The sequence below is a fragment of the Henckelia pumila genome, chromosome 1, assembly GCF_033568475.1.
Source record: "Henckelia pumila isolate YLH828 chromosome 1, ASM3356847v2, whole genome shotgun sequence".
In the NCBI taxonomy this organism is placed as follows: Eukaryota; Viridiplantae; Streptophyta; class Magnoliopsida; order Lamiales; family Gesneriaceae; genus Henckelia; species Henckelia pumila.
The window spans coordinates 145174963-145247051 of record NC_133120.1 but is presented as its reverse complement, the minus strand read 5'-3'; the positions used below and the strand labels follow the sequence as shown (position 1 = coordinate 145247051).

The window sequence follows — 72089 nt, the reverse complement described above, 5'->3', positions numbered from 1 at the left end:
TATGCAACACAAACATGCCCATCAATATGGCCTCCAAATCGTCCAATAAAAAGCCCACGAAAATACCCGAGTTTCCTTGAATATTAAAATTCCTCACATCTGAAATCCCGTTGCGTGGGCGCGCAACACCTGTAGAGCGGGCGCACTTCAGCTACGTATTTCTTTTCTTCAGCAATTCCAAGTAGAGCGGGCGCGCAGGCAAGGTAGCACGGGCGCACTTGACCTTCGAATTTTATTTTATTTTCCTGATTCACAACAGCGCAGGTGCACTACTAAGGCTACGCGGCCGCCCTACTGTTTTGAATTTCAACCTTTTCTGCTCTTCCTTTTTTATCTCATCTTGCTTTTTAGACTCTTTTCCATGCTCTTTTCCTTCACATCAACGCAAAAGTCATCTTTTCCTTCTTTCACTGCACACCACAAAAACAACACAAATACCACATAATTCCGCTCGAAACACAACAATTAACAATAAACGCAAATACAAATTAAGTGCACAAAATACACTTATCAATGTGCACAATCAAACTGTTCTTGAAACATAGCTTTCATGCATCTCTCGCCGATCTAACCGTCTGCTTCTTTTCATGTCCGACTCCATACTCATCAATATAATCATCAAAGGCGTCATTACTACACCATTCAAGTATAGTAAGTCGAAAGACTCCACAAGAATATGTATACAAAAATCGTGTATAAACTTGAAACTTGAAATAAAAGAATAACATGAACATATGGTAAAAATTTGACATTTAAGGTGATGAAATAAATGTAGTTGTGACAACCGTCGTTATGAGTACATAATTTGGAAAGGTCATCCCCGGAGCTCATCCCAGGGTGCGGTCATCCCTGAAGCTCATCCCAAGGTGCCAATCCTCTCATTCTCGTGATTTTCGTCTCGTGAACACATATTTGGAAAGGTCTTTCCGGAGCTCATCCCGGAGTACCAGTTCCATATTGCCACCACAAATACACGTACAACATCAAATATTTTCATGCATCATCTCATCATAACTTCTCATAACCTCGTCATTTCATGATCTTAAACTTTCGTAATAACTTCATGCAAATCATACTTCATAAAATTTCATGGTTTTCAATGAAACATAGGTTCATGAGAAAAGGTAACATACATATGCATTTCATAACTACATCGATCCACGTGAGTCATTCCGCCCATTTCGAACATTCAAATTTGAATTTTTTTTCCGATTGAACATCATAAAAACACTTAAAATATCTTAAAAGATCATAAATGTAAATTTTAGACTTCAGATGCGAAAACAAAAGAAAATGGACAACTTTTCCCGTCTGGGGGAAACTTTTTCTGCCTGGGTGCCACACCTCGCGCCTTGGCGAAATAAGTTCCCACCTAGGCGCGACGCGTGCTGCTTGGATTTTCCAGGCAGTCTGACGCTACGTAAACTGGACAAAAAACGTGATCATTCCGACTTATTTCAAACCATTTTTGAAAAAATACTCACCCACACTTTGAAAAGGACGATTATCCACCATAAAAACTTCAAAATCATGAAAAGAATCCATCACACAACTCAACTTTTGAAAAGTTTGAATCAAAACTTTCACATACCCCATACATACACCAAAATTCGAAATCTTCAGATCGAAATCATAAACATCCTTAAACTTTTGCATCCAAAAACGTCAGAAACGAATCACACATCACGATCTTACATCATGCTCTTAAAAATATCATAAATCATGAATCATACAACATATATACATTAGGGTTCATAGGAAAAATACCTATGCTCTTGAATGATGGTTTCAAAACGTTAAAAAAAACTTGCTTGAATACTGGCGTTTAGATTTATTCTGCACCTTGGGAACGATCTAGCCTCGAACGGAGAAGAATCTTGCCTAGCCTTGGGTGAAGTGTTTGAACGTGAGAATGGGAAAGGGGAAGGATGCGGCGTCTAAGAGTGAAATAATGAGAGAAATATTTTGATGCCGGCATAGTTTGTGAATAATGGTCTTAAAAGTTGGCTCGTTAGTTTCAAATACTAGCTTTTAAAATTTAATGCACACAACTAATAAAATAACTCTGCATTAACTTTAAACTTTAATTTAAACATAAAAAATTTTCTTAACTTGTTCGAAGGCTAGTCTTGTTCCTTCAGTCTAGAATTAAATTTCAAACTGAAAACATTAAAAAAAAACTTGCAACACATTAAATATCAGACATATCATACCATCATATAAATTTAAACATAACAATTAAATTCCATGAATAAAATGCATAAAATTATATAAATCATTTAAAACTTTCGTGATTGAACTAATGAAATTTTGGACCTTACAATAAAATCAAAACTCTAGCTCTTTTTTTCTTACGACGGTATGGATTGGTTGAGGGCGTAACTCAAATTAATATCTCTAATTTTCATAAAAGTGAAATATCCTATTAGCCCTAAAATTTTTTCCATTAATATCTTTCAAGTGTTTGTGACATCGTTAAATTTTGGATTACATTTAACATTTTAAATTAATGAAATAATTTTTTTCCAAATACTTGAAATGGTCTATATTTTATTAATCTACTAATTAATTACGAAAATCATTAGTTTTTTTTATTTAAAATTCATATTTTAAATTTAATGAAATAATATTTTTTTTAAATATATATATTCAAAAAAAGACATAAGAAAAAAAAAACTATATATATATATTTAATAAGACACACATTAGACTTTTCAAAAAAAAAAAAGACATACATTAGAGGGTGCATATGTTATGCTGTTTCAGTGGAATTTCGAGATTTATAAAAAAAAAATTTCCCTCAAAAAATGATTTATTAACTCTCGTATTATCGAAACTTGTACACACACACTCATTTTTAGTTCATCAGCACAACCACCCTTATATGTATTTGTTTTTTTCAGTGAAATGCATACTCAAGATTTGGGTAGTACCCAAATCATTTATCTGAGGGTGTACACATATGCATAATTAATATTATAATGCTGATATGACAAATCATGAATTGTTAAATATTCTATTAGGATAATATCAGATATACCTCAATAAAGTGATCTCCTTGGATGAGCTGACTAGCCGAGCTAACAAAACTCCTCCCATGGATAATGAGTTGCTGCTGACCTGAAACCACTAAGAAGAGTGTTAAGGGAGGCCGGAAGGTGTTCCGGCGTATCCCATCCGACGCTCAAGTCAGATGCTAGGATAACAAAATATAGTGAGTGAAGTATGCGTATCGAAAGCAAAATATGGAATCCTCAATAATGAAAGTGAACCTTGTATTTATAGGAGAGGGCTCCGAATCTTGCTCCTACCTTCCTTATAAAAAACCTAAGATTCCCGGGATCACATTCCTGTATATTTTGGCTGAGATCTCACCCGAATCTTATCTAAATAAGGAAACATTGACACACTTGGTCCAAGCTGAACACCAGTAATTGATCCTAACATCTTAGTTAGCCTACTAAATTTGTTGTACTAACTTTCCCAGTTAACCTTCTGCTAAAATAATGGGAGAGCCATGCCGAGCTTCCCAAGCCTCTGCATTATTGCATTGATCTCACAATTGATGCCCTGAACGTGTCAGGGAGAAAACTTGGTCCAATCCCAGAGCTGAGATCCCATGATCCTAAGCTGAGCTATCAAGTTCCCGACCTGGGAAATATTGCGAGGGAGCTGGGCCGAGCTCCCGAGCTCCCTTGGCCGAGCTCTTGACCTGACCTGCCAAATATGGTGGGGGATGTTGACAGAGCTCCCGAGCTCCCTTGGCCGAGCTCCCGACCTGACCTGACATGCCAAATATGGTGGGGGAGCTAGGCCGAGCTCCCGACTTGACCTGTCAAATATGGTTGGGGAGCTTGGCCGAGATCTCGAGCTCCCTTGGCCGAGCTCCCGACCTGACCTGTCAAATATGGTAGGGGAGCTTGGCCGAGATCCCGAGCTCCCTTGGCCAAGCTCCCGACCTGACCTGTCAAATATGGTGGGGGAGCTTGGCCGAGATCCCGACCTGAACTGCAAAATATGGTGGGGGAGCTTGGCCAAGCTCCTGGTTGAATAACAAGAAAATTCCGAGCTTAGGATCATCGATGAGCTGAGCTAATTTCCTCCTGGGATATCACAAGTCCCCCCCTCAAAATTCGAATTGAGGTCAAAGACTAGAAATAAAATGTATCCCTACTTGTCATAGTTATTTATTGTAAATACATTAGACTTAGTGGGAGATGAAGATTTGAAGACGGAGGTGGGCCCAGCAGACAATAAAGACTGAAGAAATGTAAATTGGAAGCACAATGTAATAGGATTGCATTGCATACTTGCATATCACCTAGGATTGGACTTAGACTCGTGATTGGCAACCACGGGTCGATTAGTAATGGAATCGATCATCCTAAAATATAATATATGATATTATCGTTGTATGCATGTTTAGACTAAATTGTATGAATCCCGCAAGCATACAAATTTTAAATGATGAGACAAATTTTCAAAATTAAAATCCCTCATTTTAAATATGATTTAAAATTGATATCAAGATAAATAAAGGAAATTTAAATATTATTTAAATGTTCCTACCTTCCATCAACGATCAATGTATGAGATGCTACCCGCGGATACGGTCCGGCTCATATTATTGGGGGGGCCCGTTCGTCGAAAAGTTGTACATTGGATCGAAACATGTTGTAAGTTGGGTGGAACTCCCATGGGATTTGCTCATATTATTGGGGATCCACATGGCGACCGTCCATCACAACTTAATATTGATGGGTCATCTTGACGTGTCACAATAAACGGCGTCATATTATTGGGCCCTTATTGGACATGAGGTAAAAACGTGGAGGTTGCTTTGGAAGCAATTGGGCTCTACCTTTTGAAAATTATGGTTGACTGATATTATTCGGGACCATAGTTTGTCAATTGGACTCCATGTTCCCACTAAGGAAAACAGTTTCCCGTTTTCACTAGAGGGTAGTGAAATCGTTAAAATAGTGGGAGTGAGATTCATAAAATAAATTTCGCCTATTTTATGTCTTAGTAAATTAATTAAACAATCACTGATTATTGTCTGTTTCTTTTCAGTATTTCATTAAGATGAATTCGCGCAATCCACTATTCTCTATTCTCGAACAAAATAAACTGACTGGCGCAAACTATACGGAATGGTTCCGTAAGTTGAAGATTGTCTTGACCTCGGAGAAGATGCTCTACGTGTTAGAAAAATCTCCTCCGAAGGAAGCACCAGCTGATATAATTCCGGAAGAGTTGGCCAAACTTGATATATGGTGGGACCATGATATCAAGGCCAAATGCTATATGCAAGCTTCGATGTCTGATGAACTCCAGAGGCGATTTGAGGATATCGTGAATGCTGCTGACATTCACGTACAACTCAAGGAACTTTTTGGGGCTCAATCGAGAGCTGAAAGGTTCGCTACTGTAAAAGAGTTAATGACGTGTCGCATGCGTGAAGGGACTTCGGTCCGTGATCATGGGGTACGCGTGATTTGGCTTATTCAGAAGTTGGTAACGCTTGATTTGGTATTGGAGCATGAACTCAATGTGGACTTATTACTTCTCTCTCTTCCTTCATCGTTTGACGGTTTTGTGGTGAATTTCAATATGAACAAGATAGAGGCCTCCCTTGAAGAGATGGTCAATATGCTTGTAACATATGAAGCCACTTTAAAGAAGGATAAACCAGTTCTCTTGGTAGGCTCCTCTTCTTATGCTAAGAAGGGGCCAAGTACAAAGGGTAAGAAACGTTCTGCCCCATCCAAGAAAACCGGACCCGAGAAGAAGAACAAGACAAAGGCTTCAAACATGGAAAAGTCCAAGGATGTTTGCCATCACTGCAAGAAACCCGGTCATTGGAAACGTAACTGCAAGGAATATCTAGAGCAGTTGCGAACTGCGAAGGGTATGTTTTATATTGAAATAAATGTTTCACTTAATACAACTTCTTGGGTATTGGATACCGGATGTGGATCTCACATTTGCAATGATTTGCAGGTGATGGCAAGAAGTCGCAAGCTTAGAATGGGTGAGACCCAGCTGAGGCTCGGAAATGGTTCTAGAGTTGAAGCCAAAGCTGTGGGAGACGTTTATTTAATTTTGCAGAACGATTTTAAGTTACTTTTGAGAGATGTTTTATTTGTTCCAGACTTGATTAAAAACATTATTTCTGTTTCTATGCTTGATAGAGATGGTTTTTTTTGCAATTTTGTGAATGAGATTTGCAATATTTACAAGAATGAATGTTTGATTGGAAATGGACAACTTGAAAACGATCTATATAACTTAAAATTAAAAAAACGTTCCAATAAATTATGTTGATAAACCGGTAACAACGAACAAAAGGACAATCGATAGTCAAAACCCGGCAAACCTTTGGCATGCTAGGCTAGGTCATATTTCCTCAAGGAGGATGAACAAGCTAGTGGGAGAGGGCATGTTTGATATGTCTGATATTAACTCTCTACCTACTTGTGAATCCTGCCTGAAAGGAAAATTGACTAAATCTCCATTCAAGGGGAAACCCGAGCGTAGTCAAAATCTGTTGGATTTGATCCATACAGATGTTTGTGGTCCATTTAGAATTGGTACTCAATTTGGCCACACCTACTTCATTACCTTTACTGATGATTATTCAAGGTATGAGTATTTATATTTAATGAAATATAAGTCTGAAGCATTTGAAAAGTTCAAAGAATTCAAGGCTGAAGTAGAAAACAAGCTAGGTAAAAGTATTAAAGCACTTCGATCGGATCGAGGTGGAGAATACTTAAGTACCGAGTTTTTGGACTATCTGAAAGAGAATGGGATTCTCTCTCAGTAGACTCCTCCTATGACACCTCAGCTGAATGGTGTATCGGAGCGTCGTAATCGAACTTTGTTGGACATGGTTCGATCCATGATGAGCTTCACTGAGCTTCCACCTTCGTTTTGGGGCTACGCGCTTGAAACGGCGGTATTGTTGTTGAACAACGTCCACACCAAAGCAGTGGATAAAACACCATACGAGTTATGGAATGGCAAAGCTCCTAAGTATTCGTACTTGAGGATTTGGGGATGTCCTGCTTACGTGAAGCAGACAGTGGGAGATAAGTTGGATAGTCGATCCACCTTATGTTATTTTGTAGGGTATCCTAAGAATTCAATCGGATATTATTTCTATCATCCTACTGAAACAAAAGTGTTTGTTTCAAGGAATGCCACCTTCTTGGAGAAGGAGTTCTTATTGGATAAGAAAGGCGAAATGATGGAACTCGAAGAAATTCGAGAAGAACCCGAAATACAAAATAATGATCCCATACCTCAAGAATCTTCAGAGGACACGCCTATACCTAGAAGATCCGAGAGGACTTCTAGACCTCCTATTCGATATGGTCTTCTTCTTGAAGGGGATCAAGATGAACCCGACGTTGGATGTGATCCAAGAAACTTCAAGGAAGCAATTTCTGATGCGGATTCAAATTTATGGCTTGAAGTTATGCAGTCGGAAATAGATTCGATGCATATAAACCAAGTTTAGTCTTTAGTAGATCCTCCCGATGGAATTGTTCCAATAGGGTGTAAATGGATCTACAAGAGAAAGCTTGGGCCTGATGGTAAGGTATTGACCTACAAGGCACGATTGGTGGCGAAAGATTATACTCAAAGACAAGGAGTTGACTATGATGAAACCTTTTCACCAGTTGCAATGTTCAAGTCCATAAGAATCCTTATTGCCATAGCTGCTTGGTATGACTATGAGATATGGCAAATGGATGTGAAGACTGCATTTCTTAATGGAAACATTAAGGAAGAGATCTATATGACGCAGCCTGAGGGATACACATCCATGGGAAGCGAGCATAAGGTATGCAAGCTTCAGAGATCGATCTATGGTCTCAAACAAGCATCAAGAAGTTGGAACCAGAAATTTGATGAAACAATAAAGGATTTTGGTTTCATCAAGAACCCGGAGGAACCGTGCGTGTACAAGAAAGTAGTTAAGGATGCTGTGACATTCTTAGTACTTTATGTTGATGACATCCTACTCATTGGGAATGACATAGGGATGTTGCAGTCAACAAAGATATGGTTATCAGGTAGATTCTCGATGAAGGATTTAGGTGAGGCATCCTATATTCTAGGAATTCAGATCTATAGAGATAGATCTAAAAGAATGATAGGACTCACTCAATCAACTTACATCGAAAACATATTGAAAAGGTTTTCAATGGATGGGTCCAAGAGAGGACATCTACCTATGTGTCATGGAGTTTCTCTATCCAAGTCCATGTGTCCCAAGACTGATGAAGAGATAGAGAAAATGACACATGTACCATATGCGTCAGCCATAGGTAGTATCATGTATGGGATGATATCTACCAGACCGGATGTGCATTTGCTCTGAGTGTCACGAGCAGATATCAAGCCAATCCCGGTCAAATGCATTGGAAAGCCGTGAAGGACATTCTTAAGTACTTACGAAGGACTAAGAATATGTTCATGGTATATGGAGGAAGAGAACTGAAATTGGAAGACTATACCGACTCTAGCTTCCAAAGTGACGTGGATGACTCGAAGTCAACCTCTGGATTTGTGTTCATGCTCAATGGCGGTGCTGTCTCTTGGAAGAGTTCCAAGCAGGACACCACAGCGGATTCCACCACTGAGGCAGAATACATTGCGGCATCAGCTGCTGCTAAAGAGGCTGTTTGGATGAGGAATTTCGTCCAAGAGTTGGGCGTTATTCCTGAAGTTGTTGGTCCAGTCCCGGTGTACTGTGACAACATGGGTGCCATTGCTCAGGCAAAGGAACCAAGGTCTCATCAAAGATCCAAACACGTACTGAGGAAATACCACATCATCCGGGAGATCGTGGAAAGAGGAGACATCACTGTCGAGAGAGTGGCCTCTGCAGACAATATCGCTGATCCACTTACTAAGCCCTTGCCAGGACCATTATTTGACAAACATCGCGAAGCAATGGGACTGCGTAGTATGACTAGTTGGCTTTAGGGCAAGTGGGAGATTGAAAGAGTGGGTGCCCGGTGAGCCAACTTGTGGCTAAGGGCTTTTATGACTCTATGTATAAACAATCTTTTGTTTAATATAATTTACACTTTTATAATGGCGTTTACTTTATCTTTTATCATATTATTATGTTGTGACATACTATAAGATGTTTAGATGAAGACCTTGAATATACTATAGTGTATGTAAGATGTGGTAGCACATGGGGATGGCTATCATGAAACACATCTTATAGTCACTGTATATTTTAAACAGTTCCTAGTCGATTGAGCCGTCCGTTAATAAGGATAAGGATCGCTCGAGATTGAGACTAGCATTTGCGATGCCGAGTACCACGTTTCATTGGTATGGAACATAGAGATGTTCAAAGCATGCAAATGGATATTCATACGATGAATGATTGAACTACCCTATCCGGACTTTCCAAGTGGTTATCACTTATCGAGTGGATGAAGTCCGCGGTTTTGGTTGTACACCATTAGTCCTTACTACTTGAAACATCATTGAGACTCTATATGCTAGTACTGTACTTTGACTCGTTTACCGACTCTATTGGGGTCATCAGGTGTCGGGATTGGGTACAGTTACGACACATATAGGAGTCGATGCTTTGTTGTCAAGGATTCACCACATACTTGCTAGTATGGATATCCTATGCAATCTGAGGAGATATTAGTGTGATGAATCTCTGGCCAGAGTACATGATGTGTTTTAAGAAATGGTTTCTTAGTAGCACATGCGATGTCACTATTTGATCTTCAAGATGCATTGCATAGTTATCAAATCTCGAACGACTCTCGATTTACCAATGGTTGTTGATTCGATCGGGATATATGGATGAAGGGACCGTACTGTACGCTAACCAAAATCTATTGGTTCTTGCAGGCACTATCAGTGATACCTAGGGAATCATGGGGCGATGTTGCTAGGCGCTCTTATCATGAATCGATGGGCAAGTCGGAAATTGTTGTTCCGAGTCACAAGGAGTTGTGAGCCCACGGCTAGCTGTATCCCAGAACCATTGAGGGTCACACAAGTAATGGATTTTTAATCCCCGTTGAGATAATTAAATTTAAAGAGTTAAATTTAGTGAATAAAGAAGTGGGACTTCTTATATCAGAGTAGAAGAGTAAGATTTCCTAAAATGACATAGGGATGGGCATTTTTGGAAATCACTGAATTCGGATTCAGAAAATTTATCTTGACTTTAAAAGATACAGAAATGGTTTCTGTGCACATTGGTGAAATTGGTTTATCAATCTGAGTCACGATGAATTTTATATTAATTTCTGAATATGCGGGCTTTGCTTGTCAGGCTTGAACTTATGACTAATGGGCCCTAAGCTGTTAGCAGCCCACATTATAAATAAGTTATTGCAGTACAAAAATTACATAACAGAGGCTCATAATTTCGAACACTAGGGTTTTTGAGACCTATAGTGGCCGCCCCCTCTCTGTGTTTTCTCTCTGAAATCCAGTCTGTGAATTTCGAATTTGCAGTCTGGTTTAACGGATCAAATTCGTTAATTCTCTTCGTAGAAACTTCTGATAGATTTTCTAGTGCAATCTATCAGAGGGATTAAACTTGTGTTCGTGGACCTGATTGAAGAATTGTTCGTCCATCAGTTCCTGGGATATACAAAAAGAGCAGAGTAATCTGTTGGTGTCCATAATCTCGTTTCGAGATTTCAAGGTAAAAATTTAATTGTTATTTAATTTTTACACGCACAATTTAATCGTAAAGTTTTGATACCCATGATATGGAATCGTTCCATATAAAATTTTAAAACTTCCGCTGCACCGGGTATTAATTCTGATTGATCTGATCACCGTTTTCCAACAACACTTTTCAGCTATTCCATCACAAATTTTGAAAATTGTGAAAAAAAAGCTGAAAAGTGTTTCATACAAGCAAATCCCAAACACTACCTTATAATGTTCGTTTTTGCAGATGGCATAATCATCTTAATCCTAACATTAATAGAGAAGCTTGGACACAAGATGAAGAATTGGCTTTGATTCATGCGCATCAAATTTATGGAAATAAGTGGGAGTTGACTAAGTTTTTACTTGGGAGGTACTCGAATGCATGCTAATTACAAGAAAAATAAAGTTATGCTGTTAAGCAAATATGAGCTTTCATATGGAACAAAATGTGGATCTTATGGTTGTTTCACGTATAGGGTGAGCGAGATGGAATATGGGCCTGGCATCATATAAAACGACTGTTTAATAATATTCCTCTGGCTGCATTGATTGAAAAAAATTATTTGAATGCATGGAGGTATTGGGAGATCAATAAATCATATGGAACAGATCAAGAATATTCAGCGGTCAATCACAATGGAAGCAGGTTCTATTGTTCTGATGAACTTCTTGTGGTTTGTGAATGTCTGCTCTTGCCTTATTTTTAATTCTTATCCTTGTTATAAATTTATATATGACATGTTGTTGTGAGAATCTATCCTTGCAGGTCCGATCCTACTGAAAATGATAGTGTGGAAGGACTGGTGCCGAATGCAAGAGGTCCTGGTTTGGTTAACTTTGGGGTAGGTGCCTCTCTTGATGGTTTTCGCATTGTTCTGTCCTAACTTGTAGTGAACAGAGCTGCTCCTAATTTCCTTTGCGTGCTCGATCTCGTGGATCCCAGAGTTGTGAATGACAGTTGAGTATCTTGTTGTTCTTTTACGATGTCTCAATTTTGGATTCAGAAATAGATTTTAAAGATTCAATTGCTTAATTGTCATATATAACTAGATGAAGTCATGGATATCGGAACTCCATATATACCATTAATTGAGTTTGTGAATTAACCCACTTGTTTGATTTTGAATCAACTCTTCTTAGCAGAATTAGCGCTTCTTCTTGTTAATTAACTTTTAAAAACTTGATAATGCATGTTGGTTCGAATAATATTCCTAGAAAAACTGCATAGCTAAATATAAATATTTGTATGATTGAAAATAAAATGAGTTCAATTTCTATATATTAGTTATGCACACTTCAATTCCCTTCACAGTACGTACATGAACTTTGAAATACATATATATAATCATGTTCATAATTTAAAAAAGCTCTTGAATTATCTTTTTTTTTTAATTTTATATATGAAAATTCTAAATTGACATTTTTCAAGTTTTAGTCGAAGAATTTTGCGACACAATAAGCTGTTATAAGATTATATGGTATTTAGGTAGCATTTGCAATTGCTTAAATAAAATCTCGTTATCATTTTTTTTAAGTATTTACAAACAATTGCACAATTATATGATATCATCAAGATTCTAGAGTACGATATGCATCGGTGGCGCTAGGGGCATGTAATATTGATATGTTATCTTGATTTTGAATCTTATTTTGTAGGCAATATTGATATCTTATAATTCTTTTTAATCATGTTGTGAGTTTATGCATTTTTTTGTTTAATTTATTTTTTATTTGTTGTATATATCATTTGTTAACTTCAATTTTTGTTGGTCAACAGAAGTTGTGCACTCTATGACATCCTCTACAAAGCTTAAAACAGGTTTTGATGGTTGTGACATAGTTGCAAACAAGAAGAGATTAGGACAACATGCAAAAATTAGGAAGGGTAAAGAAAAAATTGCATCTGCTGCCACTGGAGAGAGTTAGGATGGTAACACTGTGTTGGATTCTACAGACCGAAACCACAAGAACTTCTAGAGGTCGTATACAATTGGATAAGCTTGGTAGACAAAAGGTTCAAGGAATTAGAATGTATGTTGCATTCAATAAACCTGGACAATTAATAGAATTGAAGTTCGTTGGTGGTTATATCAAAAGGTAGGTTGAAGTTTCTTTTTTCTTGTGATTTATATCTTATGCCAGCTCACTTTCATTTTTTGTCTTGCAATTCTTTATTCCCTCCAGTTTTAAATATGCATGTGGTGCTTCTTGCTTAGAAATTAAAATTCTTGTTTGCTCTGAAAGAGGAGGTATCCGAATTATAAACGTGATCACCAGAAAGCTTGTGGGCTAAGTGCATGGAAACGTGGAGGTATCATCGGTGTTGCTACACTAACTGGAGGAACCTTGATGGCTATTACTGGAGGTATACAAACTTTATCACTCATTAAATAATTGATTAACAAAGTCATGATTGTTAAATCTAGTATCCAAAAAGAAGCTATTTTCGCATTCCTTAATTAAAATGGATCACAACTTGATAATTCCAATCGCTTAGTGATAATTTCGTAATTCGTAGTTCATTTGATAATTCCAATCGCTTAATGATAGTTTCGTCATTCGTAGTTCATGTTCTTTTACTGATAAATATGTTTGCTTTTACTTTTCATTGTAATCTATTTATATTTGTTTTATGTTTGTTTTTATTTTTAATAATTTACAGTGTGGAGATACAAATTAAAGGAAAAGAGATTGTTGCGGCTTTTATGAAAGTTTGGGATGCTAGCATGTGCTGAAGGAAGGAAACAAAGTTTTTTGAGATTAATGCATAGTTTTTTCCTAGTGTTCATTAATTTAGAATTCGATTATTTTTTTATTTGAATGATTTATAATATCAGAGGGTTATATGGGGAAGGTGCTTTGATACCGCTGTCTTGATGGAAGAGGATTTTCTCTGCCACCATGGGCTCAGCTCGGCCAATGTTTCTGTTCGAGGAAACTTAGGTACGACCCTCCCCCTCTCTAGCTCCTTTTTTTTTGCTGACCTCCTTTTTGCTTTTTCAGAAAAAAAGAGTCATGGACGCTGCCATGAAAAGGATGATAGAGAAGAAAAAGGCCTCCGCCCATCTAGGGGGCAGGGCTGAGGGGAGCTCAGCTAAGTTCGAAGCCCCCTCCCCCCGGGCTGCTACTGCCTCCGAGCCTTCAACTGCTCCTCCGAAGGGCTCCAAAAGACGTGCCACGTCCAGCCCCCGTCCTGAGGTGGTGGAGTTGGACTCCGGGAAGTATTCTATTCCTGAGGTGGCCCCCCTTCGCCAGTTCAGGACAGAAAAACCTCAGACTCCTGTGGTCTGGTGCAGGACCAATTTCTTTGAGATGTACCATGATGCCCTGCATATCGCGGGGGTCGGGCCTGCTCCAACGAACGGCTCAGTCCTCCGGGACATGCTCTCCCAAGCTGATGCGGACTTTGTGAAGGGCCTTGGATGGGCCGAACTGTTGCAATGCTCCAACACTGCCTCAACTGAGGTAAATTATTTTTTATTCATCTCTTGTTTAGCTCCTTATTTATAATTTGCTCTGGACCACGTTTATTCTATTGTTTTCACATGCCAGGTCGCTTCTCTGAACGCCGAGGTGTCCCTCTGAGCTTCCATTGCTTGAAAGCAACTTTCTAAGGATAACCGAGGTTATGAAGCTCATATTGATGAGCTTAATCAGGAAGCGGAGAACCTAAGGCTTGCTCATGAACAGGAGGTGTCCAATCTCCAAGCCCAAATGGAAGAGATGCGGATGGGCTTCCAAGCTGATAGGCTGAAGCAACAAAATGACCTCCGAGTTTCGGAGGTTCAAAAGGAAGCTCTTCAGAGCGAATTTAAGGGGTCCCATGATCAACTTGTTCAGGCCCTTCAAGAACTGGAAGAGTCCCGAGCTGAGCTGCCCAAGGGAGCTGAGGGCTTCAAGGAGGCATTCCTGAAGTCAGATTAATTTATGGACGAGTTAGCTACCCAAGCCTATGGCTACCTAGCCAAGGGGTTTGAAGGATGCACTCAGCAGTTCAGGGCGGCAGGTTACCCTCTTGAAGGGACCCCCTTAGACTTCCTGGACCCAGATTGGTTTGCCCTTTCCCTCACCTCAGCAGAGGCAGCGAAAGAGGATGGGGGCGAGGATGAGCAGGGTGAGGGTGAAGGTGAGAATGAGAGTTAATTTTGGCTTTTGTGGATGTAAACGCTTAACATTTTGCTTTCTTATGCAAGTTCATTTGCTTTACTATTTATTTATTGTTATCATAATTTAAGTTGACCTCATTAATATCCAAAGGTGAGTTGAGCTGAGCTCCCTGAGGGGAAGTAATATAAACACCAAAAATAACACTAACACCTGAAGGTGAGCTGAGCTGAGCTCCTCAAGGGAAGCATAATAAACACTGAAAATAATACCAACACCCGAAGGTGAACTGAGCTGAGCTCCCTAAGAGAAGCATAATAAACACTGAAAATAATACCAACACCCGAAGGTTAGCTGAGCTGAGCTCCCCAAGAGAAGCATAATAAACACTGAAAATAATACTAACACCCGAAGGTGAGTTGAGCTGAGCTCCCTAAGAGAAGCATAATAAATACTGAAAATAATACCAACACCCAAAGGTTAGCTGAGCTGAGCTCCCCAAGAGAAAAATAATAAACACTGGAAATAATACCAACACCCGAAGGTGAGCTGAGCTGAGCTGAGCTCCCAAAGAGAAGCATAATAAAAATTTGTAAGGTCGGATATGTTCCTAGAACGCCACACGGTCAGAGTGGCCGAGCTGAGCTTAGATGGCCGAGCTGAGCTCCAAACCTCCCGAGCTGAGCCGACAAATACTTCGAGGAACTTTAGCCGAGCTCCCAGCTTGCACAGCCGAGCTCCCGACCTGACCTGACTTATAAGCCCTGAGAGCTTGAATGGGCTCCGGAGCTCCCGACCTGACCTGACTTATAAGCCCCGAGAGCTTGAATGGGCTCCCGAGCTCCCGACCTGACCTTCACTCATTCCAAGTTTACCTTGACGAGCCTTGTTTAAGTATGAACTATGTTGATATGCCAGTACTAGATGTGCTCCAGTTAAAATGAGTGTGTTTGGTTGAGCTAAGACCAAAGGCCAAAGAGATGCGGCTAGGTAGTGAGCTGAACCAAATTCAGAGGCCTAAGAGGTGTGACTAAGGTGATGAGCTGAACCAAATTTAGGGGCCTAATAGGCGTGACCAAGGTGATGAGCTGAACCAAAGTTAGGGGCCTAATAGGCTTGACCAAGGTGATGAGCTGAACCAAAGTCAGGGGCCTAATAGGCGTGACCAAGGTGATGATCTGAACCAAAGTCAGGGGCCTAATAGGCGTGACCAAGGTGATGAGCTGAACCAAAGTCAGGGGTCTAAGAGGCGAGACCAAGGTGATGAGCTGAAGCCTGTTTACATCAAAATTCCTGAAAGAGTAACTACTTTATAACTGAAAAGAAAATGTATCTTGCTTGCATTACAAAAAGAAAATTGAACTGACAACAATTATAAATAATATTTGCGTAAATTGTAAACACTCCAAGGCCTCTTCAGCATCTTTTCCTTTGCATCCTCCAAGTAGTAAGCATCTGAACTGAGCCTCATCACCACCTTGAATGGTCCTTCCCACTTTGGGTCGAGCTTTCTTATTGTCTCATCTTGAACCCTCCTGAGCACCAAGTATCCTACCTGAAATCCCTTCCTGCGCACCCGACGATTATAGGACCGAGATATCCTATTCTTGTACGCCTCCATTAGGATGGCAACAGCTTCTCTCTTCTCCTCCATAAAGTCTAAGTCCTCCATTCTCCTTTCTCCATTTTTCTCATCATAAAAAATGATCCGAGCTGACTCCTCCCCTATCTCCGCTGGTAAAACTGCCTCATTTCCATATACCAAACTAAATGGAGTCTCTCCCGTCCCAATTCTAGATGTGGTACGATATTTCCATAACACACTAGGGAGTTCTTCCACCCAATTTTCTTGGGCTTTTCCCAATCGGGTCTTCAGGCTTTGCACCAAAGACCTGTTAGTTACCTCCACCTGACCATTGCTTTGAGGATAATGGACAGATGTGAAGTGTTGTTGAATTTTCATCTCTTTACACCAAGTTTGCACCCAGACTCCCTGAAATTGTCTCCCATTGTTGGAGATAAGCTTCCGTGGTACTCCAAACCTACACACAATATTCTTCCATAGAAATTTCAGAGCTTCTCCTTCGGTAATCCGAGCTAAGGCCTCTGCCTCAACCCATTTAGAAAAGTAATCAATGGAAACCAACAAGAACTTCTTCTGAGCTTGGGCTGGAGGGAAAGGACCCACAATATCAATCCTCCACTGATCAAAGGGACATGCTGCCATGATCCCTTTAATTAATGCCGCTGACTGGTGCTGGAGCCTGCTATGTCGCTGACAACTGTCACAAGAAGTTACCAAGGATAAAGAATCTTCACTACAACAAAAATGCACAAACACAACACTTAAAAGATAACGCTTTTAATGAAAAGTGTTGTCTTTTTAAAAAATACAACGCTTTTAGGGAAAAGCGTTGTCGTTATATGTTTTTTATTAATCAATGACAACGTTTTTTTAAAAAGCGTTGTCTATAAGTGTTTTTTGTCAAAGACAACGCTTTTAAAAATGTTGTCTATTAGCGTTTTTTTCCTATGTATTACAACACTTTTTTAAAAAGTGTGGTAGAAGAACTATTATTTTTATTTAAAATAAAACATAAAATAAAAATAAATAATACTATTTGCTTATCAGATCCCCAAAATCCCCAAACCCCTTCTCGATTTTCTTCTCCGATCCCTTAGTTTTGCGACGACATTTCCACTTCTTTTTCCTCTGGATCCGCCGTATGCCTGTGTTATTTCCTCCTCCGACCTGGAATGAGTGGATTTCCTCTCAATTCCTCGAAGCTGATGACTCTGACTTCTATATGTACCACGTAGCATTATGATTCGGAGGCTAATATCTCGCTGGAGACTCTGTTTTCAGGTTTGATCTGGTGCTAAATTTTATAGTTGAATATATTGAGAATTTCCGATGTTAGTTTTTGCGTTAAATTCCTCAGTTCTTTATTTCGTACTTTTGGGCTTTTACTCTGCAGAATTGGCTGACTTGCCTCTTATTCAGGCAATAACAAGTAATTTCCATATCTTTCTTCCTATTTGATGTGCTAAAATTATGTCCTTTAAGCTATTTTATCAATCAGGTCCTGGTCGATCCATTTCATGTGATTCTGGTAAAAAAATCCGACCCTCGTGCGTGTTTCTCGAGCATTCGGAGGCAAAGACAGGAACAACAAAAGTGACTCATATTTTAAATTAATTAAAATTTTATATATATAGTTTTATGCAGTTGTAACTCGTAAGTGCTGGATTATGAGGTATTTAAGTGTTCTGAAAGTTAGATTTTTTTATTTTCAATCATTTTTGTTGGTTTACTGAGAGATACCTATGTTTTCTACTCAACAGGGTTCGCAGGTTTTGCTATCGGGTTTCCTTAAATTGAACAGAGGACTTTGGCACTACACTCAGTGTTTTGGATGTGACTTGACCAACCACCACATTCAAAGTATGGAATTTGCGTCACCTGTGCATCTCCTCACTTTTAAGTTAGTAACTAAAAGGAAAGAATATTCAATCTTTAACATATTTTATTTAAATTTATGGCTCTCTAAAAATGCTGGATTCAGAAAAAGTTTATTTGAAATTATTGTAATACTATACCTGCTGCATGCACTGGTTCCTTGAGTTCCAGGTTATCTACTTTTTCCAGTTGATCCTGGAGCATTTTGGGCTGCTACGTTCTAAGATAATTTAAGTATTTGCTATGTTTTTCGGCTTTGTGCTTTGAGTTTTTTGATTATTAGTTTATGTTTTCAGGTTATTGTTAGGAATTCCAACACCATTCATCAATAAACACAATCTCAATATAATGGTAACAAATATATATATTGAAGATTGCATTGATAGGAAGAAAGAGGTATGCTACTTGAAATAACCGCTGAGTAGGTAATCAGGCCGTAAAATTTTACTCTCTGAATGAATGATGTCATAGTAAGAACCCTTGGCACTAAATCCTTAACATCAGGAAATTCTTGTTTGGTCTATGTTGTTATTTAAACTTGATAGAACAGTCAAGTGTATGCTAATTAAGGCCATAGTTAGTGTTCTCCTATATCTTTTTTAGTCTCCCTTTTTTATATTCGTTTGACTTGATTACATATTCATTCCTGTAGTTTCAGTGAATTAAAATGACTATTAGCTGCCTTGATGGTTGGCATAGTTGAGGTTTTGACAATCTGTCATATGAACTGTATACAGCTGAATGGCTGAATGCTTCAAGGATCGGACAGATGTACAGTGCTTACACAGGTGGCAGAAGGTTCTTAATCCAAAACTTGTAAAAGGTCCATGGTCAAAAGAGGTTGGACAGTTTTTCTCTTCTTCCTTCTGGATTTGAATCCCTTCTCCCTCCCTCGGTTGTTTGAAACTCTTTCTCATTTGTGTTAGCTGCTTGAATGTTTCATGAGAGTTCATTTAATACTCCTTTCAATATCTAATAGGAGGATTAAATTATTATTGAGTTAGTGAATAAATACGGTCCAAAAAAGTGGTATACTATTGCACAAGATCTCCCTGGACAGATTGGTAAACAGTGTCGGGAAAGGTAAACTTGTAGGATTTTCTCTTGATCCCTAGAGTTTTCCCCTTGATTTTTATTAGAAGATTTGATTAGTAGAAGCACTTACTATTTATATTCTTTCAAAAGTTTATGAACAAAGCAGGTATAAAAGTTTATGCTTTATTTCCGAATTGAATATTCAATCCGTCAAGGTGCAAATTTTGAAACTTGTCAGTAAGATATCATTTCTTTTATCTTGTATGTAAGCTGCATTTTACAATTCTATTTCTTATATCTTGTCTTTGCACTGAGGTTTATCTATTTAGGTAGTGTTTGAGATTGTTTCAATGAAACACTTTTCAGCTATTCCATCACAAATTTTGAAAATTATAAAAGAAAAGCTGAAAAGTGTTTCATACAAGCAAATCCCAAACACTACCTTATAATGTTCATTTTTGCAGATGGCACAATCATCTTAATCCTAACATTAATAGAGAAGCTTGGACACAAGATGAGGAATTGGCTTTGATTCATGCGCATCAAATTTATGGAAATAAGTGGAGTTGACTAAGTTTTTACCTGGGAGGTACTCGAATGCATGCTAATTACAAGAAAAATAATGTTATGCTGTTAAGCGAATATGAGGTTTCATATGGAACAAAATGTGGATCTTATGGTTGTTTCATGTATAGGGTGAGCGAGATGGAATATGGGCCTGGCATCATATAAAACGACTGTTTAATAAGATTCCTCTGGCTGCATTGATTGAAAAAAAATTATTTGACTGCATGGTGGTATTGGGAGATCAATAAATCATATGGAACAGATCAAGAATATTCAGCGGTCAATCACAATGGAAGCAGGTTCTATTGTTCTGATGAACTTCTTGTGGTTTGTGAATGTCTGCTCTTGCCTTATTTTTAATTCTTATCCTTGTTATAAATTTATATATGACGTGTTGTTGTGAGAATCTATCCTTGCAGGTCCGATCCTACTGAAAATGATAGTGTGGAAGGACTGGTGCCGAATGCAAGAGGTCCTGGTTTGGTTAACTTTGGAGTAGGTGTCTCTCTTGACGATTTTCGCATTGTTCTGTCCTAACTTGTAGTGAACAGAGTTGATCCTAATTTCCTTTGCATGCTCGATCTCATGGATCCCAGAGTTGTGAATGACAGTTGAGTATCTTGCTGTTCTTTTACGATGTCTCAATTTTGGATTCAGAAATAGATTTTAAAGATTCAATTGCTTAATTGTCATATATAGCTGGATGAAGTCATGGATATCGGAACTCCATATATACCATTAATTGAGTTTGTGAATTAACCCACTTGTTTGATTTTGAATCAACTCTTCATAGCAGAATTAGCGCTTCTTCTTGTTAATTAACTTTTAAAAACTTGCTAATGCATGTTGGTTCGAATAATATTCCTAGAAAAACTGCATAGCTAAATATAAATATTTGTATGATTGAAAATAAAATGAGTTCAATTTCTATATATTAGTTATGCACACTTCAATTCCCTTCACAGTACGTACATGAACTTTGAAATACATATATATAATCATGTTCATAATTTAAAAAAGCTCTTGAATTATCTTTTTTTTAAATTTTATATATGAAAATTCGAAATTGACATTTTTCAAGTTTTAGTCGAAGAATTTTGCTACACAATAAGCTGTTATAAGATTACATGGTATTTAGGTAGCATTTGCAATTGCTTAAATAAAAGTTCGTTATCATTTTTTTAAGTATTTACAAACAATTGCACAATTATATGATATCATCAAGATTCTAGAGTACGATATGCATCGGTGGCACTAGGGGCATGTAATATTGATATGTTATCTTGATTTTGAATCTTATTTTGTAGGAAATATTGATATCTTATAATTCTTTTTAATCATGTTGTGAGTTTATGCATTTTTTGTTTAATTTATTTTTTATTTGTTGTATATATCATTTGTTAACTTCAATTTTTGTTGGTCAACAGAAGTTGTGCACTCTATGACATCCTCTACAAAGCTTAAAATAGGTTTTGATGGTTGTGAAACAGTTGCAAACAGCAAGAGATTAGGACAACATGCAAAAATTGGGAAGGGTAAAGAAAAAATTGCATCTGCTGCCACTGGAGAGAGTTGGGATGGTAACACTGTGTTGGATTCTACAGACACCAAAACCACAAGAACTTCTAGAGGTCGTACACAATTGGATAAGCTTGCTAGACAAAAGGTTCAAGGAATTAGAATGTATGTTGCATTCAATAAACCTGGACAATTAATAGAATGGAAGTTCGTTGGTGGTTATATCAAAAGGTAGGTTGAAGTTTCTTTTTTCTTGTGATTTATGTCTTATGCCAGCTCACCTTCATTTTTTGTCTTGCAATTCTTTATTCCCTCCAGTCTTAAATATGCATGTGGTGCTTCTTGCTTAGAAATTAAAATTCTTGTTTGCTCTGAAAGAGGAGGTATCCGAATTATAAACGTGATCACCAGAATGCTTGTGGGCTAAGTGCATGGAAACGTGGAGGTATCATCGGTGTTGCTGCACTAACTGGAGGAGCCTTGATGGCTATTACTGGAGGTATACAAACTTTATCACTCATTAAATAATTGATTAACAAAGTCATGATTGTTAAATCTAGTATCCAGAAAGAAGCTATTTTCGCATTCCTTAATTAAATGGATCACAACTTGATAATTCCAATCGCTTAGTGATAATTTCGTAATTCGTAGTTCATTTGATAATTCCAATCGCCTAGTGATAGTTTCATCATTCGTAGTTCATGTTCTTTTACTGATAAATATGTTTGCTTTTACTTTTCATTGTAATCTATTTATATTTGTTTTATGTTTGTTTTTATTTTTAATAATTTACAGTGTGGAGATACAAATTAAAGGAAAAGAGATTGTTGCGGCTTTTATGAAAGCTTGGGACGCTAACATGTGCTGAAGGAAGGAATCAAAGTTTTTCGAGATTAATGCATAGTTTTTTCCTAGTGTTCATTAATTTAGAATTCGATTATTTTTTTATTTGAATGATTTATAATATTGGAAGACTCTATATTAAATTTTATTCTACAAATTTTTGAATTTTGAGTGATTTATAATATTGAAAATTTGTGAAATAAATTTTTTTTTTATTTGAACAAAGTCAACGCTTTTTAAAGAGTTGTCTTTACCAAAAAAGACAATGTTTTTTTGAAGCGTTGTCTTTTCCAGATACAATGACGCTTAAAAAGTGTTGTCTTTTCCAGAAACGACAACGCTTTTTTCCGTTGTCTTTGAGCGTGGTATTTTACAACACTAGCTACGACAACGCTTTTTCGGGAACATTAACAACGCGGAAAAAACGTTGTCTTTAGACGTTTTTCTTGTAGTGGCTTTCAGAATAGTAAGCCAGAAATATCCCGCTAAGAGCACCTTACGGGCTAGAGAATAAGAATCCAAGTGATTGCCACAACAACCCTAGTGTATCTCTTCAAGACATAATGAGCTTCCTTAAGACCCAAACATTTAAGAAGAGGTCCGGAAAATGACCTCTTGTAAAGGACTCCTTCTATCATCACAAAACGAAGACTCTTCTGTTTCAACATGTATGTGTTTTTCGGATCCCTTGGTAGCTCACCCTTCTCCATATATCCCAAGAGTTCTCTTCTACAATCACTCTCTTCTTGAGCCGCTGGTATGAGCTCAGTAGAGGGCGTTAAATCCACTTGCACAACTATCTCCCTTGTTTTCCAGCTATGAAGTGAGCTGGCCATCTTGGCAAGAGAATTTGCTTTTTCATTGCTCTCTCTGGGATCTGATCAAACATTACCTCATCAAAGAGGCCCCGAGCTTCCTCTATTGCCTTCATGTACTCCTTTAACTTCTCACTTTTCACCTCATAAGATGCATTCACCTGCTGAGCTACCAATTGCGAATCAGAATAAAGGTGCACCCGGGCTGCCCCAACTTGCTTAGCTGCCCGAAGGCCAGTTAACATGGCCTCATATTCTGCCTCATTGTTGAAAGCTCGAAAATCCAACCTAACTGCCAACCTGATCTCATCTCCATGAGGGGATATCAGAAGCACCCCCACTCCACATCCTTCACCATTAGAAGAACCATCAACATATACCTTCCACACGCCCTTTCCTTCCATGTGTTTTGTTTCGGCTAAGAAATCGGCCAACGCTTGAGCTTTAATCTGTGGCGCCTAAAATCCAATTTACTAAATTACATGCATTAAATGTAATAAATATTAGGATTATTATTTTTTTAGGTTTAATTGATTTAAATTCTTTATGTGAATTATGTGTTAATAAAATATTTTATTAGTTATTCAAATAATTTTTATTGTACTAACTATTTAATTAATGCTTTTAATTGTTTAAGTTACTCATTTAAATTATTTTATTATACTACTTATTTGATTTAAAGATTTTAAAGGTATAAGCTTGTTTATTTAAATGACTTTTATTGTCCAACTTATTTATTTTAAAATTTAAATAACTTAAGTTTAGCGGTTAACTACTTTAAATTATTTTAAATGTCTAGCTTATTTATTTAAATCCTTTTTGATTGTCCAAATCGTTTTAAAGGTTTTTTTTATTCCGCTTGTGTATTTATTTAAATTGTTTTTAAACGTTCCTGTAGTTTGTATAAATTATTTTAATCGTTCTGTTTATTATTTAAAAATTTTTATTTATCGCTGCGACATCAAAATATTTAAGTATTGATTTTAATTTATAATTTAGTGTGTAAATTCTTTCAAATGTTTATTTGTTTAATTATTAAGTTAATTATTAATGAGATTCTTGGGCTCAGTGGCTTCCGGTTCCGGCATGAGATGACGTTGGATTTTGGCGGTAAATTCTTAAATTTTATTTCGAAAAGTTAATATTTGTGAGAATTGAGGTAAATAAACGAAATTTCGATCTTTGGATTTTTTTGGGGTGCCTAAAATCGCTTTTATTGCTTTCTTGAAGTTATTTTAAAACTTTTCCAAAAATTAGCATTTTTTAAACTCGGCAAATGAGATTTAAGTATTTAATTCAATTCTTGAATTTTTAAACTTAGAGTGTTTGAGGGGCTTAGAATGTGTAGTGCAAAAGTTGTAATAACTATAATAACATTTTTATAATTTGGAGACTTGCATTTTTACACACATCATTTAAAATACTACATATTATATTTTATTTTAAAACACAACACACAAAACAAATTAAAACCCAAACCCTAGCCCCCAAATTGCTCAAGAGCCGCCCCATTTCTCTCCCTCACTCTCAAGACCCGTCGGCCACCTCCATCTTCCACCTTGCCGCCGCCGCCGCCGCCATACCACCATCTCTCCGGCCGGAGCACGCCTTAGGAGGTCTTAGCTGCTGGATTTCGAATTTTACAGCCCATTTTGCCTATTTTTGTGAGTTAGGGGAAGCGTAATGCAAGTATAAAGCTTTCATTTGGCCACTAAGCAAAAATATTATGTTCTATGCCATGATTTCTTGCTATATTTCGAATTTCTTCTAAAAATTAGATAGGGTTCCGATTTTCCCCCAATTTTTCAGTAGGGTTCATGCTCAAATTCGAAAATTATGTATTGTTTTTATTGGTTTCGAGATATGTTATGAATCTTTTAATGAACACTTTTTATGCATGGTACTCGAATTTTGATGCATGTTGATTGGAGTTTTAAGTGCAATTTCGAAAATGTTGCTTGTAATGTTGAAGGGGCTGCCAAGGCTAGTTATTTGAGCACCCATTGTGATGTTTTGAATGTGTTTTGAGTGGTTTGGATGGGTGGAGCAACGACTGGTCGAGTAGGGAACATCGAATCGATTAGTTCGGTTGAGTAGCGTAGGCTTGTTGTGCTTGAATGGGGTCATTGGTGGCTGTGTTTGATCCATGGCTGGTCCAGGGGCTAGGTGTGGTTCAAGTGATGATCCAGGGTGTGTTCATAGGGGCTGGACCAAGTTTGTTTGAGGTTAAGGGGTGCAAAGGGGTGAAATGTTCTTAAGTTTGTAGTGCAGAATTTTAGCGCTTTTGCGCAAAGCCTGCGGTTAATCGGTTCAGGTGACTGGTTCGGGTAGCAGGGGCTGCCCGGGGTCTAGTTCCAGGTAAAATATAGGATGTGAGGAGCATGTCGGTTCAAATTGGGAGCAATTCGGGTTAGTTTTGATCGAGTTAGGAGGGTTACGAGTCGAGGTGGTTAGTGCAGAATTTTGTTGAGCGTAGTTGCTGCCCGGAATTCCGTTTTGTTCGGGCTGCTCGGGTTGGCATGGGAGGTTAAAAAATGATCCTTGGGTTAGTTTGGAGTGTGTATGAGATGTCGGTTCAAGCGGAAGTCAATTTAGATAAGGAAAGGTTGAATTATGGGTTTTCGGCTTGAACGCTCGTGGTGAGTCTTAGTTGAGGAGAAATGGGAGTTTTGTTGATTAGTCTAGCCTAGGGGCAGCCACTTAAACATTATCGTTTCTGTGTTTTAAATCATTTTTTTCATCCTTGTCAACCATCTTGCATCATTTATTTCATAAATCTAATAATTGAGTAAATGTTTTCAAAGAGAGACATTTTCATAAAATGCATGATATATCTTTGAGTCGTTTCAGCTGGTATCAGAGCATGGTTCTGGTTTGAGTTGTGCCTACTGCCGGTTGCAAGAAACTCGAGAAATTTCGCCTCAAAATCTGTAAGTTTAATGAATTTTATGTGTTAGTCATACTTGAATGGATACTTTAAATGTTTTGATGTGTTCCTTTTATTTAAAAATATTTTCAAAATTAAAAGTTTAATTTATTTAAATGTTTAATTCAGTGTTTATTTTCGTTTAAATTTTTTTTTCTTTTAGTAGTTTAAAGTATACCATTTGACTGTTTATTTTTATAGCATGCGGTTCCAAGTTAAACGGAGTTGGTGTACCAATATTCCTTTCAGTTTTAGACAGTACGTGGATGTTGTTTGAGTTATTAGGTAGTGCTAATAAGTTTTATGAGATAGTAGGAGTTTGTCGAAGATATTGAACTTATGCATTAGGAAATATTATTTGGGTGTCATTGTTGTAAGATATTCTATTATGAATGTATTTTTTTTATTATTCGGGTACAACTAAGTGAATAATTTATTTAGAAATTTCTAGATATGTGATTAGTCAGTTAAGTTTATGAATAGAACTAAAGTGAAGACTTGAGATACGAACTTGGTTTTATATTATAATAGATAGTTTGAGTTTTTCTGTTGTCAATTTGGCAAATATGATTTTGGAATTAGTAAGTCGATTACTATGAGCCTTTCAATTATGTGAACTATTATTCTGATTATTATTTCATTTTTCCTCTCTTGTGCTCATATCTATTGCAACATATACTTTTGAGTATCTGAAATTTCTTTGCACATCCTTTGTTCATTTATGAATTTGTATGACATCAACCAACATTGTATTCTGCCATTTTGACCTTGGTCAAACTTCTTAATAAAATCTTGTTTATATTTCACACTTCTTGAATTTTTATTCGGTTCTAGAGCCGCATATTGATGTGAGTAAGATTCACCTCGACTTTTTTTTTGTGATCTACTTATGTTGTGGTTGACATATGGATATGTCTTAGTACCGTTGATTCCCCTGATTATTAACTTGTGTGAACTTCTCTCGACTGAAGTCACATTGACCGTCTTAATTGTGTTTTGATTGTTGAGCACGATTTCATTACCATTTGATGAATGATCACGAAATTTGTATCTTGTTAGCTCATAGTGATTATTCTTGAAGCCTCCATTATTATTCACCCATCCCTAGAATTGGATCATGAGTGAGTTGTTTTCACTTATCTAGATTTTCATTTTTAGCTCGTTTGTTTGTAATGCTTGCATTATTTCATTTCATATTAAGCAGCCTTATTTGTATGTTTGTTTCCTTTCATGATCCACCATGATGAGAATATGGGTGGATCATAATTCCAGTTATCATTTCGATTTCTTGTGTAGATATTTGTCTCGTAGCCGCATAGTAAGTGTTTAGATTGTTGGGATTTAGTATTTGTACTAGATAAAATCCTAAGTTATTGTTATGATCCGAGGAATGACGACTATCAATTATATCTAGTTCTAGCAAGTAGACTGCTAGGTAGTAAATTAATTGAATGAATTGTTTCAACTTTAAATAGGATCGTTAAGAGTAAACAGATGACTTTGGTAAGCAAAATGAGTGAACAGTTACGAGATAGAAAATAGAGTTGCCCCTAGAGACTTTTGGGTACTTTACATTTGCATTCTAAGATTTTGTGATTTGTCAACCGGTAAGACTAATGCACCAATTATGGGTACAGAATAATGAATAGAACATTCAAATAGTTTTTCTGGATAAGCTGTAAATTTATTTATTGGGGAAATACTAGGGTGCTAGAGGAACGATGAGAAAGCATTTTCAGTCGAATTACAAACTCTTCAAGGTTATTGAACTAAGGCAGGTATCAAATATTTTAGAAGTTTAGGTGGCAAATTAAAAACTCTTACAGTCACATGGGAACAGTGATTCGAAATTTCTCTTAGGCTACAATCATTTGAGGATAAATAGGAAATTGCAAATTTATTTTGCAGTGAGAGTTATTTAGCTCCTTGCTTTGTAGGTGTTGATAAGAATCAGAGTGCATAGCAAAAGCTGATTTGGGCAAACTCATATTAGTGCAAAGTTGGAAAATTTAGTGTTGATCTGGTCTAAGGTATTCCAACCTAGTAAGTAAGTCTTGAATTTCGAGGACGAAATTTCATTTAAGGGAGGAAGGAATTGTGGCGCCTAAAATCCAATTTACTAAATTACATGCATTAAATGTAATAAATATTAGGATTAATATTTTTGTAGGTTTAATTGATTTAAATTCTTTATGTGAATTATGTGTTAATAAAATATTTTATTAGTTATTCAAATAATTTTTATTGTACTAACTATTTAATTAATGTTTTTAATTATTTAAGTTACTCATTTAAATTATTTTATTACACTACTTATTTGATTTAAAGATTTTAAAGGTATAAGCTTGTTTATTTAAATGACTTTTATTGTCCAACTTATTTATTTTTAAATTTAAATAACTTAAGTTTAGCGGTTAACTACTTTAAATTATTTTAAATGTCTAGCTTATTTATTTAAATCTTTTTTGATTGTCCAAATCGTTTTAAAGGTTTTTTTTATTCCGCTTGTGTATTTATTTAAATTGTTTTTAAACGTTCGTCTAGTTTGTTTAAATTATTTTAATCGCTCTGTTTATTATTTAAAAATTTTTATTTATCGCTGCGACATCAAAATATTTAAGTATTGATTTTAATTTATAAGTTAGTGTTTAAATTCTTTCAAATGTTATTTATTTAATTATTAAGTTAATTATTCATGAGATTCTTGGGTTCGGTGGCTTCCGGTTCCGGCATGAGGTGACGGTTTGGCGGTAAATTCTTAAATTTTATTTCGAGAAGTTAATATTTGTGAGAATTGAGGTAAATAAACGAAATTTCAATCCTTGGATTTTTTTCGGGTGCCTAAAATCGCTTTTATTGCTTTCTTGAAGTTATTTTAAAACTTTTCCAAAAATTAGCATTTTCAAACTCGGCAAATGAGATTTAAGTATTTAAATCAATTCTTGAATTTTTAAACTTAGAGTGTTTGAGGGGCTTAGAGTGTGTAGTGCAAAAGTTGTAATAACTATAGTAGCATTTTTATAATTTGGAGACTTGCACTTTTACACACACCATTTAAAATACTACATATTATATTTTTTTTTAAAACACAACACACACAACAAATTAAAACCCAAACCCTAGCCCCCAAATTTCTCAAGAGCCGCCCCATCTCTCTCCCTCACTCTCAAGACCCGTCGGCCACCTCCATCTTCCACCTTTCCGTCGCCGCCGCCACCATACCACCATCTCTCCGGCCGGAGCACGCCTTAGGAGGTCTTAGCTGCTGGATTTCAAATTTTACAGCCCCTTTCTGCCTATTTTCGTGAGTTATGGGAAGCGTAAGGCAAGTATAAAGCTTTCATTTGGTCACTAAGCAAAAATATTATGTTCTATGCCATGATTTCTTGCTATATTTCGAATTTATTGTAAAAATTAGCTAGGGTTTGGATTTTCCCCCAATTTTTCACTAGGGTTCATGCTCAAATTCGAAAATTATGTATTGTTTTTATTGATTTCGAGATATGTTATGAATCTTTTAATGAGCTACACTTTTTATGCTTGGTACTCGAATTTTGATGCATGTTGATTGGAGTTTAAGTGCAATTTCGAAAATGTTGCTTGTAATGTTGAAGGGGCTGCCAAGCTAGTTATTTGAGCACCCATTGTGATGTTTTGAATGTGTTTTGAGTGGTTTGGATGGGTGGAGCAATGGCTGGTCGAGTAGGGAACATCGAATCGATTAGTTCGGTTGAGTAGCGTAGGCTTGTTGTGCTTGAATGGGGTCATTGGTGGCTGTGTTCGATCCATGGCTGGTCCAGGGGCTAAGTGTGGTTCAAGTGATGATCCAGGGTGTGTGCATAGGGGCTGGACCAAGTTTGTTTGAGGTTAAGGGGTGCAAAGGGGTGAAATGTTCTTAAGTGTGTAGTGCAGAATTTTAGCTCTTTTGTGCAAATCCTGCGGTTAATCGGTTCAGGTGACTGGTTCGGGTAGCAGGGGCTGCCCGGGGTCTGGTTCAAGGTAAAATATAGGATGTGAGGAGCATGTCGGTTCAAATTGGGAGCAATTCAGGTTAGTTTTGATCGAGTTAGGAGGGTTACGAGTCGAGGTGGTTAGTGCAGAATTTTGTTTAGCGTGGTTGCTGCCCGGAATTCCGTTTTGTTTGGGCTGCTCGGGTTGGCATGGGAGGTTAAAGAATGATCCTTGGGCTAGTTTGGAGTGTGTATGAGATGTCGGTTCAAGCGAAAGTCAATTTAGATAAGGAAAGGTTGAATTATGGGTTTTCGGCTTGAACGCTCATGGTGAGTCTTAGTTGAGGAGAAAGGGGAGTTTTGGTTTATTAGTCTAGCCTAGGGTCAGCCACTTAAACATTATCGTTTCCGTGTTTTAAATCATGTTTTTCATCCTTGTCAACCATCTTGCATCATTTATTTCATAAATCTAATAATTGAGTAAATGTTTTCAAAGAGAGACATTTTCATAAAATGCATGATATATCTTTGAGTTGAGTCAAGAAAAGAATGAAAGAAAACATTTTTATGAACGAAGTGAGTTGGTTGTGAGTACAGTAAAATTCATGTGTTTGGACGGGCTGGGAGACGTCTTGGCTTCCCTTACCAAAAATTCATGTGTATGGATGGGCTGGGAGAAATCTTGGCTTCCCATACCACTTATAGGGCAAGACGGGTTGGGAGATATCCTGACTTCCTTGCGGCATAGTGCACTGCAGCCATGATCGCGATCGAAATCAGAGAGTCACAATTCAAGGATCTAAGTTCACAGTTCACAAGTTACAGTTAAAGTTACAGTTCCAGTTACAGATCAGTTCTAATTTGACTCGACTTAGTTTATATTCATTTTTAGTCACGCATGAGATTAAGTAAAGTTTAAGAAAGTTTCAAGTTTAAAAGTGTGAGTTATGTGTGAGTTCATTGCTTGCATTAAGTCTTATTCTCTTTTATCATTCAACTTTTCTGAGTAAGTTTCAAGGAATATCAAGTACAGTATTTTAAGTATTTTCGCTTGTATTTTTAAACCCTTGTTATTCCACGGTTTATACTTGTTGGGCCTTTAGGCTCACTACCTTTTTTTGGTGCAGATTAGATTATTGTTGAGATTGAGGGGCATGACAATCGAGCGGATTGCGATGCGGGCACGACACATCCTTCCGACCTATGCTAGTCTTCCGCAGAGATTAATATAACTTAAATGTTTAGAAGTAGTTATTTTTTTTTATTGTTGAGTAAATGTAATTGTATAAACTTGTAGATTTTAAATTATGGCATGTAAATCTGTTAACCCTTTTTCACCGTTGTCTGGGGTTGGTTCTTTTAGGTAAGCTTGTGCTGTTCGTGTTATGATTTTATGTCTGACATTATTTCTTTTTAGTTTGTTGTCTGTGACAGGTGGATTTGAACATAAACAAATAGGTCATGCCGAAATTTTTTAAAAATCCGCTTTTTTTTCTTTATTAATTAATTTAAATTAGAGGTCAGAGTTGTTTCATAATCGCTGCTCTTGGTTCATACTGAATAATATTACTCACTAAGTTCAGTAGTCCACTTCACCAATCGTTCCAAAATGTCAGCATGAGTTAATATCCTTCAAATAGGGCTATTGGTTAACACTACAATAGGATGTGATAGGAAATAAGGTCTGAGCTTCTTGGCCATCATAACAAGAGCAAGTGCCAACTTTTCGACCTCTGAATACCGGAGCTCAGCACTCTTAAGGGTGTGTGAGAAGAAGTAGATGGGGTACTGAACTGTACCCTCCTTCCTGATAAGAACTGAACTGACAGCCCCTTCCAAAGCTGATAGGTAGATGTACAATGGTTCACCCGAAATTGCCTTAGCCAATACAGGAAGTTCGGCTAAATAATTTTTTAGGTCCTCAAATGCCTTCCAACATTCAGCATCCCACTAAAATGTTTTATCTTTCCAAAGAACCCTGAAGAAATGTAAACTTCTATGAGCTTATCTGGATATGAACCGAGATAGAGCTGCTATCCTTCCTGCCAACCTCTGAACTTCCTGTCGATTTCGAGGATGAGACATGGATCGGATAGCTTGCACTTTCTCTGGGTTAGCCTCAATTCTCCTTTCAGTAACCATGTATCCCAAAAACTTGTCTCCTCTTACTCCAAACACACATTTCTCAGGATTGAGTTTTATTCCGTAAGACCTGAGCGTGGCAAAGATCTCCCTCAAGTCGGTCATCAAACCTGCATCATCCTGAGACTTCACCAGGATATCATCCACATAAACTTCCACATTTCTGCCAATCTGAGAAGCGAACTCTCTGTCCATGATCCTTTGATAAGTAGCCCCTGCATTTTTCAAACCAAAAGGAATCACTTTGTAACAGAAAGTTTCATGAGAGGTAGTGAAACTTACTTTATCCTGATCTTCCCACTACAACAAATATGCTCATTAACAACACTGAAAAGACAACGGTTTTATACACAAACTGTTGTCTTTTTGCCTTTAACAACGGTTTTTACAAAAACCGTTGTCGTTAATCGTATTTTTAATTAAAAAGACAACGGTTTTTAAAAATCCGTTGTCTTATATTTGTCAAAGACAACGGTTTTTAAAAACCGTTGTCAATGAGCGCGTTTTTGATGTTCTATGACAACGGTTTTTAAAAACCGTTGTCTATTAGAGTTTTTCTGAAGGTCTAAGACAACAGATTGTAATCTGTTGTCCTTGTTATTTATTTATTTTTTTTTTATTTTTAATATTTTTAAAAATATAATAATATTTAAAAAATATAATACATATAACATTAACCCATATACTACGTCTGCCTTAAGAAGAATCGAGAGAAACCCAATCCCTAGCCAAACCCTTCGCCCCCTTCAACCCAGCTCACCTCCGGCGCCGATGGATCGCCGAAAAATGGTTGTCCGACCTCTTTGCACCTAGCCCAAGCCTTGGCAACGACAATCGTGACTTCAATCGTGAGTTTAAAGCTTGGATCGGAGCTTCAGTGTCGCGACTTTCACGTGTAAGTTTTGTTGCTTTCTTCTCTTTCTTCGGGCTCATGTTTCTAGGTATTTTTAGTAGATGTTGAGAGTCTAGATTTATTGTTGTTTGGGTTTTAGGTGAATGTCGAGAAAAGGTGAAAAACGAGACTCTATTTTGTGTTTTTTTTTTGGGTTCTTTCATTAGCTCATCCGTTTGTGTAAAACCATTGCCTGTGATATTATTTTCGAGTTCATACCACAAAACTCATGTTACTCTTTGGTTTCCTTGTACAATGTGTGTTGTTTATCAACAAAAAAAATTGACTATATATTTTTTAAAGAAAAAGAATGAAAAAGAAATACGTATAGAGTACGTACCTGTTATAGAAGAAGAAGATGATGATAATGGTGGGTCTGTGCTTAGAGGAGGCATGGTGACAGAAGTTGGCCATTTGGTTCTTTCTTAAATTTCAATAATGTACTATGTGTTATAGCTGGAAGTGTGGCCTTCTTTAATACAATACAATTGTCGGGCAAATCGAAGTAGTTGCCTTTTTTTCTTTACTGGAATTAAAGTTGGTATTCATTGAGATGTTATTATATAATTTTTTAGAATAAAACTTCATCAAGTATAAAAATTGCAAATTTTTAAACTTTATAGTTATAATTAGAACCACTGCCTTAGGAAGTTATAGTACCGCATCTTGGTTCTAACTACAGCAAATTCTATATACATCAACAAATCTTGCTGCATAGCCAATCTTTGATCCATACACAATGTGAAATTTGTACACTTTTTTGATCAGTTTCTGTTGGTTTCAAAAGCCATTGCTGTCCGCTCGATGTTCTTCATCGAGATCGCGTAAATCTTGTTCCTCAGTCTCCCAAAAATTTCGATTTCAGAATCTTCCAAATCAATAGAACTCAATCTTCCACCATCTTTTCGAAGACTTCCCTCTTTATTTACTATCAAATCCAGCCAGTCGCTCACCTTTTTCACTCTGTACATCATCCCAGCAATCGAGTTTTCACACTCCCTTGATGAGAATTTTCGCTCAACTTGGTCCAGATATTCCTCCACATCGTTGAGAAACAGCTTTCTACTTTCGGCGTGTAACGATGCAGCCAAGTCATTGGCAGCAATTAGAGTACTTCCCTTAGTCCATTCATTCTGATCATCTCTTTCTGTTGCAAGCAAAAGTGGAACGCTGGTGTTGCTTGCGGTCTTCTTCAAGATGCACGTGACTTTTGGTTTCGCGTTTTGGATTGACTTGCTCGATTTTTTGACAGTGGAGGCCATTGGAATTGCCAAGGGATCCACGACAGAGGAGGCAGAGGATAAATGTAGGCGTGCGCATCCATTTAAAAGAGTGAAGTAATCAATTGAAAGAGTGCCCCCTCAAACAATGGCTCGGTAATGACGAGTTCTGGTGTAGAATTCTAGAGAAATCCCATAACTTTTGCGCTTGGTTGAGGAGAAAAAGGTCAGTGAAGAAATGTTTTCCCTGTATCTGATTACTAAATTCAGTTTATCCTGTGATGAATGATTCTTTTATTGGAAAAAAAATCGGCTAATGTCTGATCAATTTTGGTAGATTAACTGATTATACATGAATAAATTTAACAAGTTGATCATATAGCAGAAGATTTGAAGCGTTAATTCATATACTTGTCACATTTTGGTAGTAATAATTTAATGTCATTAGTAAGGAATTAAGTATTGACCTCGAATGATTCTGTAACGTTTGCCCGGGAGGATGAATCTTCCTCGTGAGACATCGACCCTTCATCGTGGTCCAGATATCCTTCGAACTCTGATTTTCTGTTCTTTAGCACGGATTTTGGCTGCACAATGTAACTTAACAGATTGAATTCATTTTCTCCAAAAACCAATTTATGAACAAAAAGGGACTTTCTTTTGTTCTGTTTTGTCTTTAATTTCCAAAAAAAGTAAGCTTTATGAACATACCGAACATCTCAGCATCACTCTCACACGCATGCCTTCTCTCCAGTTTCTTTCATCATTCAGTTTCTCAGCCTGGTGAAAGAAGGAGATCATTATTATCAAACAAAATATAACAAACATAATTATTATGGGAGTGAAGGAAGTTGATGTGCATATGACTGTAGGAAATGGTGCAACTAGCTACGCCAACAATTCTGCCCATCAAGTAATGTTTTCTTGGCAACCAATACTTTTCATAAAAAATGTTCATACTTCTCTGTGTGTTTTCTTGGCCATAATGGTGCGTGTTCTAAATTGATACAGGATTATTTCCAGCTGTGTTAGATAACTTCAGTGCCAATGTTTCTGTGGATGGGAACTGATCTGTGAATCTTGTCTGTGGTATACTGCTGGTAAGACAATCCTCTTCTTCATTTCTTATTTTTGATTTTTGAAATATGAACATCAAAAAGTGGTTCTATTTTGTTACTGTTTTCTTTGCCATTGAATTCTTTTCACAATTTTTCATTATGTTCTAGGTTGAATATCAAATCATAAAATTTATTTTTCTGAGAAATTCGCTCCTTTTCACTCAAATATTGGACATTAGTAGAATTAGTTCTTTCCTTATTTTTCCATAGTCCGTTGATTGGTGGATTAGATCAATATTTAAGGATTTTATTATAAAGATTAGAAACTAGTGTTAACTGGTATATTTCTTCAACAAAATAGAATGATAAAACATTGATTAATTTTTTTTAAGACTTAGTGCTGGTTGCTTATTTGTATGAGTAATGGACAAAGCTTGGATGTCAAAGAACAGATTATCACATGAATATGAGGTTGGGGTAGAATCTTTTCTGCAATTTGCAATGCAAAATTCCAACGATCCAAATGAAATACCTTGCCCCTGCACAAGATGTGGTAATCTACAGATGAAAGATGTTCGCACTATAAGGGCACATTTGTGTTCTAATGGCATGGATTTAACATATCATACATGGATTTGGCACGGGGAAAGATCTACGGTCAAGAACCCAATGAATGATAGTGATCAAGTAGGACCAGATGAACACAAATATTTTGCCGAGGAAACTATAGATATGGTACATGATGCATATGATAGCTATGCTGAGAATCCAAGCCAATTTCATAAGATACTTGAAGATGCCGAGAAACCTTTATACTCTGGATGCACAAAATTTACAAAGTTAACAGCACTTGTGAAATTATTTAATTTGAAAGCAAAATATAGTTGGAGCGATAAAAGTTTCACTGACTTGCTAAGTTTGTTAGGAGAAATGCTTCCTGATCACAATGAATTGCCTTTATCCTACTATGATGCAAAGAAAAGCTTCAGTGCATTAGGAATGAATTATGTGAAATTACATGCTTGCCCTAATGATTGTATCTTGTACCGGAAAGAGTTTGAGGACTTGTCCAATTGTCCTATTTGCGGTATGTCTAGGTGGAAGTTGGGTAATAATTCTGTGGTGAATGAAGGTACTCCTGCAAAGGTTCTTTGGTACTTCCCACCTATTCCTAGATTTCAAAGATTATTTCGGAACAAAGAGGTGTCTAAAGAGTTAACTTGGCATGCTGATAAAAGAATTTGTGATGGATACTTGCGTCATCCAGCTGATTCGCCGGCTTGGAAAGTAGTGGATCACAAATGGCCGGATTTTGCATCGGAGTCAAGAAATCTTAGATTGGCCATATCAGCAGATGGGATCAATCCCCATAGTTTGATGAGTTATGCATATAGCTGTTGGCCAGTTGTGATGATCACTTACAACCTTCCTCCATGGTTGTGTATGAAGAGAAAATTTATGATGCTGACTTTATTGATTTCTGGACCCAAACAACCTGGAAATGATATTGACGTTTATTTAGCACCTCTAGTTGATGACTTAAAATGTTTATGGAAGATAGGTGTTGATGCATATGATGCATATCGGAAAGAATATTTCTCGCTCAGAGCTGTCTTACTATGGACAATCAATGATTTTCCTGCTTATGGGAACATGTCAGGTTGTGTTGTGAAAGGATATCAAGCATGCCCTATCTGTGGGGAAGAAACATATTCGACCAGGTTGAAGCATAGTAGAAAAATGTCATATACAGGTCATCGAAGGTTTCTTCCTAGAAATCATCCTTACCGAAGGCAAAAAAAAGCTTTTAATGGGAAACAAGAGTTTAACCCCGCACCAAAACCATTAACTGGGCTTGAAGTGTTGGAAAGAGTTGTTAAGATTAACTATCGTGCGGGAAAAATGAGTGGGAAGCTTCAGCGCAAGGAGTTGGAAACAAAATCATGTTGGAAAAGAAAATCTATATTCTTTGAACTAGAGTATTGGAAACATCTACATGTTCGACATGTGCTTGATGTGATGCACATTGAAAAAAATGTTTGTGAAAGTCTTATTGGTACGCTACTTAATGCTCCAGGAAAAACAAAGGATGGGGTAGCCGCTAGACTAGACCTTGTGGAGATGAATGTGAGGACTGATTTGGCACCAAAGACGGAGGAGAATAGAACTTTTTTGCCAGCAGCTTGTTTTACACTAAGTAGGACTGAGAAAAGAAAACTTTGCAATTCTTTGTTTGGAATGAAAGTCCCGACAGGTTACTCCTCCAATGTTAAAAATCTGGTGTCAATGAAGGACTTAAAACTTGTTGGCCTCAAGTCACATGACTACCACACTTTGATGCAACAATTGTTTCCAATCGCCATCCGCGATGTCTTGCCTAAACATGTTAGAGATACTATCATCCGGTTGTGTGGGTTCTTCAATGTTTTATGCAATAAAGTGATAGATGTCTCAAAGTTGGATGGTCTGCAAAGAGAGATTGTTACCCTATTGTGTATGCTTGAAAAATATTTTCCACCATCGTTTTTCGACATAATGGTTCATTTAACTGTCCATCTTGTGCGGGAGGTAAAATTGTGTGGACCTGTTTGGTATAGGCAGATGTACCCATTTGAAAGATTCATGAAGATCTTGAAAGGCTATGTGCGAAATCGCAATCGGCCGGAAGGGTGTATAGCCGAATGTTACGTTGCTGAAGAGGCTGTGGAATTTTGCTCCGAATACATGTCTAACGTTCATACAATTGGGATCCCAACAAGGCATCGACAATTACAACTTACTAGGCCTTTATCTGGTGCCGTAGTGTACTCCACTAGCCTTGATGAGTTGCATCAAGCGCATCGCTATGTGTTGGAAAATGATGTTGACGTTGATCCATATATCGAGTAATTTCTCTAACTTATTAGTAATTTCTTTCAACTTTTTTGATCTATTGTTTAACATAAACACATTTATTTTTTTATTAGGGAACACATGACATTTCTGAATGAAAAATTTCCCAATAAAGCTAAGTCCAAAAAGTGGTTACAAGATGAGCACAACCGCGCGTTTGCTAACTGGTTACGTGACCGTGTAAGTGTCATAGCATTGAAATATAAGTTTTGAAGTTCGTGATAAAATTTATCACATTGTGAGATATAGGTTGGAAGTGGTGTTGGTCATTCCACCTGTCAAATATCAGAAAGATTAAGGTGGATAGCCCGTGGACCTAGCAATCAAGTGTTAAAGTACTCTAGCTATCTGATTGATGGGGTAACTTATCATACCAAAGAGTGTGATGATACACGAGTTGTTCAAAACTCTGGAGTAAGCTTAATTGCAAAAACAATGCAAGTTGCCAGTGCAAAGGACAAACATCCAGTTGTGTCAGACATGATTTTTTTTGGAGTCATTCAAGAGATATGGGTACTCGATTACCACAAATATCAAGTTCCAATGTTTAAATGTAATTGGGTTGAGAATAATAACGGTATTAAAGTTGATGATCTTGGTTTCACGTTGGTGAACTTGAAAAGAGTTGGATTCAAATCTGACTCTTTTATCTTAGCCAGTCAAGCAAAGCAGGTGTTTTATATTGAAGATCCTCAAGATCCTACATGGCATGTTGTACTTACTACTCCTACCAAGGAGTACATTGAATTCATATCTGAGGATGTGTTGGAAAACTCTGTAATTCATTATCAATCTTTTACTAGAGGATTTCTACCAATGGAACCATTGGATGTTGATGAAAAAGATGAAAATGAACCACCATGCATTCGTGAAGATTGTGATGGAACTTGGGTTGACAATGCATAATGTAACCCACTGAAATCCTTTTTTTACTGTTTAGTATATAAATCTCGTTAATCTATTTTCTTTGTATTTTATCTTGAAATTTATAGTTCGTTTTCATTATCACTCTTTATTTCGTTTTAATACGTATGCCTAAGAAGATGTCAACTTTTGCAGGAACTGTCATTGGGGAAACTTGAGGTCTGATTTGGCATTGAATAATCTTCTAATTTCTGGCACTATGGAAGCTCGTGAACAGTTTCGTAAGGGTTATCACAATGGTAAAGCTGCTGAAAACAATGAGGCAGAACCGGTGGAATCTACTGAGACCGAGATGACAAGAAGTTCTAGAGGACGTACACGTTTGGATAAGGTCGTTAGGCAAAGGGTGCAGGGAGTTAGAAAGGATGTAATGTTCAATAAAATTGGACAGCCAATAGGAGAGTTTGCGGCTGAAATGCAGAGTTATATAGGAGTTCTCGCTCGAGAAAAGATTAAGATCAGTTACAAGAATTGGAAGCAAGTTCCAAGTGATGTTAAAGAGTTAATATGGGAATCAGTTAATGTAAGTAAGAAGTATTTGACAGTTTAAATAATTTAAATGTTATGTATGGGTTGATATATACTTTTCTTTACAGCTGACATACAATGTTAGCCCAAGCTGGAGGAAGGGCTGTTTGCATTCAGCGAATAGTAAGTGGCGGCAATACAAGACGCATCTAACTGAGAAGTTCATTTTCTCGAAGTTTGATAAACCAGAGGAGTTGAAAGAACCGCCAAGTGGCTACGGTATTCCACGGGATGATTGGAGTTCCTTTGTAATCACTCGCATGTCCGTTGACTTCATGGTAAGATCGATTATTAATTACTTCTTAAAAACAATTTAACATGTCATTATTATATATACCGATACATTAACACATGTGGAGAATTATCTAGAACTTAAGTGCTGAGCAAAAGAAGAGAAGAAAGCAGAACATATACCCACATCGGCTTTCCCGTAAAGGTTATGCACAATTTGCTGATGAAATAGTAAGTATTTTTTTCATAGCCTATCTTCTATAACAATGACAATCATTTGATATTTTTTATCTTGTTTGAAGGCAAGTGAATTATGTGATGATGATGATGTCAATCGGGCTCTTATTTGGAAGAAAGGACGGGTGAATAAGGAGGGTGAAGTTGAAGGAGATGATCTGAAAATGAAAATAGAAAAGATTGTATGTAATAAGTACATGAATCCAATAGTATTTATTCAACTAAACTGTTTTTTGGTAAAAAATAATTTCTTGTGCTTGACAGGATGAATATGTGAAGAAAAAACGGGATGGTAAGTCGCAATTTGAAGGGTCAAAAAAGGATATCCTTTCAAATGTACTTGATTCAGAAGAGCATGGTGGACGTGTCAGGGGTGTTGGAGGTCATATAACTCCAACTGTCTACTTTAATGTTGGTACATTATGGAAGAGGCCTACTGGTGATGGCCACTTATTGATGCAGCATAAAAAAGAGTTGTCAGAGGCAAAACTATTGATTTCAGAACAATCTACTCGCCTTGCAGATCAAGACGAACGCATAAAAAAGTTGGAAGAAATGTTTAAAAATGGTGCATGCGCCTCTGAGATTGAAGAGAAAGGTAGTTGCTCCGTAAATTTACATCTCAGGAATGAAGACAAAATCAAAACAGAAAAGAGTGCCCCATATTATGCAACTTTCATTGATGATGACATGCAAATTCTGAGCAAAGACGATTTCTTGCAGGTATTTCCTACGCTACTGTTATTATGTAATTGAATGAATGTCACCCGGGAGTTGAATCAATTTATAACATGATGAAACTTTGTTTTATAGGGCAAGTTGGTTACGTTGACACTGGAATCTAATATTGTAGTTGCATACGGTACAATTGTTCATGTCAATGGAGGTGGTAACTTACTTCATGGAGTTCCATTGCCCGTAAATTGTATGCGCATCGCCATTGATGAGGCTGTGGAGAAATCAGCACAGCTGCCATTCCCAATTCCAAATGAATGTGATACTATTGGTGATGCTGTAGGTTCTCACGTGGCTTGGCCTGTGCACTTGGTATTGATGCGGGATGAGGTAAATATGATATTATAGTTGGAATTAACTTGTCCAATAAAATTTAGTGAACTGTACCTAACATATACATCTACATTTGCAATTTTTAGAAGCATGGAAAGAAGAAAAATGTGAAGAAAACAAGTACTGTTTTGGCATCGCATGTACCGAAGTCCTTGAATATGTTGCATTTTTTCTGCAAGCATGCTCTTGATGAGGAAAATAATATATCAATCAATTTAGATCATGATTTGTTTGATGAAGAATACGAACTACTTGTGCACCTTGAAGACATCATTCCCTTTTATGAGTTGGAGCCAGTATCTGCCAATTGTATAGTTGTTTACATTTGGTAGGTGTTCAATTAACATGAACTTTTATACCTTAATTTTTTTAGCATATACGTTGTACATACTTTAATTAATTAAGCATAATAACATTTTTCTGTTGATAATGGCAGGCATCTTTACAGAAAGATGAAAAGTGATAACAAGGTTGAGAAATATAGGTTCATGAATCCACACACCATCCAATTCATTCCATTTGTGACCAACCTTGACAGAAATGGTAAAATTGAACACTTCAATGAAAGAGCGACTGTTTTGGCAGATAGGTTGAGTGGTTCATCGAGAAATCAACTAGTTTTGGTGCCAGTTAATGTTGGGTAAGCAAATGTTATAATATCATATGAAATTGATTTTTGGAAACTGTTTAGGGAAATGTATGCACTAATAATATATTGTTACGCATAGGTTTCATTGGATTCTCACTGTTATTGATCCTTACGTAGAGATGGTTTATTTTTTGGATCCACTGAGTCATCGTAATCGTTATGAAGACTGGAAATATGTAGTGAATATGTGAGTACATATTTGTTTTTATCGAGGACTTAATTATGTGATTCAACATTAATGTGTTAATATTATGTATGAAGGAGCTTGAAATTGTTTAATTCTAACAAAGAAAGGAAAGGCAGAAAACAGGCAATATGGGAAACAGTAAAGGTATGTATGCATGTCTACTTGTGATTCATCTACAAATATTATTTATAGATGAGACATTCTGCTTTCTTCTACACAGGGTCCTCGACAACCAGATGCAAAACAATGTGGTTATTATGTGATGAGATTTATGAAAGATATTATTAAAGAAAATGTTAACAGTGAAAAGCATTCACTGTCCGCTATAGTAAATCTTCTCAAATAATTGTTTTGTTATTTTTTTCCAAAGTCATTTACATTTATTTGGGTAATAATATAATTTATTTGTGGTTTGAAGTTCGTGAAAACAGAGTACTCAATGGAAGAAATTAATGAAGTTCGTTCCGAATGGGCGGAATGCATACAAGATTATATTCATTACTAGATACGTATATTTATGGACGAACAACGGAAATTTTACAGATAAGGTACTCTACCTATGACTGTCAGTGTGAATTAAGTATTGTTTTATGCTTATCAGATTTAAATCTCCAGCTGCATGTTTATGCCAAGACCTACATGACCTGATGATTTTGTCGTTTGCATGTAGAATATTGGTGAGTCCACTTAGTTGCTATTTGTCGTTTGTGCTCACATAATAAATATTGGTGAGTCCACTTAGTTGCTACTTCTACTGGCCAAGTCTTGCCTAAACTTGTAGAATATTTTCCATATGCATGCTGTGCATTATAGGTTTGTTGAATTATGAAGTGGTATAACAAGACGGTTGGCAGAGTATTTAAGTGTTTTGTTTAATTTGGTTATATGCAAGATTAATTTGGTTCAAATCTTGCATTTTTAAACAAAGTTTTGTTCAAATATGGCCCTGTCAATGGAGGCCAGAGCTGTGGCTCTCTAAGTGACAGTCCCCCTGTCTCCCCCCTCTGAAATTGATGAATCCGATGATCACTGTCCATTGGCTACATGCCCCACTGCACCTGGGGTCGTCGCTAAAGGATGTCCTGTTCATTAACGTCTATTTGTTGTCTGTTTTGCGGTGTGCATGAAGCATCTACGAGTCATTGTCTATTTTTCTGCCCGATGGTCACTGTCCGTTGGCTACATGCCCCACTGCACCTGGGGTCGTCGCTAAAGGATGTCCTGTTCATTAACGCCTATTTGTTGTCTGTTTTGCGGTGTGCATGAAGCATCTACGAGTCATTGTCTATTTTTCTGCCCGATGGTGCATAAGGTTTGGAAGTGTACTGAATTTTGGTCATATTTAAAGAATTGTAGTATGTTGTCTCCTATTGATTGTGCATTATTGATACGAGATAAATTTTCAAAGAAAGAGTTTGAGTTGTATGTGATGTATCTTGGGCCACATGGAAAGATTGTTGTTAGATTAAACATGAGCAACTTAAGCAACATGTCTCGATTAAGATTGATTGGGTGATGCCTTATTTGATTGAATTCCATAAAGAAAGGGATGTAAGTTTGATATTTAATAGAGATAATCACCTAAGGAAAAAACATGGAAGAAACCGTGTGTGGGAGTCTTTAGACTTGATGTGGTGCAGGGTACGACGAACTCAATGGATGTTTTAGTGTGGCTCTGAAATATTTTTAGCTGCCATGTTACACAACTTAATTTTTTACTGTCTATTTGATTATCATGATAAGAAAAATAAAGCGTGTATGTTCTTCTTAAATGGTTCTCCAAATGATGATGTCGGAATGAGGATATCATCGTATTTGGTTTGTGATATATAATTTTTTTGTGCTTGATCGTAACCGAAAATTTTTCGTTAGATAATAGTTGAGATAGGTTAAACTCTGCTATGAACGGCTTAAGAGCCCAATCAAACCAGCTGATTGAGAAAGGTTGAAGGGGATGGTAATGGTGGTTTATTTTGTTCATTCGGGCTTGTGAGCTAAGCTAGTTTGTTGTTTTTTTTTGCATTTACTGATTGGAAAGAAAATCTTGAGGTGGGCTGTGGAATTTTGGCCTGTTTCTTTGAGATGTTTACTGTTCAGAAAGATTCAGTATTTTTTAAGCTGTTTTTGGGAATTGTAATGGGGAGTTGCTTGAGTAGCCATTCCAAGTTAAATCTGAGAGCCTTTTTCATTCTGACACAGGTAATTTGTTCTTCTAACCCTTCTTTTTTTGGGGATCTTATGTAATTTTTGTTTTCGACATTATTGATCCATAATTGTTTTCGACATTATTGCTCCATAATTTCGTAATTGGCTTGTAACACTATTTGGTATTTGCTGTTACTTGTAGTTTTGGCTGTCGGGTGACTGGAAGTCATGTCGGGCATGGGCATGAAGCTGTGGAATGAACTTGCTGTTTTGGGAATGTGGAATGAACTTGCTGTTTTGGGAAATTGAGGAGAAGCGCTTTGTTTCAAGATCGAACTCTTAACAATTGAGGAGAAGCTGTTTTTGAAAATCATGATCGAAAATACTTGTAAATTTGTCAGATAAGTAGATCTATATTTTTTGTACAACTTCCATGACATGTTGGGTTCGAAATTACTAGCGCTACAATTTCTATAAAAGTATTTAGATGTATGTCACAGCTTTTGAGACTTGAAGATATATATTATTTCACATATTTTATGTATGTAGTAAATATTTTATTTTGTATGGGTATATACCACTAATTAAAATAGACAATGGTTTTTTAATTCATTGTGAATAATAGCTCTTGCGGAAAGGCAATTTAAGACAATGGTTATAAACTGTTGTTAAAAATAACATACGACAACGGTTTTAAAACGTGGTTGAATAATAAGCAAACGACAACGGATATAAGAAGTTGCATATATGTTGTCGTAACCTACATAAGACATCATTTTTAAAATGTGGTTATTTCTAAACATACGACAATGGATATAAAGTGTTGCAAATCTGTTGTCGTATGTCAACATAGACAACGGTTTATAACTGTCGTAAAATACAACTTAAGACAACGGTTATAAACCGTGGTCAAAAGGTGTGGTATGCCAACATAGACAACGGTTTATAACTGTCGTAGAAGACAACTTAAGACAACGGTTATAAACCGTGGTCAAAAGGTGTGTACCACAATAGATATTTAATGTTGCATATCTGTTGTCATATGTTGGAATCCACAACGGATATAAACCGTTGTCGTATGTTATACTTACGACAACACATAAAAGTACAACGATTTTTCGACCCCTACGACAACGGATTAAAACCGTTGTCGTTTCCAGTTTTTCTTGTAGTGTCCTCTGCCAAAGGAATTTGGTGATACCCTTGATATGCATCCATAAAGCATAAGTACTGATGACCTGCCGTAGAATCAACTAGCTGATCAATTTGAGGCAATGGATAACAATATTTTGGGCACGCCTTATTCAAGTCTCTGAAATCAACACACATCCTCCACTTGCCTGAGCTCTTAGGGACCAAGACCACATTTGATAACCAAGTAGGGAACTGCACTTCCCTAATGTGACCTGCCTTAAGGAGCTCATCCACCTATTTCTTAAGGACCTTGTCCTTCTCAGGGCCAAAATGTCTTTTTTTCTACTTTACTGGCTTAACTCCCACAAGAATGTTGAGTCGATGGACCATAATTTCTGTACTGACTCCTGTGAGCTTTGGTACAGACCAAGAAAAAACATCTTTGTTCTTTCTCAAACAATCAGTCAAGCTTTGCTTCGTCATTGGGCTAAGATCAGCAGCTAATTTAACAACCTGAGCTCCAGGGCGTAATTCCACCTTTTCCTGACCCTCTTCGGTTATTAGAAGCACATTTCGGCCAAACACCCTTGGTGCACGGCCTACTGAAACCATTCCTACCTCCCTCTTACTCCTCTTTACATCAATCTTTACTTCATTCACATAGCACAGCCGAGCTGCATTTTGATCGCCCCGAACAACCCCCACTTCTCTCCCACTTGGGAACTTCAACTTCTGATGGTAGGTGGATGCCACAGCCCAAAAATCACTCAAGGCAGGACGACCTAAGATTCCGTTAAAGAAATATGATGCATCCACCACCGTAAAACCTCCCATTTTTGTAACCCGCTGCTCTTCACTTCCGAGAGATAATGGGAGCACTATTTGTCCCAAGGGTTGCAAAGCATGGCCTGTGAACCCGTACAGTGCCGTGGTGATCGGGTCCAACTCAAATCCTTCTAGTTTCATGTGATCCAAAGTTTCTTTGAAGATAATGTTCATCGAACTCCCAGTATCAACAAAGATACGAACCACATCATAATTAGCTATGGTCAAGGTGACCAACAAAGGATCATTATGAGGTACTACTACATCCTTTAGATCTTCTATTCCAAAACTGATGCTCGGATCAACAGGACAACTGAGCTGAGAGGTCATCTCAAAATTCTCCAATCTGCGCCAGTGAGCTTTGCGAGCTCTTCCTTAATCTCCATCTGTAGTGCCCCCTGAGATCATATGGATCATACCCCTGTGAGGGTGATTCGCAATTTGTGCAACCCTCTCACCCTGACCATTTTGAGGTGATCTTCCTTGGTGATCCACTTGATTTCCTGACTTCATTCCTCTGATTCCTCCACTGCGGAGCTCATCCTTGGCGAGGAGGGTTTGCTCTCCGAGTCAGCTCAGCTCTGATTCGAGGATATTCATACATGATCCTCTGAACCTCCTCACCTAGCCTCTGAAAATCATTAGTGATATGCCCATACTCCTGATGAAAGTCGCAAAACTTGTCGGATGAAGGTAATCGCGGGCCTCTCTCAGCATTTCGAGGCCTCTCAAGTACTCGCTTTTTCTCACATATTTGCATTGCCTTCTCCAGGCTTACTGAAAGTGGCACGTAGGGATAGGGTCCCTTAGCCCTGCTCACCTCTTCTGCAGCCCTCTTTTTCCCTACCTCTGCTTTCCCTTCTGCCTTTGCCCCTGACTTATTATTGGGCTTACTTCCCGATGTTACTTCTTGTCTTCTTTGCCTCTGTGCATCCTCCAAATTCACATACTTCTCAGCTCTACTAAGGACCTCATCATAAGTCAAAGGAGGCTTTTTCACCAATGATTTAAAAAACTCTCCTCCCCTCAATCCTTGAGTGAAAGAGTTCACCAAAGTATCGGCAGTGGCAGCAGGTACTTCTAGAGCTGCTGTATTGAAGCACTGAACATACTCCCTCAAGGGTTCCACTTTAGATTGCTTCAGATTAAATAAACTGAGAGAAGTCTTCAAATATTTCTTACTAACTTGCAATTTGGTGCAAAAAGGTTGAGCTGAAGTCATTGAAACTCCGAATAATACCAGGCTGTAAGAGGTTGAACCACTGCTGAGCTGACCTTACCAGAGTAGTGAGAAAAACCCGACACTTAATTGCATCCGAATATCTATGCAACAGAGCTGCATTTTCAAATCTTCCCAAATGCTAATCCGGATATGAGCTCCCATCATACTCCCTTAAAGTAGGCTGCTTAAAATTTGCAGAGAGTTCTTCATCTAAAATAACCCGAGAAAAGAGGCTTTCCCTCTGTATAGGCCCTGGCCGACCTCCGACCTGCTGGCCCAATCTCCTAATCTCCTCCCACATCGCATCCATTTGGTTCGACTGCCCTCCTGGTGGAGGGGGAGGTGGTGGTGGATTCTGACCATGGCCGCTTGCACCGTTTGAGTGATGAACTGACTGAGCTAATCCACAGTCATGTCCGCCACATTCCCTACTCCTCCTCCTCCTCTACCTCTTCCTTTTCCTCTTCCAGACATATCAACGTCTTAGCTTATAGTTTTCCACAGACGGCGCCAATTGGTATACCTCAATAAAGTGATATCCTTGGATGAGCTAACTATCCGAGCTAACAAAACTCCTTCCATGGATAATGAGCTGCTGCTGACCTGAAACCACTAACAAGAGTGTTAAGAGAGGCCGGAAGGTGTTCCGGCATATCCCCTCCGACGCTCAAGTCAGATGCTAGGATAGCAAAATATAGTGAGTGAAGTATGCGTATCAAAAGCAAAATCTGAAATTCTCAATAATGAAAGTGAACCTGGTATTTATAGGATAGGGCTCCGAATCATGCGCCTACCTTTCTTATCATAAACCCAAGATTCTCGGGATCACATTCCCGTATATTTTGGTTGAGATCTCGCCCGAATCTTATCTAAATAAGGAAACATTGACACACTTGGTCCAAGCTGAACACCAGTAATTGATCCTAACATCTTAGTTAGCCTACTAAATTTGTTGTACTAACTTTCCCATTTAACCTTCTGCTAAAATAATGGGAGAGCCTTTCAGACCTTCCCAAGCCTCTGCATTATTGCATTGATCTCACAATTGATGCCCTGAACGTGTCAGGGAGAAAACTTGGTCCAATCCCAGAGCTGAGATCCCAAGATCCTGAACTGAGCTCTTAAGTTCCCGACCCGATCTGGTAAATATGGCGAGGGACCTGGGCCGAGCTCCCGAGCTCCTGACCTGACCTGCCAAATATGGTGGGGGAGCTTGGCCGAGCTCCCGACCTGACTTGCCAAATATGGTTGGGGAGCTTGGTCGAGCTCCCGAGATCCCTTGGCCGAGCTCTCGACCTGACCTGCCAAATATGGTGGGGGAGCTTGGCCGAGCTCCCGAGCTCCCTTGGCCGTGCTCCCGACCTGACCTGCCAAATATGGTGGAGGAGCTTGGCCAATCTCCCGAGCTCTCTTGGTCGAGCTCCCGACCTGACCTGCCAAATATGGCGGGGGAGCTTGGCCGAGCTCCCAAACTAACTTGCCAAATATGGTGGGGGAGCTTGGCCGAGTTCCTGGTTGAATAACAAGAAAATTTCGAGCTTAGGATCATCGATGAGCTGAGCTAATTTCCTCCTGGGATATCAATATCCTTTAGGTAGATTGAAATAAACCAGAATCTTGGAATTTCATTAGCTTAATGTATATAATTACAATTAATTATATGTTTACAATATTTAAAATTTAAATAAAATAAAGCTATTAAAAAATATTTTTGGCCAGTTTTGTTTTTCATTTTTTTCCCCCAACTTTATCATAAAAAATTTAAAAAATTCCCAACCTTTCCTCTCCTTACACACAGTATACGGACGGGGCATTTAAAAAAATGACCTTAGTTGGTCTTCAATTTTGGTCAAATGACCTTAAAGATTTTTTTTAAGTCAATGACCTCCATTTTGATTAAAAACCCATTTATCTTAACTTACACTAAACTAATCATTGTACTTTTTTAAAATAAAATAATTATATATTCTAATTAACGTGATTGGTCAAATTCATACTTTTTTTTGGCTTTCTCTCTTATTTTCTCTCAGTTTCTCTTCTTCACTCTGATTTCTTCTTCTCTTCTCATTTTCATTCACTCAATGTGATTTATTTTCTGGGCTTCATTCACAAGCTAGGTATGCAGATTTTGTGATGATCTTATTTTTTTCTTGTGTGATTTATTTTCTCCATTCACAAGCTAGGCATTCATATTTTGCCCTACCTTTCTTTTTGTAAGCTTGTATGCAGATTTTGTGATGGTTTTTTTGTTTATAATGTTGGCCTCTCATGGTTGTCGTGGATGGTCTCCGTATTTTATAATGGTCTCTCATAATTATATGATTGTCTCCTGCCTATAATATGTAATTTTATAATGGTCTCTCGTAGTTATATGATGGTCTCGTATCCTATAATTTTTTTGATCTCATAGTTTATAATGGTCTCTCGTAGTTATATGATGGTCTCGTAGCCTATAATATTTTTGCTCTCATAGTTATATGATGGTCTCCTAGCCTTATCGTGGATGGTCTATGTAGTCTCTCATAGTTATATTATGGTCTTTTAGCCTATAATTGTTTTGCTCTCATACATATATATTATCTCCTAGCCTTGCCATGGATGGTCTCTGCAGTTTTATAATGGTCTCTCATAGTTATATGATGGTCTCCTAGCCTATAATATTTTTTTCTCACATAGTTATATGATGGTCTCCTAACCTTGTCGTGATGGTCTCTGTAGTTTTATGATGGTCTCTCATAGTTATATGATGATCTCCTAGCTTATAATTGTTTCGCCAAAAAAAATTGAAATATTCTTAACATTGATTTTGTTGTTAATGCAGGATGCCCACAATAAATATTCCTTCTGTTGGGGAGTTTGGTAGACGTAAAGGAAATGAGGTTGTCGTTATGATAGATTGGTCTGCGTGATGATATATTGCGTTGATGGTCTCTTGATGGTCACATGATGGTCTTATCGGCGCGATGGTCTCTCATGGTCTTTGTCCAGTGGTCGCCCAACATACGATTGTGCATGGTCTCTAATGGTCTATGATGGTATTCTTAGTCATCTAATGGTCGTCCGATATTGTAATGGTCATCTTAGTTTTGCGTGGTTGTTGGTAGTCATTAATGATCACCTTAGTTTTTCATGATCTCTGATAGTCTCTAATGGTCACCATAGTTGTCGGGTGGTTGTCCAACATTGTAATGGATTCATATGTTATTTGACTTATTCAACTCAACATAATATTTATTAAGTCATGTTATATCTATATATCTACATATATAATATATTTCATGAATGTCATATTATATCTCTATAAGTTATGATATATTTGTATTACATCTACAATATATAATAATTTGTTGTACATCACAATATGTCATAGTATATCTATGTAATAATTTTGATCACGTGCACCCTAGGGTGCAGGATTTTTTGTGTGCGACTACTAAAACCCGGTACCGGGTTTTAGTATAAAAAAACAATACACTAAAACTCGGTACCAGATTTTAGTGATCGCACACGAAAAACCCTGCACTCTAAGGTGCAGATGATTATTACAGATCTATGTAAATTATGTATATTATATTATACATAAAAAGATTTAGTCTAACAAAATATATCACATGTTCATGACATATAGCTACAATATGTTACATTACAACACAATATATCGTGGTATATCTATATCTCTATATATCATAACATATTTCATGTATGTAAATGATATATTTATATATTATGATGTTGTACATCACAATATGTCATAATATACATAAATATACATATGTAAGATATGATATATGAATTTATGATGTGTATGTTACGATTTATTGTACATCACAATATATCATAGTATACTTATGTAAATTATGATATATATATTTATGACACATCTCAATATATATTATATCATACATAAAAAATATTTAGTCTAACAAAATATATCACATGTTCATGACATATAACTACAATATGCTACATTACAACACAATATATTGTGGTATATCTATATCTATATATATCATATCATATTTCATGTATGTAAATGATATCTTTATATGTTATGATGTTGTGTATCACAATATGTCATAATATACATAAATATACATATGTAAGATATGATATATGGATTTACGATATGTATGTTACGATTTGTTGTATATCACAATATGTCATAGTATACCTATGTAAATTATGATATATATATTTATGACGCATCTCAATATATATTATATCATACATATATAAAAAGATTTAGTTAACAAAATATATCAAATTTTTATGACATATAGCTACTGTTGGAAAACGGTGATCAGATCAATCAGAATTGATACCCGGTGCAGCGGAAGTTTTAAAATTTTATATGGAACGATTTCATATCATGGGTATCAAAACTTTACGATTAAATTGTGCGTGTAAAAATTAAATAACAATTAAATTTTTACCTTGAAATCTCGAAACGAGATTATGGACACCAACAGATTACTCTGCTCTTGTTGTATATCCCAGGAACTGATGGACGAACAATTCTTCAATCAGGTCCACGAACAGAAGTTTAATCTCTCTGATAGATTGCACTAGAAAATCTATCAGAAGTTTCTACGAAGAGAATTAACGAATTTGATCCGTTAAACTAGACTGCAAATTCGAAATTCACAGACTGAATTTCAGAGAGAAAACACAGAGAGGGGCGGCCACTATAGGTCTCAAAAAACCCTAGTGTTCGAAATTATGAGCCTCTGTTGTTTAATTTCTGTACTGCAATAACTTATTTATAATGTGGGCTGCTAACAGCTTAGGGCCCATTAATCATAAGTTCAAGCCTGACAAGCAAAGCCCGCATGTTCAGAAATTAATATAAAATTCATCATGACTCCGATTGATAAACCGATTTCACCAATGTGCACAGAAACCATTTCTGCACCTTTTAAAGTCAAGATAAATTTTTTGAATCCGAATTCAGTGATTTCCAAAAATGCCCATCCCTATGTCATTTTAGGAAATCTTACTCTTCTACTCTGATATAAGAAGTCCCACTTCTTTATTCACTAAATTTAACACTTTAAATTTAATTATCTCAACGGGGATTAAAAATCCATTACTTGTGTGACCCTCAATGGTTCAGGGATACAGCTAGCCGTGGGCTCACAACTCCTTGTGACTCGGAACAACAATTTCCGACTTGCCCATCGAATCATGGTAAGAGCGCCTAGCAACATCGCCCCATGATTCCCTAGGTATCACTGATAGTGCCTGCAAGAACCAATAGATTTTGGTTAGCGTACAGTACGGTCCCTTCATCCATATATCCCGATCGAATCAACAACCATTGGTAAATCGAGAGTCGTTCGAGATTCGATAACTATGCAATGCATCTTGAAGATCAAATAGTGACATCGCATGTGCTACTAAGAAACCATTTCTTAAAACACATCATGTACTCTGGCCAGAGATTCGTCACACTAATATCTCCTCAGATTGCATAGGATATCCATACTAGCAAGTATGTGGTGAATCCTTGACAACAAAGCATCGACTCCTATATGTGTCGTAACTGTACCCAATCCCGACACCTGATGACCCCAATAGAGTCGGTAAACGAGTCAAAGTACAGTACTAGCATATAGAGTCTCAATGATGTTTCAAGTAGTAAGGACTAATGGTGTACAACCAAAACCGCGGACTTCATCTACTCGATAAGTGATAACCACTTGAAAAGTCCGGATAGGGTAGTTCAATCATTCATCGTATGAATATCCATTTGCATGCTTTGAACATCTCTATGTTCCATACCAATGAAACGTGGTACTCGGCATCGCAAATGCTAGTCTCAATCTCTAGCGATCTTTATCCTTATTAACGGACGGCTCAATCAACTAGGAACTGTTTAGAATATACAGTGACTATAAGATGTGTTTCATGATAGCCATCCCCATGTGCCACCACATCTTACATACACTATAGTATATTCAAGGTCTTCATCTAAACATCTTATAGTATGTCACAACATAATAATATGATAAAAGATAAAGTAAATGCCATTATAAAAGTATAAATTATATTAAACAAAAGATTGTTTATACATAGAGTCATAAAAGACCTTAGCCACAAGTTGGCTCACCGGGCACCCACTCTTTCAATCTCCCACTTGCCCTAAAGCCAACTAGTCATACTACGCAGTCCCATTGCTTCGCGATGTTTGTCAAATAATGGTCCTGGATAGGGCTTAGTAAGTGGATCAGCGATATTGTCTGCAGAGGCCACTCTCTCGACAGTGATGTCTCCTCTTTCCACGATCTTCCGGATGATGTGGTATTTCCTCAGTACGTGTTTGGATCTTTGATGAGACCTTGGTTCCTTTGCCTGAGCAACGGCACCCGTGTTGTCACAGTACACCGGGACTGGACCAACAACTTCAGTAATGACGCCCAACTCTTGGACGAAATTCCTCATCCAAACGGCCTCTTTAGCAGCAGCTGATGCCGCAATGTATTCTGCCTCAGTGGTGGAATCCGCTGTGGTGTCCTGCTTGAAACTCTTCCAAGAGACAGCACCGCCATTGAGCATGAACACAAATCCAGAGGTTGACTTCGAGTCATCCACGTCACTTTGGAAGCTAGGGTCGGTATAGCCTTCCAATTTCAGTTCTCTTCCTCCATATACCATGAACATATTCTTAGTCCTTCGTAAGTACTTAAGAATGTCCTTCACGGCTTTCCAATGCATTTGATCGGGATTGGCTTGATATCTGCTCGTGATACTCAGAGCAAATGCTACATCCGGTCTGGTAAATATCATCCCATACATGATACTACCTATGGCTGACGCATATGGTACATGTGTCATTTTCTCTATCTCTTCATCAGTCTTGGGACACATGGACTTGGATAGAGAAACTCCATGACACATAGGTAGATGTCCTCTCTTGGACCCATCCATTGAAAACCTTTTCAATATGGTTTCGATGTAAGTTGATTGAGTGAGTCCTATCATTCTTTTAGATCTATCTCTATAGATCTAAATTCCTAGAATATAGGATGCCTCACCTAAATCCTTCATCGAGAATCTACCTGATAACCATATCTTTGTTGACTGCAACATCCCTACGTCATTCCCAATGAGTAGGATGTCATCAACATAAAGTACTAAGAATGTCACAGCATCCTTAACTACTTTCTTGTACACGCACGGTTCCTCCGGGTTCTTGATGAAACCAAAATCCTTTATTGTTTCATCAAATTTCTGGTTCCAACTTCTTGATGCTTGTTTGAGACCATAGACCGATCTCTGAAGCTTGCATACCTTATGCTCGCTTCCCATGGATGTGTATCCCTCAGGCTGCATCATATAGATCTCTTCCTTAATGTTTCCATTAAGAAATGCATTCTTCACATCCATTTGCCATATCTCATAGTCATACCAAGCAGCTATGGCAATAAGGATTCTTATGGACTTGAACATTGCAACTGGTGAAAAGGTTTCATCATAGTCAACTCCTTGTCTTTGAGTATAACCTTTCGCCACCAATCGTGCCTTGTAGGTCAATACCTTACCATCAGGCCCAAGCTTTCTCTTGTAGATCCATTTACACCTTATTGGAACAATTCCATCGGGAGGATCTACTAAAGACCAAACTTGGTTTGTATGCATCGAATCTATTTCCGACTGCATAGCTTCAAGCCATAAATTTGAATCCACATCAGAAATTGCTTCCTTGAAGTTTCTTGGATCACATCCAACGTCGGGTTCATCTTGATCCCCTTCAAGAAGAAGACCATATCGAATAGGAGGTCTAGAAGTCCTCTCGGATCTTCTAGGTATAGGCGTGTCCTCTGAAGATTCTTGAAGTATGGGATCATTATTTTGTATTTTGGGTTCTTCTCGAATTTCTTCGAGTTCCATCATCTCGCCTTTCTTATCCAATAAGAACTCCTTCTCCAAGAAGGTGGCATTCCTTGAAACAAACACTTTTGTTTCAGTAGGATGATAGAAATAATATCCGATTGAATTCTTCGGATACCCTACAAAATAACATAAGGTGGATCGATTATCCAACTTATCTCCCACTGTCTGCTTCACGTAAGCAGGACATCTCCAAATCCTCAAGTACGAATACTTAGGAGCTTTGCCATTCTATAACTCGTATGGTGTTTTATCCACTGCTTTGGTGTGGATGTTGTTCAACAACAATATCGTCGTTTCAAGCGCGTAGCCCCAAAACGAAGGTGGAAGCTCAGTGAAGCTCATCATGGATCGAACCATGTCCAACAAAGTTCGATTACGACGCTCCGATACACCATTCAGCTGAGGTGTCATAGGAGGAGTCCACTGAGAGAGAATCCCATTCTCTTTCAGATAGTCCAAAAACTCGGTACTTAAGTATTCTCCACCTCGATCCGATCGAAGTGCTTTAATACTTTTACCTAGCTTGTTTTCTACTTCAGCCTTGAATTCTTTTAACTTTTCAAATGCTTCAGACTTATATTTCATTAAATATAAATACCCATACCTTGAATAATCATCAGTAAAGGTAATGAAGTAGGTGTGGCCAAATTGAGTACCAATTCTAAATGGACCACAAACATCTGTATGGATCAAATCCAACAGATTTTGACTACGCTCGGGTTTCCCCTTGAATGGAGATTTAGTCAATTTTCCTTTCAGGCAGGATTCATAAGTAGGTAGAGAGTTAATATCAGACATATCAAACATGCCCTCTCCCACTAGCTTGTTCATCCTCCTTGAGGAAATATGACCTAGCCTAGCATGCCAAAGGTTTGCCGGGTTTTGACTATCGATTTTCCTTTTGTTCGTTGTTACCGGTTTATCAACATAATTTATTGGAACGTCTTTTAATTTTAATTTATATAGATCGTTTTCAAGTTGTCCATTTCCAATCAAACATTCATTCTTGTAAATATTGCAAATCCCATTCACAAAATTGCAAGAAAAACCATCTCTATCAAGCATAGAAACAGAAATAATGTTTTTAATCAAGTCTGGAACAAATAAAACATCTCTCAAAAGTAACTTAAAATCGTTCTACAAAATTAAAGAAACGTCTCCCACAGCTTTGGCTTCAACTCTAGAACCATTTCCGAGCCTCAGCTGGGTCTCACCCATTCTAAGCTTGCGACTTCTTGTCATCACCTGCAAATCATTGCAAATGTGAGATCCACATCCGGTATCCAATACCCAAGAAGTTGTATTAAGTGAAACATTTATTTCAATATAAAACATACCCTTCGCAGTTCGCAACTGCTCTAGATATTCCTTGCAGTTACGTTTCCAATGACCGGGTTTCTTGCAGTGATGGCAAACATCCTTGGACTTTTCCATGTTTGAAGCCTTTGTCTTGTTCTTCTTCTCGGGTCCGGTTTTCTTGGATGGGGCAGAACGTTTCTTACCCTTTGTACTTGGCCCCATCTTAGCAGAAGAAGAGGAGCCTACCAAGAGAACTGGTTTATCTTTCTTTAAAGTGGCTTCATATGTTACAAGAATATTGACCATCTCTTCAAGGGAGGCCTCTATCTTGTTCATATTGAAATTCACCACAAAACCGTCAAACGATGAAGGAAGAGAGAGAAGTAATAAGTCCACATTGAGTTCATGCTCCAATACCAAATCAAGCGTTATCAACTTCTGAATGAGCCAAATCACGCGTACCCCATGATCACGGACCGAAGTCCCTTCACGCATGCGACACGTCATTAACTCTTTTACAGTAGCAAACCTTTCAGCTCTCGATTGAGCCCCAAAAAGTACTTGAGTTGTACATGAATGTCAGCAGCATTCACGGTATCCTCAAATCGCCTCTGGAGTTCATCAGACATCGAAGCTTGCATATAGCATTTGGCCTTGATATCATGGTCCCACCATATATCAAGTTTGGCCAACTCTTCTGGACTTATATCAGCTGGTGCTTCCTTCGGAGGAGATTTTTCTAACACGTAGAGCATCTTCTCCGAGGTCAAGACAATCTTCAACTTACGGAACCATTCCGTATAGTTTGCGCCAGTCAGTTTATTTTGTTCGATAATAGAGAATAGTGGATTGCGCGAATTCATCTTAATGAAATACTGAAAAGAAACAGACAATAATCAGTGATTGTTTAATTAATTTACTAAGACATAAAATAGGCGAAATTTATTTTATGAATCTCACTCCCACTATTTTAACGATTTCACTACCCTCTAGTGAAAACGGGAAACTGTTTTCCTTAGTGAGAACATAGAGTCCAATTGACAAACTATGGTCCCGAATAATATCAGCCAACCATAATTTTCAAAAGGTAGAGCCCAATTGCTTCCAAAGCAACCTCCACGTTTTTACCTCATGTCCAATAAGGGCCCAATAATATGACGCCGTTTATTGTGACACGTCAAGATGACCCATCAATATTAAGTTGTGATGGACGGTCGCCATGTGGATCCCCAATAATATGAGCAAATCCCATGGGAGTTCCACCCAACTTACAACATGTGTCGATCCAATGTACAGCTTTTCGACGAACGGGCCCCCCCAATAATATGAGCCGGACCGTATCCGCGGGTAGCATCTCATACATTGATCGTTGATGGAAGGTAGGAACATTTAAACAATATTTAAATTTCTTTTATTTATCTTGATATCAATTTTAAATCATATTTAAAATGAGGGATTTTAATTTTGAAAATTTGTCTCATCATTTAAAATTTGTATGCTTGCGGGATTCATACAATTTAGTCTAAACATGCATACAACGATAATATCATATATTATATTTTAGGATGATCGATTCCATTACTAATCGACCCGTGGTTGCCAATCACGAGTCTAAGTCCAATCCTAGGTGATATGCAAGTATGCTATGCAATCCTATTACATTGTGCTTCCAATTTACATTTCTTCAGTCTTTATTGTCTGCTGGGCCCACCTCCGTCTTCAAATCTTCATCTCCCACTAAGTCTAATGTATTTACAATAAATAACTATGACAAGTAGGGGATACATTTTAAGGGGTGGGAACGGGCCATAAACCAGGACCACTTTTATTACATATGACAATTCCTATTGGGCCATAAATCAGGCTCATTAATAAATCCAACAACAATAAAAACAAATGTAAATTTCCTAACATACACCTACAAAATTGGTCATGGCAATCGATCATCCTTATCCAATAATATTTAATTCAAAATTAATTTATTGGATAACATGCAATGACAATTAAATTTAAAAAGGATAAAATCATATTTCATATATAAAATCTTATTTTACATACAAAATCATATTTTATCTTTTTATCAAATAAAATCATATTTTGCATATAAAATCCAATTTTATACATAAAATCATATTTTACTCAATATTTCCATAAGATCATATCTTATCATCAATTGTACCAAAAATAATTAATTTCATAAAATCTGATTTAACGGATAAAATCTATAAATTTTCCAAAAATTCAAATTTATCCAAAAATCAATTTTAAAATTTTCGGAATCGAACAATTCGATCCGACGCCTCGTGGACCAATCAAAAACAATTTTCGATCGGACCAAAAATAGAATTTTAACATATTAAAATTTAAATTAAAAAATTAAAAATAAATTTTCCCGAGCCGCCCGGGACGATCTCGGGCAGGCCGCGCCCCAAAAAGGGGCTCGGGCCGGGCAGCCCGTCGCTGCCCCTTGGGCAGTGCCGTGCGCTGCCCGTGTTTCGCCCGTCAAAAATTTAATTTTTAAAATTTGTTTTGTTTCAAAAACCGAGGCTTAAAAATTTTGTACAATTGATTAATTTAATCGCTTGATCTGAGCAACCTGGCTCTGATACCACTGTTGGAAAACGGTGATCAGATCAATCAGAATTGATACCCGGTGCAGCGGAAGTTTTAAAATTTTATATGGAACGATTCCATATCATGGGTATCAAAACTTTACGATTAAATTGTGCGTGTAAAAATTAAATAACAATTAAATTTTTACCTTGAAATCTCGAAACGAGATTATCGACACCAACAGATTACTCTGCTCTTGTTGTATATCCCAGGAACTGATGGACGAACAATTCTTCAATCAGGTCCACGAACAAAAGTTTAATCCCTCTGATAGATTGCACTAGAAAATCTATCAGAAGTTTCTACGAAGAGAATTAACGAATTTGATCCGTTAAACCAGACTGCAAATTCGAAATTCACAGACTGGATTTCAGAGAGAAAACACAGAGAGGGGCGGCCACTATAGGTCTCAAAAAACCTAGTGTTCGAAATTATGAGCCTCTGTTGTTTAATTTCTGTACTGCAATAACTTATTTATAATGTGGGCTGCTAACAGCTTAGGGCCCATTAGTCATAAGTTCAAGCCTGACAAGCAAAGCCCGCATGTTCAGAAATTAATATAAAATTCATCATGACTCCAATTGATAAACCGATTTCACCAATGTGCACAAAAACCATTTCTGCACCTTTTAAAGTCAAGATAAATTTTCTGAATCCGAATTCAGTGATTTCCAAAAATGCTCATCCCTATGTCATTTTAGGAAATCTTACTCTTCTACTCTGATATAAGAAGTCCCACTTCTTTATTCACTAAATTTAACTCTTTAAATTTAATTATCTCAACGGGGATTAAAAATTCATTACTTGTGTGACCCTCAATGGTTCAGGGATACAGCTAGCCGTGGGCTCACAACTCCTTGTGACTCGGAACAACAATTTCCGACTTGCCCATCGAATCATGGTAAGAGCGCCTAGCAACATCGCCCCATGATTCCCTAGGTATCACTGATAGTGCCTGCAAGAACCAATAGATTTTGGTTAGCGTACAGTACGGTCCCTTCATCCATATATCCCGATCGAATCAACAACCATTGGTAAATCAAGAGTCGTTCGAGATTCGATAACTATGCAATGCATTTTGAAGATCAAATAGTGACATCGCATGTGCTACTAAGAAACCATTTCTTAAAACACATCATGTACTCTGGCCAGAGATTCGTCACACTAATATCTCCTCAGATTGCATAGGATATCCATACTAGCAAGTATGTGGTGAATCCTTGACAACAAAGCATCGACTCCTATATGTGTCGTAACTGTACCCAATCCCGACACCTGATGACCCCAATAGAGTCGGTAAACGAGTCAAAGTACAGTACTAGCATATAGAGTCTCAATGATGTTTCAAGTAGTAAGAACTAATGGTGTACAACCAAAACCGCGGACTTCATCCACTCGATAAGTGATAACCACTTGGAAAGTCCGGATAGGGTAGTTCAATCATTCATCGTATGAATATCCATTTGCATGCTTTGAACATCTCTATGTTCCATACCAATGAAACGTGGTACTCGGCATCGCAAATGCTAGTCTCAATCTCGAGCGATCCTTATCCTTATTAACGGACGGCTCAATCGACTAGGAACTGTTTAGAATATACAGTGACTATAAGATGTGTTTCATGATAGCCATCCCCATGTGCCACCACATCTTACATACACTATAGTATATCCAAGGTCTTCATCTAAACATCTTATAGTATGTCACAACATAATAATATGATAAAAGATAAAGTAAATGCCATTATAAAAGTGTAAATTATATTAAACAAAAGATTGTTTATACATAGAGTCATAAAAGCCCTTAGCCACAAGTTGGCTCACCGAGCACCCACTCTTTCAGCTACAATATGTTACATTACAATGCAATATATTGTGGTATATCTATCTTTCTATATATCATACCATATTTCATGTATGTAAATGATATATTTATATGTTATGATATTGTCCATCACAATTTGTCATAATATACATAAATATACATATATTATGATATATGCATTTGTGATATGTATATTACGATTTGTTGTGCATCACAATATGTCATATTATACCTATGTAAATTATGATATATATATTTATGACGCATCTCAATATATATTATATCATACATAAAAAGATTTTGTATAACAAAATATATCACAGGTTTATGACATATAGCTACAATATGTTACATTACAACACAATATATCGTGGTATATCTATATCTCTATTATCATACCATATATCATGTATGTAAATGTTATATTTATATGTTATATGATGTTGTGCATCACAATATGTCATAATATACATAAATATACATATGTATGTTATGATATATGGATTTATGATATATATGTTACAATTTGTTGTACATCATAATATGTCATTGTATACTTATTTAAATTATGATATATATATATATATATATTTATTTATGATTATATATATTTATGACGCATCTCAATATATATATCATACATAAAAAGATTTAATCTAATAAAATATATCATATGTTTATGAAATATAGCTACAATATATTACATAGAAACACAATATATATCATGGTATACATAAAACCATTGAGAAACTGTGCTAAGAGACCATGCCACTTTACCGTGCTAAAAGACCATGCCACTTTACCGAAGACAGTTACGAGACAGTGCCACTTTACAGAAGACCATTGCAGAACGATCATTACAGATGACGGAGAGTCAGACCATGCAACTTAACAAAGACCATTGCAGAATGATCATTACAGATGACCGGGACCATGCAACCTTAGCAAAGACCATTAGACGACCTTCAATAAGATCATTAGTGACCGGATACCATGCAAAGACCATTAGACGACCTTCAATAAGACCATTAGTGACCGGAGACCATGCAAAGACCATTAGATGACCTTCAATAAGACCATTAGTGACCAGAGACCATGCAAAGACCATTAGTGACAGGAGACCATGCAACCTTAGCAAAGACCATTAATGACCTTCAATGAGACAACTAGACATTAAACACCTAAACATGCATATATTTCCAATGCAACCCACCATATGATCCACAACAATCAAAATCAACACTTCAATTCAACAAGATCAACAAAGTTCTAACATAACAAAATATATAATATGTCTATTTTCCACTCAATGTCCAAAGCACATTCCAAATAAATAAAGTAAAGTACTTTTCTAAAATCAGCAACTTTTCTGGGTTTAGACTATTCATTATTATCTCAGATATTTCTTTGTAGCGTGCTTGGACTCTGTTAGTTTGCATTTGAAAGCCTCTTTTCTAGAAGATAGTTGAGTATCTAAGTTTACCTGTGTTCATAAGACAAAATAATATCAAAATGATATCAATTTTAAGATTACATGATAGAAAAAACAAAAACAAAAACAAAACAATAACCGCCTCACCCTATTCGTAATCAAAATATAAGCAAAAGATGGTCTTTACACATTATAAAAATGGTCTTCGTAGACCATCTAACGGTCTCTAAAAACCATCAATGGTCTCCTTAGCAAAAACACAGTGCACATCAAAACAATGATCTCCAAGACACCTCCTTTTCCTTTTTTTTTTTCTTCGTTTCCATTAAAAAAATGAAATAGTTGAATAAATAAAAAAAAATCCAGAGAAAGTTCATGGCCAAGAGGAAAGGCACACATTATAAAAATGATCTACATAGAAATGGTCTCCATAGACAGTCTCCAGAAACTATCTAATCTTGAGGCAAAACAAGTAAATAAACTAGTGCAAAAAATATCATAAACCATTGAATGGTCTCCAAAAACCATCCAATGGTCTCTATAATCCAAAATCTCTATAATCACATATCAAGGAGCTGATAATTGTCGAACTTGACCAAGTAAAATTTCTTCAAACATATCTTCAATTTTTGATCTGTTCATTATTAATAATTTTGAAAACAAAAGAGTTCAAAATTTCAAATATAAACGGCCCCTTCCATCCCCTGGAAGCCCTAAATTCACAATATTCAAACTTATTCGCATCTCAATTCTACCAAATTAGACGTTGCTAAGTTAGGGCATTTCACAGATATTTCAAATTGATCTATGAAAAATCACCTATATCTTCAAATCATACAAAACATCAAAACCCAAAAACTACTGCAAACAAATTTCACAACATTTTTGCAAAATAGGTAAATAAATTCACAAGAACTCTTTCATTCGACATCGTAAGTAGCAATCATGTGTGGTGAAGAAGATGGGCTCTCGAAAAATATGATTGTGGGAGAAAGAAGATGGCCACTGGAGTGTGAATATATTTTTTGGAGAAATATATGGAAGAATAGAGGAAGATGGTCACATGAGGGAAGATGGTTTGTGGAGCCTATAAGGAAGAAGGATTCACAAGCGAGGCAAGGCAAGGAGTTTACAAAAGAAGTGAAATCTGGTTTTAAACTTTAATGGTTGTATTGTGAATAAATAGGGATAAAATCCAAATACTTCCTTAAAGTTTCCTAACTTTCCCAAAAATATACTAACACTTTATTCGTTCCTAATTATGTCCCTTATTTAACAAATAGTTTCCTTAATATGTCCCGCAAACTAAAAATTTCCTATAATACCCTTATTCTAACAATTATAATTAATATTTCCTCTGGGCTCAAAAAATGGTATCAGAGCCTAGGTAATTTTATTCAGACTTTATATTATTCATTAAATCATACTTTTCTTTGTTGAGGAAGACATTTTCAACAAACCATGAATTCAAACGAGAGTTTGAACCAGAAGGATTTCATTTATATGAAATCTCATAAACAAGTGAATCTATTTAAAATAGATTCTTTACAACAGAACTTAAAGAGACTTAGATCTTTTATACTCTCTGAAGAGAATAAGAAATATAATTTCTAATTCTCAATTTCTAGAGATCACACCAGATTCCTCTAAACTCTCCGGAGATCTTAGAGAAATTCAAAAGACAGTACAATATTACAGTAATCAGCTGTATGAAATACCTTGGAAGATTGGAGAAATCTTTAAAAAACAAGAAAAAATTCTTGTAACTATAAAGGATCTTCAAACTAAAATTATAAATCTAGAACATACTTCTGGTTCTAGAAAGGGAAATACATGAGGAAGGTTACCACTCTCATTTGGTACCGAACCTCTGTTACATCAGAAAGGTAAAACCAAAATGGTTCAAAAACCTTTAACTGATGATGAATTGATGATTAATCTTATAAAGACAGTATCAGAGAAAAACATTATCTGATGACTACTTTAGAAAGATTAAATCTCGAGGATCTACAAGATCTTGCAGAATCTTTTTTGAATCTTAAAGTAGTAGATCTAAAAATGAATTCTCCTGAGGGTGAACAACCCATAGGGAATCCCCTGAGATATGTGGTTAAAACAGAAGAACCACATAGTGAGTTCCATGTTGGAGAAAATTCACATCCAGCAGGAACCAGATCAAGAAGGAGTAATATACCAATACATCAAACTCCTTATGGAAAAACCGTTTTAGACCCGATACATCCTTATGGGGTTATGTTAAACCTGGATGTTCTGGACTTCAAAAACAGAGAAGATCTCATAGATGATTGGACATCAACCATGAGAATAATAGCAGAAACTTTAGATCTCAATAAAGAAGGATTTATCAAACTTCTGGAAATGAGTCTAATGGGATCTGTCAAGATAGCTTGGGAAATGACAATGTCAGAAATCAAGAAATCAATCTTAGCGGGAGAATCACTTAGCGAGATTGGAGGAAGAATGGCCACCCTTTTTAAAGCACAATTCATAGGGGTAGACTATTTCAATAATCAAGATACAGATAAAAAGAGAAGATATACTCAAGCTCTGTATAGCCTCGAGTTACATGATATCTGTTTAGTTGATGAATATATTATGTTATTCACCAAATACAGATGGAATTCGGGAGTTGAAGAAAATGTAGCCATTCAGCTATTTTTCGCAAAAATGCCAAGCCCCTGGAGAGAAATGCTGATAAAAGAATACGTTCCAGGTAATCTTGATATATTGGCAAGATGCACCTTTTTTTTAAAGGAAAATTGGCGGAATGGTGTCATATGACAGCAGTACAGAAGAACTACAAGAAAATAAGGGGTATTAACAAGCATACTCCTCTATGTTGTAGAGAAAATGATCTCCCTACGGTTATAGGGAATAAATCACAGGGATTTAAAAGAAAGAAATTCAGAAATAATCCCTACAATAAAAGAATGAAAAGTTCTTGGAAACCAAGAACATTTTGGTCCAAACAAAAGGCCAGATCTTATAGATCAGGTAGAAGAAGTGGACTTACAAGAACATCCCCAGCAACAAACTCATCACAAGGCAGGGGAAGAACACCATCTAGAAGAACTTTCAGAAGAACTCATACGAGAGCAAGTGAAAGTTTCAAGGATTGCAACTGCTGGACATGTTGAGCAAGAGGACATATATCTACAAACTGTCCAGAAAACGAGAAAAAGGGAGTTAAACTCTTTGAAGCAACACCAGATATGGATGATGCGGTCTTCTTTCAAGATCTAGTCCAAGTATATCAATTTGAAGATATCCCCTCAGATGAAAGTATATACGAAGAAGAGATATTGTTTAGCCAAGATGAATCAGAATCAGAATCAGAATCAGAATCAGAAGAAAGAAGAAGTGTTTTGACATGAAACACATGAGAGTTTGGCTGGATTTTTTAGTCAAACCACGATATCTCATAATATGGTCCAAAGGATTATGAGAGAAAATCCAACATTACAGAAGTACCAAGAATTTTCGGTAGGACAAGTAGAGAGAGTCTTAGGCAACCTAGGGCTAAGACAAAGAAGACATCATTTGATTTACGAAGTATCCAGAAGAGAAATGACAATCCCGATGGAGTTAACAAGTAATCAAATAGAGATGCAGTTAATTCATTTTGAAGAAGTAAGAGAGGAATTGCAAAAGCTGAAAAGTGAGGTAGCAAGAACGATGTCTTGGATTCATATTGGAGTGATCCAAATAATGATCAAGACAACTTTTAAAGAAGGAATAGATTCACCCATAGATATCGTAGTATGTGATAAAAGAATGAGGAATATCCAAGATGTTGTTCTGGGTACGATCTCAGGAAATCTATGTGCAGGAAAAATTGTAGGAGTTATTTATCCAAGAATAGCCTATAATTTAACTGACAGAGACTTTAGTCGAGCCTTGACGTTGCATCAAAACTTCAAGGAAAAAGGATTAATGAAGGAAGGTAATAGACCATATTCTATTACTTATCAAATTTCATATGCTCTTTCTAACAGGCACCATTCTGAATTATTTATTAGAAATGAGTTTATTGAAATTCCAGAAATCTTTGGAAAAGTTGCTCAAGCAATATACCCGGAAAGAATCGAGTTTCCTTTAATTCAGGAAACATACATTCAAATAAAAGATAAACCATTTCTATACAGAGATCTAAAAATAGAACCCCGAAGGTTATCTTTCCAAGGTGACCAAATAACAGGTCGAAGGTGGGAAAAATCTCCAATTCAGGAAATTCCACCAGAAGAAAAGGAGTTTTCAATAATAGGAAAACTTAGATGTCCAGAAGGATGGAAAGATGTCAAAATAGTATTCGAAATTACATGTCACAAGAACCAATTTTCTTGTAACTCGATTTACTATTTAGAGCAGCAAGTAACAGGAACTTACCAAGGATTAATAAATATTGGAGAATTGGAAGTTCAAATTTGTGGAATTCCAGGAAAAGAAGTGGATCAGCTCATTCTTGGCCTAGAGTTTCTGGAGGACCATAAACCATGAAAATGCCTTGAAAAAGAAATAGAGTTTATGGCAAAAGAAAAGACTTGGAGGATTCAATAAGAATTTTACGAGATAGAAAACCAAGAAAATTGGATAAGGGACAATCCCTTAATCAGATTCGAAAACTTTGTTTACAAATAGAGGAAGAAGCAATTGTTGAAATTAGTAAGTCATGAACATGATTTACTAGAACGCATTGAAGAAGTGGAAATGAGTAACCATATTCTACCTTCTGAGGCCTTAGGAAAACTAAAGGTGAATAGTCTTAATCGGATTACTGAGTTACAACACAGTCTGTTAAAAATGGCCGGGCCATTTAGTAATCCCTTTAAAAAATGACAACGAGTCCTTTCTCCATATACATTCCAATAGGGATGTTGTATGAACAATATAAGGCTGAATACTTTGTAGCTTATATTGACTCGGGAGCAGGAATTTGTACAGCAAAAAAAGGAGTCTTCCCTGAAGAATGTGAAGAAGAATTGCCAAAAATTGCTGGACGAGATTTCTCTTGAAGAATTTTAATTCTTTGCAAAGGAATAAAACAAGCAGAGATCCTTATAGGAGGAGCAGGTCAAACACCTTGGTACAAGGTAAAGACACCACCAATCTATTTTCATGATACAGGAGCTGATATCCTGTTATGGAATAACTTCTTACAAATGTTTAAGAAGTACACACAAGACAATGAGTCAAGAAGACTTATGTTCACTACAATTTGTGATCATAAAATTATCGTTCAACGACTCAAGGTTGCTTTTTATCGACAATTACCGACAATATTTCGCAGCCAGCGTGGTGATAAAGGACAACTTTTCACCCAAAAATGAAAGATCCAAGAAGGTTTGGAGAAACCATGTTGAAAATAAAATAGAACAAGAACTCCAAACAGAGGATATGGAGCTTCTCAAAGTAACTCTAAATCACAGAGATATAGAGTTAAAAAATAAGGTATCCCTTGAAGATGTCAAAAAGAGGCTCAAAGAAAGTTACAATGAGCATCCTTTGGCATGGTGGGATAGAAATCAACTCAAAGCCAGTCTTACTCTAAAGGAAGGCAAAGAGTATGAATTCGTCAGATATAAGCCTATCCCAATTAACATAACAGATCAAAGGGATATAAGAATGATTATCAAGGAACATTTGGACCTTGGTCTAATCAAAGAAGGAGTTTCACCATATAGCTGTTGAAACACGCGTTCTCTGATCACACGGATATGATACATGAAGCAGCGAAAATTTAAAAAATTTTATTTTTCGATATGGAACGATTCCATATCGTGGGAATCAAATCCTAACGATTAAAATCTTGCAATTAAAAATATAAATTCACAATTAAATATTTTTACCTCTTCAAGCTAAGGCTTGATTATGGACTCCAACAGAATTTAATCTGCTCTTCTTGTAAATCCCGGGAACCGATGACTTGCTCGATCAATCTCCGGAATTAGGTCCACGAATAGAAAACAAAAATCCTCTGATTGATTGCACTAGAAATCAATCAGATGTTTATCGTAGAGAATAAACAGATTTGATCTGTTAATTCAGAAAGTGATTTTTCAGAAAAATCACAGACCGAATTTTCTCAAAAGGGAGTAGAGGATTTTCAAAAAATCCCCTTGAAAATATTTGTGTGTAATTCGAAAATTGCAAGAGGAAAAAGTCATTATTTTCGAACCCTACACATGTATTTATATATAATTTTTAGACTGGATTAAGTTATAATTGTATTAGGACACTAACTTCTTAGGGCCCACAATCCATAACTTAAGCCCAACAAGTCAAGTTCGTTATTATAGAAATTAATATAAAAATCATCATGACTCCGATTGATAAACCGATTTCACCAATGTGCACAGAAACCATTTCTACACCTTTTAAAGTCAAGATAATTTTTTTGAATCCGAATTCAGTGATTTCCAAAAATGCCCATCCCTATGTCATTTAGGAAATTCCACTCCCTTTAGTTAAGAAGTCCAACTTCTCTTTCGTTAAATTTAACTCTTTAAATTTAACTATCTCAACGGGGTTTAGTAATCCATTACTTGTGTGACCCTCAATGGTTCAGGGATACAGCTAGCCGTGGGCTCACAACTCCTTGTGACTCGGAACAACGATTTCCAACTTGCCCAACGAATCATGGTAAGAGCGTCTAGCAACATCGCCCCATGATTCCCTAGGTATCACTGATAGTGCCTGCAAGAACCAGTAGGTTTTGGTTAGCGTACAGTACGGTCCCTTCATCCATATATCCCGATCGAATCAACAACCATTGGTACATCGAGAGTCGTTCGAGATTCGATAACTATGCAATGCATCTTGAAGATCAAATAGTGACATCGCATGTGCTACTAGGAAACCATTTCTTAAAGCACATCATGTACTCTGGCAGAGATTTGTCACAATAATATCTCCTCAGATCGCATAGGATATCCACACTCGCAAGTATGTGGTGAATCCTTGACAACAAAGCATCGACTCCTATATGTGTCGTAACTATACCCAATCCCGACACCTGATGACCCCAATAGAGTCGGTAAACGAGTCAAAGTACAGTACTAGCATATAGAGTCTCAATGATGTTTCAAGTAGTAAGGACTAATGGTGTACAACCAAAACCGCGGACTTATCCACTCAAATAATAATAACCACTTGGAAAGTCCGAATAGGGTAGTTCGATCATTCATCATATGAATATCCATTTGCATACTTTGAACATCTCCATGTTCATTACCAATGAAGCGTGGTACTTGGCATCACAAATGCTAGTCTCAATCTCGAGCGATCTTTATCCTTATTAGCGGATGGCTCAATTGACTAGGAACTGTTTAGAATATACAGTGACTATAAGATGTGTTTCATAATAGTGATCTCTCTTTATTCACTATCTCATCTTACTTACACTATAGTATATTCAAGGTCTTTATCAAAACAACAATAGTATATCACAATATAACAATATGAAGAAAGACAAAGAAAATGCCATTAATGAATGTAAATTATATTAAACAAAGATTGTTTATACATAGAGTCATAAAAGCCCTTAGCCACAAGTTGGCTAACCGGGCACCCACTCTTTCAATCTCCCACTTGCCCTAAAGCCAACTAGTCATACTACGTAATCTCATGGCTTCGCGATGTTTGTCAAACAATGGTCCTGACAAGGGCTTAGTAAGTGGATCAATGATATTGTTTGTAGAGGCCACTCTCTCGACAGTGATGTCTCCTCTTTCCACAATCTCCCGGATGATGTGGTATTTCCTCAGTACGTGTTTGGATCTTTGATGAGACCTTGGTTCCTTTGCCTGAGCAATGGCACCAGTGTTCTCGTAGTACACCGGAACTGGACCAACAGCTTCATGAATTACGCCCAACTCTTAGACGAAATTCCTCATCCAAACGGCCTCTTTAGCAGCAGCTGATGCTGCAATGTATTCTGCCTCAGTGGTGGAATCTACTGTGGTGTCCTGCTTGGAACTCTTCCAAGAGACAGCATCGCCATTGAGCATGAATACAAATCCAGAGGTTGACTTCGAGTCATCCACGTCACTTTGGAAGCTAGAGTCGGTATAGCCTTCCAATTTCAATTCTCTTCCTCCATAAACCATGAATATATTCTTAGTCCTTTATTGTTTCATCAAATTTCTGGTTCCAACTTCTTGATGCTTGTTTAAGACCATAAATTGATCTCTGAAGCTTGCATACCTTATGCTCGCTTCCCATGGATGTGAATCCCTCGGGCTGCATCATATAGATTTCTTCCTTAATGTTTCCATTAAGAAATGCAGTCTTCATATCCATTTGTCATATCTCATAGTCATACCATGCTGCTATGGCAATAAGAATTCTTATGAATTGAACATTGCGACTGGTGAAAAGGTTTCATCATAGTCAACTCCTTGTCTTTGAGTATAACATTTTGTTACCAATCGGGCCTTGTAGGTGAGTACCTTGCCATCAGGCCCAAGTTTTCTCTTGTAGATCCATTTACACCCTATTGGAACAATTCCATCGGGAGGATCTACTAAAGACCAAACTTGGTTTGTATGCATCGAGTCTATTTCCGAATGCATAGCATCAAGCCATAAATTCAAATCCGCATCAGAAATTGCTTCCTTGAAGTTTCTTGGATCACATCCAATGTCGGGTTCACTTTGATCCCCTTCAAGAAGAAGACCATATCGAATAGGAGGTCTAGAAGTCCTCTCGGATCTCCTAGATGTAGGCGTGTCCACTGAAGGTTCTTGAGGTGTGGGATCGTTATTTTGTATCTCAGGTTCTTCTCGAATTTCTTCGAGTTCCATCATCTTGCCTTTTTTATCTAATAAAAACTCCTTTTTCATGAAGGTGGCATTCCTCGAAACAAACACTTTTGTTTCAGTAGGATGATAGAAATAATATCCGATTGAATTCTTCGGATATCCTACAAAATAACATAAGGTGGATCGACTATCCAACTTATCTCCCACTGTCTGCTTCACGTAAGCAGGACATCCCCAAATCCTCAAGTACGAATACTTAGGAGCTTTGCCATTCCATAACTCGTATGGAGTTTTATTCACTATTTTTGTGTGAACATTGTTCAACAACAACACCGCCATTTCAAGTGCATAGCCCCAAAACGAAGGAGGGAGCTCAGTGAAGCTCATCATAGATCGAACCATGTCCAACAAAGTTCGATTGCGACGCTCCAAGACACCATTCAGCTGAGGTGTCATAGGAGGAGTCCACTGAGAGAGAATCCCATTCTCTTTTAGATAGCTCAAAAACTTGGTACTTAAGTATTCTCCACCTCGATCCGATCGAAGTGCTTTAATACTTCTACCTTGTTTGTTTTCTACTTCAGCCTTGAATTCTTTGAACTTTTCAAATGATTCAGACTTATATTTCATTAAATATAAATACCCATACCTAGAATAATCATTAGTAAAGGTAATGAAGTAGGTGTGACCAAATTTAGTACCGATACTAAATGGTCCGCAAACATCTGTATGGATCAAATCCAACAGATTTTGACTACGCTCAGGCTTCCCTTTGAAAGGAGATTTAGTCATTTTTCCTTTTAGGCAGGACTCACAAGTAGGTAGAGAGTTAATATCAGACATATCAAACATGCCCTCTTCCACTAGCTTGTTCATCCTTCTTGAGGAAATATGACCTAGCCTAGCATGCCAAAGGTTTGCCGTGTTTTGACTATCGTTTTTTCTTTTATTTGT

General features: G+C 37.1%; 4 protein-coding genes and 1 long non-coding RNA gene across 5 annotated transcripts; 4 read left to right on the top strand and 1 right to left on the bottom strand.

The window, feature by feature from the left end:
* Positions 1-23045: 23045 nt before the first annotated feature.
* Positions 23046-23468, bottom strand: LOC140874162 (uncharacterized). The gene has a single exon (XM_073277442.1). It carries the CDS (start codon positions 23466-23468, stop codon positions 23046-23048), a length of 423 nt encoding a protein of 140 aa, XP_073133543.1.
* A 1063-nt stretch (positions 23469-24531) lies between these two features.
* LOC140891480 (uncharacterized) lies at positions 24532-31307 on the top strand. Its single transcript, XR_012152524.1, has 2 exons — positions 24532-25994; positions 31068-31307. It is a non-coding gene; the product is annotated as an uncharacterized lncRNA (long non-coding RNA).
* Positions 31308-35231: 3924 nt separating this feature from the next.
* LOC140891474 (uncharacterized) lies at positions 35232-40525 on the top strand. The gene is made up of 5 exons (XM_073299981.1): positions 35232-35294; positions 39204-39591; positions 39665-39874; positions 39966-40058; positions 40130-40525. The coding sequence occupies exons 2-5, from the start codon at positions 39268-39270 to the stop codon at positions 40331-40333; spliced, it is 831 nt and encodes a 276-aa protein (XP_073156082.1). The 5' UTR covers positions 35232-35294; positions 39204-39267; the 3' UTR covers positions 40334-40525.
* On the top strand, positions 35676-39050 carry LOC140874161 (uncharacterized). Its single transcript, XM_073277441.1, has 3 exons — positions 35676-38137; positions 38219-38324; positions 38394-39050. Exons 1-3 carry the CDS (start codon positions 35676-35678, stop codon positions 39048-39050), a joined length of 3225 nt encoding a protein of 1074 aa, XP_073133542.1.
* LOC140874160 (uncharacterized) lies at positions 40354-44360 on the top strand. The gene is made up of 9 exons (XM_073277440.1): positions 40354-40446; positions 40494-40787; positions 40878-41129; positions 41219-41460; positions 41569-41772; positions 42043-42112; positions 42189-42296; positions 44066-44167; positions 44316-44360. The coding sequence occupies exons 1-9, from the start codon at positions 40354-40356 to the stop codon at positions 44358-44360; spliced, it is 1410 nt and encodes a 469-aa protein (XP_073133541.1).
* The last annotated feature ends 27729 nt before the right edge of the window (positions 44361-72089 follow it).

What these genes read in the sequence shown, in the direction of transcription:
- LOC140874162 (XM_073277442.1), bottom strand. Translation starts at nt 23,468, where the DNA reads ATGGAAGGAAAGGGCGTGTGGAAGGTATATGTTGATGGTTCTTCTAAT.
- LOC140874161 (XM_073277441.1), top strand. Translation starts at nt 35,676, where the DNA reads ATGGACAAAGCTTGGATGTCAAAGAACAGATTATCACATGAATATGAG. An exon ending in GACGTTGATCCATATATCGA is followed by an intron (nt 38,138 to 38,218) that starts GTAATTTCTCTA and finishes TTTTTTTATTAG; the next exon opens with GGAACACATGACATTTCTGA. An exon ending in CTAACTGGTTACGTGACCGT is followed by an intron (nt 38,325 to 38,393) that starts GTAAGTGTCATA and finishes TGTGAGATATAG; the next exon opens with GTTGGAAGTGGTGTTGGTCA.
- LOC140891474 (XM_073299981.1), top strand. Translation starts at nt 39,268, where the DNA reads ATGGAAGCTCGTGAACAGTTTCGTAAGGGTTATCACAATGGTAAAGCT. An exon ending in GCATGTCCGTTGACTTCATG is followed by an intron (nt 39,875 to 39,965) that starts GTAAGATCGATT and finishes AGAATTATCTAG; the next exon opens with AACTTAAGTGCTGAGCAAAA. An exon ending in CACAATTTGCTGATGAAATA is followed by an intron (nt 40,059 to 40,129) that starts GTAAGTATTTTT and finishes TCTTGTTTGAAG; the next exon opens with GCAAGTGAATTATGTGATGA.
- LOC140874160 (XM_073277440.1), top strand. Translation starts at nt 40,354, where the DNA reads ATGGTAAGTCGCAATTTGAAGGGTCAAAAAAGGATATCCTTTCAAATG. An exon ending in AGCATTCACTGTCCGCTATA is followed by an intron (nt 42,297 to 44,065) that starts GTAAATCTTCTC and finishes TTTACTGTTCAG; the next exon opens with AAAGATTCAGTATTTTTTAA. An exon ending in CCTTTTTCATTCTGACACAG is followed by an intron (nt 44,168 to 44,315) that starts GTAATTTGTTCT and finishes TGTTACTTGTAG; the next exon opens with TTTTGGCTGTCGGGTGACTG.